This window comes from Diabrotica undecimpunctata, chromosome 10, assembly GCF_040954645.1.
Source record: "Diabrotica undecimpunctata isolate CICGRU chromosome 10, icDiaUnde3, whole genome shotgun sequence".
In the NCBI taxonomy this organism is placed as follows: Eukaryota; Metazoa; Arthropoda; class Insecta; order Coleoptera; family Chrysomelidae; genus Diabrotica; species Diabrotica undecimpunctata.
Genome location: NC_092812.1, coordinates 1,624,555 through 1,696,643, shown reverse-complemented (window position 1 = coordinate 1,696,643; position 72,089 = coordinate 1,624,555). Strand labels below are relative to the sequence as shown.

At 33.0% G+C, this 72,089-nt stretch overlaps 2 protein-coding genes across 2 annotated transcripts; both read left to right on the top strand.

The window, feature by feature from the left end:
• Positions 1-27,011: 27,011 nt before the first annotated feature.
• LOC140452257 (uncharacterized) lies at positions 27,012-28,292 on the top strand. The gene has a single exon (XM_072546396.1). The coding sequence runs from the start codon at positions 27,012-27,014 to the stop codon at positions 28,290-28,292; it is 1,281 nt and encodes a 426-aa protein (XP_072402497.1).
• Positions 28,293-29,085: 793 nt separating this feature from the next.
• Positions 29,086-29,883, top strand: LOC140452256 (uncharacterized). The gene has a single exon (XM_072546395.1). It carries the CDS (start codon positions 29,086-29,088, stop codon positions 29,881-29,883), a length of 798 nt encoding a protein of 265 aa, XP_072402496.1.
• Positions 29,884-72,089: the final 42,206 nt, after the last annotated feature.

The following is a 72,089-nucleotide window of genomic DNA, read 5'->3' as shown; positions in this document are numbered from 1 at the left end:
GTCTTAACATTACCGTAGCGTATTGTGGTAGTCATGTTTTTACTCGATGGCTGAGTTTTTCTTTTATATAACAAAATATATTTACTTTCAATTTTCACATCCAAAGTATATACTCTAAAACTACATATACTCTATAATTATATATACTCTAAAAATGTATTTAATTTAATTTTTCTTTGTTAATACACCTGAAATATTTTAACGTTAAATATTTGATGGTCCTTTACGGAGTATAAAAAGGATGGTCGACATTTTCCTGCACGGATTCACGCTTGTGTACCTTCACGAAGGGAGTTGTACTTAAACCTATTAGTTGATCGTGAGACGGGACCTGCAAAGTGCGCTGTCAACTAGGGTTAGGTATATATAGTGCATTCCGTATGTTTTATAAACATGATCAGGGGAAATTGTTGCCTGATGGCTATCGAAGAACCGTCTATGACCAACATATATTCCTACAGAGACCAATGTTTATTATCCACTTTAAAACAATAAATTACTTGCTCGTCGTAGATAAACTATAGTATGCAAATATTTACGCTTTCCTTTCGCCTTTCAGTTAACGTCTTGTGACGTTGTGTAATTATCATTGTAAAATGATAATTGTTGTAGATAAAATATAATATGCATCAAATCGAAAAACAGTCATCTTGGAGATTTATGTATAGTAGTGGATATGTAGATAAGACTCTTGACTAATTATACGTTCAGATGAGATCTGTGTGTATTAGTGAGTATTCAGCGGAGACTCTTGTCGAATTGTACGTTCAGTGGAGATTTGTGTATAGTAATGGTCGTTCAGATGTGGTTTGTAGAGAACGTTTAGATCCTTGTCGGTTTGTGATCATCCAACTCATATCTATGTCGAGTAATATACGTTAGTTGTTTGAACATACTGGAAGAATGGTAAATTCGTTTTTAGTCCTCGTTATAATTGGATTATATCTGAATATCGTTGTAAAATAGTAATTGCTGTAGATAAAATATATTATGCAATAAAACGTTATCGTATACCAATAGTCATATTTGTGAGTTACTGTTCCGAGGATACTTATAATGACTGCTCAGATGAGATTTATATATTTATGTATAGTAGTTGATGACCTACATTTCCGTCTTTCCTGTGGTGTCCAAAATAATACTTTTTGTTATTCTGTTGTCGCTAATTCTTTAGACGTGTCCATACCACCGTAGTTGTGATGTCCTTCGTTATTCTGCGTCTGGTATACGTCTGATATAAGTTAAATTGCTTCTGCTATACGTCTGATGTTTAAGCGTTGAAACTACGTTTTAAGTATATTAATATAACGTGGTTGGCAGTATATTTTAGACATGCGTTGGAGCGCGTGAGAGATGTTTATCTTTTGGTAAAAATCTTTAGATCAGTTTATCGATGTATTTAATCAACACTTTATATAGATCCGCATCAATTTTTCAAATCATTAAGTGTTTGACAGCCGGTTGAGTAAGACGTGACTATGGGTGAAGACTGCCGTATGTATTTAGAAAACTAACATTGGTAATTTAATAGGTACCATTTATCGTCTCAACTTCAATATTGTTGTATATCGATGTTCTTATATAGTATTTACCTTTAGTGATATACTTGATTTTTTTTACAATTTTTTTCGAATATTCAATATGCGCAATCCCTTGTGGTGTTTTTTATATACACATATTATTGTCAGATTATGTTAAACGGTTATGTAGCTTAGAGGTGTGCTTTGGTGCGGGGTATGGAGACGTATCACGGCCAACTTTAACAAGTAATATTGAATTAATAATCAACATTCTTTTTACATTTTTATCAATTTGTTTCTGCATCTCTCTCCTCTTCTGATGCCGTATGTGGAAATGTTCATCATCCTCTTATGAAAGCTTTTAGTATTAAACTCTTGATTTATACAATGTAAACCTTTTATATCAGTATTACGTTAAATGGCTTTACGTCTATACCATTTTACACTATGTTGAACGGTACCATTATTATTATATGCACATTTTCGACCCCTCGTAAAACATCTAAATATATAATGCGCGAAACGGTTGCGCCTACGGTTCAAGCAGGTCGATCCTCTAGCGTTCAATGCCTCATGCGCGAAAGCGATGGCGCGTACAGTTCATGCCGTTTCAGACCTTTCGTCGTTGCGTTCTTTTTTTTTTATATCCATTATTACCTACTTATATCAATTGGTTACCTAGCTGTGTGGCTAGCGTGTGTACCTTTGGTGCTGCTGGTCCCTGGTTCGAGTCCTACATACGTTAGAATTTTTTATTTAATAATAATAATTTAATAATTTGGATTAAAATTGTCTTATAAATAGTTGAAATACAAAAATAATATGTAAATTAATTCATATTAAAAATAACTAATTACTAAACTTAAAAAGGGTGTCTAGCGTAAAAAACAAGTTAGGACTTGTCGGTGACGTTATCGCGGGATGTGACTAGTGCGCGGACGGTGCTTGTGTCGTCACTCCGCCAAGGTCACGTGGGCTATCGAGAGGCGCGAGGAACTGCGTCGAGAGTGCGGGGTCAAAGGTCAAAGTGGGGTATAGTGCATCCCTTTCTACTATTCGAAATAAAATTTTTGAAAATAATGTGAAGTCAGAACAGGATATCAAATTGTGTCATTACATGTCAGTAGTTCCAATTGAAAGGAAAAGATCGACAACAGAACAAACAATCAAGGGACGTAACTTTTCCGTACACTACTTTTTGTCGAAAAGAGTCAGCAAGAGAAAAGTTCAGGTATGTCAGGCATTTTTTTTGAAATGTGTGAATATTAAAAAAGATCGCATAAACTACGTTGCTAAAACATTGTCAGACGGAAATATTCCAAAAGAAAATCGGGGTGGAGATCACGTGTCCACAAAATCTGTTGTCAAAAAGAATAAAATAAGAGAGTTTATTGGTAAACTACAAGGAAGAGAAAGTCATTTTAATAGAAAGAAAGTAAGACGAATTTATTTGGCCGCTGATCTAAGCATAAAGAAATTACATGGCATGTACCTCACTCAATGCGACCCTAAACATAATGTAAACTTTTCGATGTTTAGAAGGATATTCGTTAATGATTTTAACATTGGGTTTTCTACTCCAGCATCAGATGTGTGCACACAATGTACTAGACTTAAAGTCAAAATTAGAACGGAAATTAACGAGGTAAAGAAAAGAGGGTTTTGAACTGAGTTAAGTATCCACCAAAAGAGGGCCAATGAATTTTATAGTCTGCTACAAGAAACTCCTGAAAATTCCACTACATTCTACTTTGATATGCAGCAGGTGCAGCCTTTGCCCAAAACACCTATTAATGATGCGTTTTATGCACAGCAGATTAGCATGTATGTTTTTTATAGCCAGTCCAAACATCCAACTTTTTTTACGTGGACTGGAAATCAGGCAGGTAGAGGATCAATTGAAATAGGTTCTGCACTTGTAAATTACTTGGATTCCTTAGGGTACGACAAAACAAAAACTCCCATATTATTCATTCGCTGTACTTCTGGCTTAGATTTAAAGCTCCAGTTCAAGTAACAGAAATATTACTTGTATTTCCAGTCAGGGGCCATTCGTATTTGCCAGCAGACAGGGTATTTGGGAGAGTAGAAAAGCTTCTAATAAAAAAAGCCACAATTCTCTCTAGACAGAAATATGAAGAAATTTACAAACAAATTGGAGTTGTTAAAAAGATAGGCACTGATTGGAGATTGTTTAATATGAAAGAGCTTCCAGTTGGCTTGGAAAAAGTAAAAGCCCTAGCCGATACAAAGAAAATTGTAATAAAAAAATTTAACAATGGCAAATTTATAAAAATACGTTCATTCCACAACTATTATTTTACCAGTGGGTTGGAAAATTTTGAAAAACTTTTGAAACCAAAATTTTCCGATATTGAGTTAACCATCTCAGAAAAAGAATTAACTGGGTATCCCCGAAAAGAAAAAAAAATCCCTTAAACACTTACTAAATCAACAGTTCGATAAATATTGGGAGAAATTACAAGAACTTGACTGGTACCGGGAATTGCTTAACGACAAAAGTTCAAATGAAAAGGATAAGGAGAAAGAGGACGAGAAGACATGTGACTGCCTGGAAGAGCACTTCAGATTAAACTTGACTTTTTTACTTTTTTCAACTTGTTAAATAATAAAATTAATTTTCTACATTCTAGTTCATTTATTTTTATGGTGCTCTTGCAAATATCTTTTAGGCAAAAACCGATAAAAAATAAAAAAACAGTAAAAAAAGATAATATATTAAAATTCTAGGATTTTATTACATGACTTACTACTACTATTTAATTCCAATATGATGTTTCTTTAAATTATTATGGGATTTTGCTGTATAAGTTTTTGGCATTTATCTCGAAATTGGAAAAAGTGAATTTATCAGTTTTGCATGCATGCTCTTCATATGTACTTTCTGACAAACTTAAAAAATTCTTTGAATCTTACCTTACCAACCGTACTAATGTAGTCAAGTTTGGGAGCTGCTACTCGGACACTTTTATAACCAGGTCAGATGTACCGCAAGGTACACCTGACCTTGGGTCCTTGGGCCTTTACTTTTTGTTATGTTCATAAATGACATCACCGATTATATAAAATTTGCCAAGTTTCTTCTATTTGCAGACGTTTTAAAATTATTTCTTGCAATAACAAATGAACATGACTGTATTAATTTACAATATTCAAGGTATATCCACATTCTGTAAAAATAATGATTTGAACTTAAATGAATCAAAATGTAAACTATTGACTTTTTCTAGAAAGCGAGAAATCATAAGAACAGATTATTTTATTAACGAAGTAAAACTTGAAAGGCTAACAAAAATCAGAGATCTAGGGGTGTTAGACACTAGCACATTCTCCTTTAATGAGCATATTCTCAAACTAACTAATGATTGTTGTAGACAGTTAGGTTTTATCCTAAGATCCAGTAAATAATTTTATTCTGACACTACAATTAAGCTTTTTAATGCATATGTGAGGTCAAAACTCGAATATCGTTGTACCATATGGAGTCCCTCCATCATATCACATAGTGATATGTTAGAGAGGATTCAGAGGAAATTTTTAAGGTCTTTATATCTGAAGAAATTTGGGATTTATCCTCTTAAGGTTTCCTATAATTTGCAGATATTGCTTTTTGACACTTTGTTATTAAATGAAAGACGTAGAAATGCCCAAATCATTTTCATATTTAATATAGTTTATCAAATCATAGATTCTCCTACGATTCGTTCATTTATAAATTTTAATATACCAGACCAAAGACACACATGTAGACACACTTTATTTAAAATAACTCCAGAATACGCAAACTCCCCCATGGCACACTGCTTAATGGCAATGAACGATTTTATCGTGAGTGAAGACCTTGACCTATATAATATAAAAAAAAGAGTACTATGTTACATAAACTGTGATACCCTTATTTATTGTTTTAAAGTGTATTTATTTTGTTGTATTCTATAAATTGTATGTTCTTATTTTTTTGTATTGACCAAGTGTCTGTTTATAATTGGCATCATTGCTGTAAATGTGCACTATAAATAAATAAGTAAATAAATAAATAAATTTCGTTAATTTTGATTCCAAAATATTTGTATAAAATAAAATAAATTAAATAAAACATTTAATGTACAAAAATGTTTCATTTTAAATACGAATTAATCAATCCTTAAAAATACGCCAAAGATACGCCACTGGCCACTACCTCTTGGTGGCAGTTTGGCTTCACTTTGAGCGATACGGTTACGCGTCCTCTCTCTTTCCTTGTATAAGACTGAAAGTAATAATAATAAAGATGTAGAACATTATTTTTATATATAACCGTTTTGTAAGTAAATAAATAGGTACGTTTTGTTAGTATGTGCTTCATTAAATAAATAACATATTTGGCGACGAGTCACAGAAAGAGTCTACGTAAAAGTCGAAAAATGTCATTAATTGAGGCCATTAAACAATTTGATCCTACTAATAGTGATGTCCAGTCTTATCTAGAGTGACTTGAACAGTTGTTTTTATGTAATGTAATGGAAGAAGACAAGGAAGTTCCATTATTGATTACTCTAATTGATGGAGCAGTTTACAGTACCTTAAAATACTTATTAGGACCAGAACTACCAAGTTCAAGAACATTTTATAGTCCAAAGCGGTTAATTATCGCTGAAAGGTATAAATTCTACAACACAAATCAAGAGCCGCAGGAGGATATTCAAAGTTTTGTGTCAAAAACTAAAAAGTGTGGCTCAATATTGTAAATTTGTTCAATTTTTGAAAGAATCTCTCAGGCAGATTTGTATGTGGTGTACGATCAGTCACAATAAAACATAAACTCCTGGCAGAAGATGATATTTCCTTTAAAAGAGCTTATGAGATAGCATTGTCAATAGAACGTACAGAAGGTCAAGTTAGAAGGATGGAACCGGAAAATGTAGCTGTAATAGACGAAAAGCTAGATAAAGTAATGTTCAGACAGAAGGAAGCTACAATTAAAAATTATGGTAGACATCAAGCTGGTAGAAGTTATGTCCAATATAAGTTATGCTTTAAATGTGGTAGAAAACTTGATTCATCAAAATGTTCAGACAAAGCATGACAATGTTTTAGTTGTAAGAAAGTGGGACATATAAGTACTGTCTGTCGTTCGAAAGTTATGTTGTTAGAAGAAGGGGATATACAAGATGAAGTGAAGGAGGTAGAAAATTTATTAGTTCTGGGATTCTTGTCTTCATTAGAATCTGAAAATTCAGCTTCAGAGAAAATATTATTAGAGGTGGAAGGTAACTGAATTTTATTTGACATTAATAATGGTGCATGTCGTACAGTAATTCATATACCTACAGGAATTTAAGATTTTATCAATTTTAAATTTTTGTTCTGTTAAGTATTGTTTAAAAGTATTAATACGTTATAGAGTAAAAATTATGGGAGAAACTGATGTATTCATCATCATCATCATCACTGGCTCGACAACCCTTTTTTGGTCTTGGCCTGTTCCAGGATTCTTCTCCATTCTGATCTGTTTCGTGCTTTTTTTCTGCAGTTTTTTATTTTTAAGGTTGTTATATCATTTTCTATTTGTTCTAAGTATCTCAGCTTCGGTCACCCTCTTGTTCTTTTTCCTACTGGCATCTGTTTGAATATTTTGTTTGGTATTTCGCCTTCTTCCATTCTTTCTACATGTCCTATCCAACGCAGCCGTCCTATTTTAATGAATGTTATAATATCCGCATCCTGGTATATTTTGTATAGTTCAGAGTTGTATCTTCTTCGCCATATTCCGTTTTCTTTTCTGCCCTTATATATGTGTCGCAAGATTTTTCTTTCGAAGGTTGCTAACAACGTTTCCTCTCTTTTAGTGAGTGTCCAGGTTTCTGAGCCATATGTGAGTACCGGTCTTATTAGGGTTTTATATATTTGGTATTTTGTTTTTCTTGCGACGTTATCTGATCTTAGTTGCCTAATTAAGCCATGGTAACATTTATTTGCAATGTATATTCGCCTCTTCACTTCCTCTGTAACGTTATTATCAGACGTGACTAGGGATCCCAAGTATATAAAGTTTTTTACCCCCTCTATGTTGTATTCTCCTATTGTTATATTTTGTGGCTGCCTTATTTCTGTGTTTTTACTTACCTGCATATATTTTGTTTTGGTCTGATTTATTTTAAGACCACTATTTTGTGCAGCTCGTTCTATTTGGTTGTATGCCTCTATCATTTCTCTTCTTGATCTTGCGATTATGTCAACATCATCTGCAAATGCTAGTATTTGCACGCTTTTATTAATGATTGTTTCTCGTGTATTGACTGTTGTGTCTCTCAGTATATTCTCGAGTACGATGTTGAACAAGATGCATGATAGAGCGTCTCCCTGGCGTAGTCCCTTTTTCACATCTATTGTTTCCGTTAACTCATTTTGTATCCGGATTCTACTTTCTACTTTTAGAGATTCTTTTATCAGTTTTATTAGTTGTGTTGGTATATTAAATTCTTTCATTGCTTTTATTAAGAATTCTCGGTTTATATTGTTATATGCTCTTTCAAAGTCTATGAACTGAGGTATAAGTAAAATATAAAAACAATCTTGTAAAATTATCTATTGTTATTTTAGAAAGTAATCATAATTATTTTACTTCTCTGGTGGATATGAATTGGTTAAATGTATTATATCCTAATTGGAGACAAAAACACAGATATTGGAGACACAGAGTGAATTTGTTAGTCAGTTGGAATTGGAAAACCTTAAAACTTTGAACGAATTTAGATCTGATTTTGATGACAATAGTAATTGATTGATTAATTAAACATTTTAAAATTAATTTAAATTTAAAAGAGAATACACAACCCATTTTTCATAGAGCTTATGATATGTCTTTTGACCTAAAAGATTACGTCGAATGGGAAATAAAGAAACTGGTGGAGTTGGGAATTTTACAAAAAGTCAGTTATGGTAATTTGGCCAGTCCTATAGTAGAAGTTCCAAAAAAAGTATCTGAGTAACTAAGAATTTGTGTAGAATTAAAAAAAAAACATTAAACAAAGAGTTTGATAGTTGCATTTTACCACTAAGGTAAACGTACCGGTAATTGACACAGTACCGGTAGTTGATACATATGCCTTTACATCCTAAAAATAAGAAAATCCTTTTGTGTAAACCTTTGCAAAATAAATGTATACAAATATATTATGCCATCTATGATTCGGTGGCAAAGTTATTAGTTTCAGGATTTAAATTTCACAATATGGCAGCCATCGTTTTCAGGCGTGTACATGCTGATCTGTGTTTTTACTGAATTTCTTGTTAAAAGTACTTTTTAAAACGACATAAAGAAGTAGCGAAGCGAACAGCTCAAAATCTTACTGTAAGCAGATCTTTAGTAACTAAAGAAAATATCCAAACATGGTTTAAAGAAGTACGCGAATACTTAGATAAAAATGAACATGGGTCCATTCTAGAGGATCCTTCCAGAATTTTTAATAGTGATGAATCTGCATTTTTCTTAAACCCGAGAGGAGGGAAAGTCCTAGCGCGGAAATGAGACAAAACTGTGTACCAGCAAGTTAACAGTGACGAGAAGGAATGCCTGACTGTCTTGGTTACCGGAAACGCAGCTGGCCAGGTACCACCGCCTATGGTAGTGTTTAGGTACGACAGGATTCCGAAGGAAATTGCTATGAGTATTCCTCCAAACTGGGGAATAGGAAAATCGGAGTCTGAGTGGATGTCTGGTGAAACTTTTTTTGAGTTTATAGCGAATATTTTTCATCCCTGGCTAGTGGACAACAACATCAAGTTACCTGTTATACTTTTTATTGACGGACATGCTTCACATCTCACGTTGCATACTAGTAGCTTTTGTGCAGATAACGGCATAATTCTTACTGTCCTTTTTCTAAACGCAACCCATTTGATACAGCCCATGGACGTTGCTGTTTTTCACACTCTTAAAGAGGGATGGAAAACTAAAGTACAGCAATGGCGAATTGACACCCACGAGGCTCCAATTTTAAAAAAATCCATTTTTGTTCTTTACTAAATACGTTGTTACAAGAGAAACTCCATACTCCAAAATGGATTTAAAAAATGTGGGTAAGTGCCTTGGAATCCTCAGGAGATTACCATACCAGGTGAGATAAAATCAAAGAGTAAACTCTCTGATGACACTTCAAGTCGAGCTTCAAAAAATATGGAAGAAATGTTTGGAAAAATATATTCAACTTGAAAAACTTTTACAGTTTAGTAAGATTGAAAAATGGAATGGAGATAAAGAAGATGTGTCACTTTTTTGTCTTTATAAAACAATTGCCTATGATTATCAGGCAAAATGTGCTATATTGCAAAACAAGAAACCGGAAGAGGAGATAGAAGAAACTGAACAAGATAATGACTGTAAGAGGAAAGAAAATAATAAACAGAAAAAACAGCTAGAAGAAATCCCCAACAATTCTGCAGATGAAATATATGACGTGACCACCACACCAGATGTACATATGACACCTGTCAAAAAAATACAGACACAAGCGCTGATCTCTTCAACTTTACATAATGTGATTCAGTCAACGCGTAGTCCCTCCAGGTCACGTGACATTGATCCACCTAGTATTTTAGAAATAGAGAATCCGTCAGTAACGACGCAAGCCCCTTCACTAAATGTCTCAAATGTTATAATACCTTCTCCTTTTAAAAGAGTTCTATATTGGCCTGAGCCAAAATTACCAAAAGGAAAAAAACAGAAGAGGGAAAAAATACCATCAGTGGCCTCCTCCAGACAGTGGCAGGAATATCATGAGAAAAAGGAAAAAGCTAAAGAGAACAAGCAAAAAAGAGCTAGAGAAAGGCTCGCTAAAAAAAGAAGAATGTGAAGTAATAAAAAGAAACAAAATAGAGCAAAAGAAAAGCACAAAAAAAAAACAAAAACAACATACGATATTTCCTCTGATTCAGAGTCTGATGAGGAATGGGTTAAATCAGATGACAGCATAGACGATATTAGCGATTAGCGAAGTTTTAATCTGAGAAATGCAGTGAATAATTCTGAAAAAACCAAAGGTAATTATAAAGAAGGCGACTATGTATTAGTTGAGTTTCCAGGAGAAAAAAGAGTTCATAAATTCGTCTGAGTTATTCAGGAAGTTATTTCTAAAACTGAAGCTGAAGTAGTAGCAATGATTTGCTGTAATATGGAAAAAACTTGCTTCAAACTAAATTCAGATGATTTAAGTGTCATTGATTTTAAACAAATAAGAGAAAAGCTTGATTTCCCAAATATGACAGCAGCAGGTGATCGACTAAAATATGAATTTAGCATACCATTAGATGTTAGTGGATAAAAATGTTTCAGTGTCAACTACTAGATCTTTATTGTGACAAGCACTGGTCACAACAACTTTTTTTAGGGTCAACTACAGGAACATTTGCAGCCCCAAAATTTTGTTTATTTTTCTGAATAATTTTGATGTTTTCATTAACCTAATTATTAACAATATTATTAATTATAAACATATTATTTTTAGAAGTATCATATTGCCTAAGTTGTATTAAAGTTTTTATGTTTTCAAATAAATGCGTCGTTTATATCCAAAATTTGTATTTTTTATTCTTAAGGTGTCAAATACTGGTACATTTGCCATACCAGAATTATTGAACTTTACCACTACCAGAAAATATTTTCGCATGTCTAAGCGGACATAAATATTTTACTGTTCTAGATTTAAATGGTGCTTATCAGCAGCTAAAGGTCGGTAAAAATACACAAAAAATGTTAGTAATAAACATCCATATAGGCTTGTTTGCCTTCACTAGACTAACATATGGTATCAGCTCAGTACCAGGTATTTTTCAGTCGATAATGGACAGCATTTTGGCAGGGCAACAAAATACTAAATGTTACTTAGATGATATTTTAGTATATGGTGATTGGCTTAACGATTGTTACGAGAATGTCAGAAAAATGTTGAAACGCTTACATGACTATGATGCAAAAAATTAATGTAAATAAGTGTAAGTTTTTTGAAACTAAAGTAGAATTTTTGGGTCATATCATAGATGCCAAGAGAATACATCCTACTGAAGGAAAGATCGTAGCAATTAATTCAGCCCCAACACCAAAAAATATAACTGAATTAAAGTAATATTTAGGTTTACTAAATTACTATGAAAAGTTTATTTTGTTGTCAAAATAATATTGATTTTAATAATCGCTGGTCACCTGAATGTGATAAAGTATTTCAAGAAAGTAAGAAATGGTTAACATCTAAAAGTGTCATTACACATTACGATCCGTCTCTTCCAATTTATGTTACATGTGATGCAAGTAGTTATAGTGTTGGTTGTGTCTTAACCTCCTGAGACCCAGAGTATTTTTTAAATATTTTCAAACTATTTTGGGTTTTTACCCTTTTTTTAATTGCTGCTTGGAGCAAAAAATTTCAAAAAAAATATGCAATGGAAAATCTGGCTTTTCTTAATGCCAACAATTATTTATAATATATATTTATATATATATATATATATATATATATATATATATATATATATATATATATACAGGGTGAGTCATGAGGAACTTTACATACTTCTACCATATGTAGAGTCCCCCAGGGAGCATATCATGTGGCCACTAAAAAATGTCAACTCCTCTTCTTTATTAATTAACAGGGTGATTTGTGTAATTGACCATTTATTTCATTTTACTGTAGTGTTTATACGGCTTATTTGTTTTTTTTTTTATTTTTGCATGATACAGTACACTACTATGTACTATTCGACTGGTATTAGCTAAACTAAAAAATTCCAGGACTGGCTTTGGAAAAATTAATTTAGGGATTCGTATTAAATATTACACCCTGTATAAATTTTTTTTAAAATGCAATAAGTGATTTTCAAACTACTTAAATAGCCAATGAAAACGACATATGCGACAATGTTGTCGCACTTTTATTAAATTTTTAGTGAACGATCAAATCTTACCAAAAATAGAACAACCATAATGAAGTATCAAATTATAAGGTATTAATTTAAACAAATGTTATAAATTTCAAACATTTTAATTAAAATGAGTTCCTACAACATAATCTAATACGTAGAAAATTAACATCTTTACTGTCACTTTGTATTATCTCTACAATAGAATCAATTGTTTTTCAATTTTAAATTTTTACTCATAGATCGTATTGGGGCATTATTTTCGATAAATAATAAATTAAATTGATTAAAAAGTCAAACCTCTTGTATGTGTTAGTTTTTGTTGATTATAAATGATTAAAATTTTATGTCAAATAATAATACATTGCATCAACTGTACTATATAAAAATAAATCTAAAAAAGTTTAAAATGAAGGTTGGCGTTGACCGTTTGACGTTTCTTGATATTTTATACCCATTGTCATTATTGTCATTATCAATAATTGTTATTTATGTGTACAAGAATACATATTTCTTCTGTCATATCTACGTTAAGTAGATTGTATTAGTTTTGGTAGAGCTTTTGTTACTTTCGTTCAAAATGCCACATCAGTTTTCGACCACAGAATATGCAGACATAATATTTGTTTATGGATTCTGTAATGGGAATGGTAGGGCTGCTAGTAGAGAATATCGCAGGAGATTTCCTAATCGTTGAACTCCCAGTCATCCAACATTTGGGTCAGTTTTTAATTATTTGCGAGAAAATGGCACTTTTCCTAGTGGAACAACAGAGCGACATGTAGATGAAGCTCAGGAAGATGACATTATGGACGCCGTTACTATGAACCCTACAATAAGCACTAGACAAGTAAGTCGAGAACTCAATGTTACTCAATCAAAAGTAAGTAGAGTCTTACAAAAAAATAATCTATACTCATATCACATTCAAATGGTTCAGCGACTACATGCTGGAGATGAGATCGATAGGTTGGAATTTTGTAGATGGATTAACAATAATCGACCAACGCTATACAGGACACTATTTACAGATGAAGCCCAATTTACCAGAGACGGGATGAATAATTCACGAAATTCACATGTGTGAGCAGAAGAAAATCGCCATGCTATTCGAGAACGTCGTTCTCAGTTAAGGTTTTCGGTTAACGTGTGGATTGGTGTCATAAATAACCAATTAGTAGGTCCTCACTTTTTTGATGGTCCTTTAACAGGGCAGGTCTAATTGAACTGTCTACAAAATATTTTGCCGAATTTGCTTGCCAACGCGAACGTTGCTATCCGAGGGATGTATTTTCAGCATGATGGGGCACCCCCACACTTTTTACTGGCAGTGAGACAACATCTCAATAATGTTTATGGCAACAGGTGGATAGGACGTGCAGGTCCTATTTCGTGGCCTTTAAGATCCCCTGATTTCAATCCCGTTGATTACCATATTTGGGGACGATTGAAGCAACTAGTTTACGCAGTGAATATTAATAACCGACAACAATTAATTGATAGAATTATACATTGTTGTAATACTATTAGAAACGATCCCCAGAGTATCCGTAATTCAATACGTCAATTAACAATTCGGCAACAAAAATGTGTACAGGCTGCAGGGTTCCATTTCGAAAATCTATTTTGAATTAATTTTATTTTGTTACCATTATTGTATCTTTTCCAGTTCTAATTTATGGGTTTATCATAACTATGTACATATTTTTAGTTTTTTTTTTAATTGTTCTTCGTTATTGTTAGTAGTTACTGTTTTTTGTGCAGTGACTCAGTTTATCATTTCAATTAAAATGTTTGAAATTTATAACATTTGTTTAAATTAATTACCTTATAATTTGATACTTCATTATGGTTGTTCTATTTTTGGTAAGATTTGATCGTTCACTAAAAATTTAATAAAAGTGCGACAACATTGTCGCATTTGTCGTTTTCATTGGCTATTTATGTAGTTTGAAAATCACTTATTGTATTTTAAAAAAAATTTATACAGGGTGTAATATTTAATACGAATCCCTAAATTAATTTTTCCAAAGCCAGTCCTGGAATTTTTTAGTTTAGCTAATACCAGTCGAATGCTTGATAGTAGTGTACTGTATCATGCAAAAATAAAAAAAATTAAATGAGCCGTATAAACACTACAGTAAAATGAAATAAACGGTCAATTACACAAATCACCCTGTTAATTAATAAAGAAGAGGAGTTGACATTTTTTAGTGGCCACATAATATGCTCTCTGAGGGACTCTACATATGGTAGAAGTATGTAAAGTTCCTCATGACTCACCCTGTATATATACTACTCTCCAAAATTAACGCATCACCTAAAATGGACCATGATTTTAAAACTATATTTCTTCTGAACCCTTACCTGGATTTCCATGATTTATTTTTCACATTGTAGGTATATTTCTAGTTAATGACTATATTAATGTTTTTTAAGAAATCAACGTTTTACTTATATACAGGGTGTAAAAATAAAGTTGTGTTTTTTCATCTAATTTTGCAACACCCGGTGGAATGTATTAGAAACAAACGCTACATGTTATGAATATTTTAAGATCGCTTCATTCTTTCTTTCCATTTTGGTAAAAACAAATCATTACGATACGTTTATTATCAAAAAAGAAAAGTATGTTCAAAGCATTGCTTGATTTTTTACTCTCCAAAATTAACGCCCGACCTCAACTCTACCATAATTTTATTAAGCTATTTTTCTTGTGTATCCTTGATTGGATTTCAATAAATTTTTTTGCTCATTGCAGACCTATCTTTAAGTAATTACGATATTATTGTTTTCTGGGAAGTATCAACATTTCACCTAGATACAAAGTGTAAAAATAAATTTGATTTTTCATCTTATTTTGCAACACCCTGTGGAATTTACTTAAAGCAAATGCTACATCTTAATCTTAATGCTTAAAAAAAGTTTCATTTTTTTCAACATTTTCGTAAAAAAATCATCGATATCTTTATTATCAAAAAAGAAAAGTACGTTCAAAGTGTAACGTGACTTTATTGAATTGTAAAAATTCAACATTCAATTTCAAGAAATCTGAGTCAAGATGAATGTGTTCAGGCAATCACTTTTGCTGATGTAGGCTTAAGTTATCGTGAAATAGGCTTGAGGTTAGGGGTATTTCATATTACAATATCACGAGTCATTAAACGTGTTCGAGAAACAAACGACCATACGAAACGGTGTAACAGTCGTTATTTTTACTACTATTTATATTAAAGTAATTATTTATATTAAAGTAATTTCAGAGATGTAGTATGGGTTGCCTAACTTTAAGTGTTCATTTGCTCATTAAGTGTGTATTTTTAATAATTTAAGTTGTCACTCTGATCTAAATTTGGTACCATTGCGAACCAGAGAGATGACAGGAGATTAGGGGGAGTGGAAACTGGCTCTTGGTTAACTTGGTTAACAAACTGTGAATTACAATTCACTTTGGATCGAGAGTTTGAAGTGGTACAAAGGTGGAAGTTAGCGAAAGAAAATCCAATTAATGCATAGAATTTCCTTCACTTCAAGAATTTAAATGTTTTAAGTATAACCGTAATCATTTAATTGACGGTGTTTTCGGAAACTCGGGAGGCTGAAGTGAAATTTCTAGCACGGAATTGAGTAGCTATCTGGTAATTATTTTTTTTATATTATAAAAACTAACTTTTTGTTCCCACATCCCACATCCTTAAGGTATTCAGAATGACCTTGGGTCACGAATTCAAGCATAGTATGGCCGCTTACAATCATTCTGGCATGAATCTGATTAAAATTATGAATTTTCCGTAAATCTTTAACATCTATTACAATTTCCACAGATATTTTAATGAATATCTATTATTCAGATTCATTATTTCATATTTTAATATAGTATTTTGTTCAAGGCCATTATATTTTTACTCTATGTGAAGCAAGGTCACACTACATCCGATTGGATGGGTTTTTTTTTCATCTACTATAATTATCTTTTTGCTCCGGATTCTTATGCTGAAAGAAACTTTCCTCACTTCTTCTTTGATTTCTTTTTATCAATGTTGAGATTAGAAGTAACGAGGAATTGTTTTCAGCCACCTCCCATGGAATTATAAACTTCTCTCAGAACATCCGAGGGAGAGTACCACTTCAACTCTATAAGAATCAGGGTCATTGGGACAAGCCAGGGGGTATTGTCTACTCCACCCTCATTTTTTCTCCAGCCTGCACCTAGAGGTAGGGCAGGACAGTAACCATCGGAACTGAGCCAATTAGCACCAGCTCCGTGCTAATTTCGGACCTTTTTACACCATATTACATTCTGGGTTAAATTTTGTATTTTTATTGAGAACTTATATTTACTTACTTACCTACACATACTTATATCATATATTATATAAACTTTTATTCCTACAGCCAACAGTATTATACTTATAGGTACTATTAATTGTTGCATATATATTAATATTTGGTTTAGAATAGTTATAATTTACATATAACTAGAAATTATTTTGAGTATTTTAGTAAGATAACTAAGGTATTTATTTGATTATATATATATATATATATACATATATATATATATATATATATATATATATATATATATATATATATATATATATATATATATATATATACCCGGTATTTAGGCGTTTCACGCCCTTCCGGTAGGGATCTATGGAGGAGTATCACCTAGCCGCAAGCCCTTATCTCTTGCCGTACTGCTCCACCATAGGCCGATCAGATACCAGCATATTCTAGACTAAGCCGCAGATTCATTTTAGAATTTTAAACTACTGCGTTAGCCTTTTTGTTTTCTGTTCACCGAGCCGGGGATTTGAACTGACATCTCTCGCATTGAAGCGAAGGAGAAGCCAGCCGCCCAGCCCGCTTGGCTATCCGATCGACATTATATATATATATATATATATATATATATATATATATATATATATATATATATATATATATATATATATATATATATATATATATTATTTTTGCTGGCTATTTTGATCTTGGTGGTGTGTTGCTAATAATTTGTCCACATTTTTTTTTGCAACTTAGGTATAATTAATAATTAGTATTTCATATTTCTGATCTTGGTATCACTTTGTCCATATTTTTCCTCTCATCGAATTGGATTACGAAGTGAATGTTAGGGGTATAACGCCTGCAGAGTCGGCAAAGGTTGAAGACAAACGCAAGCTTTTGCGTGGAGATTTAAAGCAGAAACAGGACAATAGGAGTTTTACTCAGATTTCTGCTACACACATCCCTTTCGATGACCAACAGAAAGGAATATCCGAAACCTTAGATGATTTGTCGACGAGAATAGGAGATTTCAGGGGAACTGTACAAGATAACTTGTATGCGCGACTGACTTCTCGTTTAGCTCACATTTCTGGCCGCGTACATTTGTTACATTGCACTACTGAAGAGCAGGAATCTTTTAAAAAGACTGTTTCTCTGAGAATACTTAGATTGGAGGGTGAACTTGATTCTAGAGTTAATTACATTGTTACATCTACTCCTAATGCTCCAGTCAATGTAGTTCCTAGCTTCGCATACTCCAAACCTGTGTAAGTACACAAATGGGGTGTTCTATTTTCTGGTGAAAAACAGCACGCTGATGTGATGTCATTTATAGAAAGGGTTGAATGTCTTCGTGTTTCTAGAGGTGTCTCTGAAGAGGATTTGTTTGCTGCTTCTGCTGAACTGTTCACCGGTACAGCTTTTACATGGTTCATGAATAATAGAGGTAGTTTTTCTTGTTGGTATGATCTGGTACACAAGTTGAAGTCAGATTTTCTTCCTTACTTATTCCAGGATGATCTATTGGACCAAATCAAAAACCATAAGCAGAAACCTGGAGAATCTGTCACCATGTTCATTAACACTATTTTGGGCATGTGTAGCCGTTTGGAGACTTCTTTATCAGATTCTGCTAAGATAAAAATTATTCTTAAATGTCTGTTACCTTTTTATCATCAACAGCTCTTATGGACATCCAAACTATTGATGACCTTACTGTAAAGTGTAAACGTTTAGAGGAAACGTTATCCTGGTCCTCTCAGTCTTCATCCACATCTCGACTTTCTTCTAATTTTTCTTCTCAGCCAAACTCTTTTAGTCATCGTTCTTGGCAAAATAAGGGCCCTGAACGTAATGTGTCAGTTGTAAGTTCTATCGTCTGCTGGAATTGTCGTCAGTCTGGTCATTCGTTTGTTGAATGTTCGATCCCTCGCACTCGTATTTTCTGCCATGGTTGTGGTAGGGAAAACACTCTAAAGAGAAATTGTTTTAAGTGTTCGGGAAACGAATTGTCGGAGGTCCGTCCCCTGAGCGATTCTCCGTCCACCATACAATCAGGGAATCAAACCCAAACTTCAAACGAGACCGCTGGTCCAAGCACATCCAGCAACCCAAACCCATCTCCGAGTCGGAAAGGGAAAGGGGTAACTTTCAAAAAAGCAAAGCACACCACAAGACAAAATCAGTCCCGAAATTAACTACTAATCATGAAACGTTGAATCCGCCTGTTTTAAGTGATCACAGATGGTCAACTACCAATTCTTCTTTACCCAGTAGCGTTAAACACAATTCTAATGATTACAGTAGTGAAATAGTTCCATTATCAGTATCAACTTCTAGGTTTGTTGATGATGATGATATGTCTATGGTTGCACCATATAATATTTATAACCAATCAACTACTTTAGATTTAGATTTAAATTCTTTACTAGTTAGGAAGGTTAATGATAATAGGCCTTATTTACCCATTAAGATTTTAGGACAAGCATGCTTAGCGTTGTTAGATAGTGGCTCTAATATTTCATTGATAGGTGCACATTCGTTACATCTATTGAAAAATGCAACTTCTTCCATTATGCCCATTTCATCTGTGCAGGTATCTACTGCAGATGGTACAGTTCAGTCTATTACAGGCAAACTTCAAACTGAAATCACTGTTGCAAATATATGTAGAGAAATCACATTTTATGTTATTCCTTTTGTACAGAATTCTATAATTTTAGGCATGGACTTTTTCAATGCTTTCAATTTGCACGTTAAGTTGTTCTGATTTTTCGTTTTCAATTTCTGAATTTAATTTAGCTACTCTGAGTGCTATTCATGATTTTTCTAGTCTATCTAGTTCTGAACAAAGGCAATTAGAAAACATGATCTCTAAATTTACTACTCTTTCTTCCAAAGACAAACTAGGTCGTACGTCTTTAATATCTCACACTATTGAGGTGGGAAATCCCACTCCTTTTAGACTTTATCAGTATCCCATACCTCAAGCATGGCAGGCTGATTTAGAAACAGAAATCGATTCGATGCTCTCGTTAAACATCATAGAACCTTCTACCTCGTCTTACTGTAGCCCTCTATGGTTAACGAAAAAGAAGGATGGATCCTTTAGGATCTGCTTTGATGGTCGGAAATTGAACAGTGGTATCACTTTGTCCATATTTTTCCTCTCATCATGTGTGCTTTCAAAGTTGAGCATCTTTTGGTAAACGAATTGGATTACGAATTGAATGTTAGGGGTATAACGCCTGCAGAGTCGGCAAAGGTTGAAGACAAACGCAAGCTTTTGCGTGGAGATTTAAAGCAGAAACAGGACAATAGGAGTTTTACTCAGATTTCTGCTACACACATCTCTTTCGATGACCAACAGAAAGAAATATCCGAAACCTTAGATGATTTGTCGACGAGAATAGGAGATTTCAGGGGAACTGTACAAGATAACTTGTATGCGCGACTAACTTCTCGTTTAGCTCACATTTCTGGCCGCGTACATTTGTTACATTGCACTAATGAAGAGCAGGAATCTTTTAAAAAGACTGTTTCTCTGAGAATACTTACATTGAAGGGTGAACTTAATTCTAGAGTTAATTACATTGTTACATCTACTCCTAATGCTCCAGTCAATGTAGTTCCTAGCTTCGCATACTCCAAACCTGTGCAAGTACACAAATGGGGTGTTTCATTTTCTGGTGAAAAACAGCACACTGATGTGATGTCATTTATAGAAAAGGTTGAATGTCTTCGTATTTCTAGAGGTGTCTCTGAAGAGGATTTGTTTGCTGCTTCTGCTGAACTGTTCACCGGTACAGCTTTTACATGGTTCATGAATAATAGAGGTAGTTTTTCTTGTTGGTATGATCTGGTACACAAGTTGAAGTCAGATTTTCTTCCTTACTCATTCCAGGATGATCTATTGGACCAAATCAAAGACCATAAGCAGAAACCTGGAGAATCTGTCACCATGTTCATTAACACTATTTTGGGCATGTGTAGCCGTTTGGAGACTTCTTTATCAGATTCTTCTAAGATAAAAATTATTCTTAAATGTCTGTTTGTAGAGAAATCACATTTTATGTTATTCCTTCTGTACAGAATTCTATAATTTTAGGCATGGACTTTTTCAATGCTTTCAATAGCACGTTATGTGGTTCTGATTTTTCGTTTTCAATTTCTGAATTTAATTTAGCTACTCTAAGTGCTATTCATGATTTTTCTAGTCTATCTAGTTCTGAACAAAGGCAATTAGAGAACATGATCTCTAAATTTACTACTCTTTCTTCCAAAGACAAACTAGGTCGTACGTCTTTAATATCTCACACTATTGAGGTGGGAAATCCCATTCCTTTTAGACTTTATCAGTATCCCATACCTCAAGCATGGCAGGCTGATTTAGAAACAGAAGTCGATTCGATGCTCTCGTTAAACATCATAGAACCTTCTACCTCGTCTTACTGTAGCCCTCTATGGTTAACGAAAAAGAAGGATTGATCCTTTAGGATCTGCTTTGATGGTCGGAAATTGAACAGTATTACCACTAACCGGGATGCTTATCCTATCCCCAGAATAGATGTGATTTTGAGCAAACTTCAGAATGCCAAATACATCTCTTCTATTGATTTGTCTAAGGCCTTCTTACAGATCCCATTGAGTGAAGAGAGCAAGAAGTATACTGCTTTTGCCGTCAGTGGCAAAGGACTATTTCAATTTGTCACTATGCCTTTTAGTCTTGTTTCTGCTCCCCAGACAATGTGTCGTCTGATGGATTTAGTCATTGGTCCTCAGTTAGAGCCCTATGTTTTCTATTATCTGGATGATATTTTAGTTGTTACTCCTGATTTTTCCCTTCATATGGAAATTTTAGATAAGTTGTTTTTACGCCTTAAGGAAGCTAATCTAACGATTAATTTAGATAAGTGTCAGTTTTGCCGTCCTAGTCTTAAGTTTTTGGGTTATGTTGTTGATAATCAGGGTCTAAGGACTGATCCTGATAAAATTGTTGCCATTAAGAATTTTCCTAGACCTAAGACCACAACCCAAGTCCGTAGGATATTGGGAATGTGTGGTTATTATCGTCGGTTTGTACCATCTTACTCTACCTTGTTGTCACCTCTTAATGATCTTCTGAAGAACAGGAAAAAGGGACAAACTATTACTTGGACTCCTGAGGCAGATTAAGCTTTTAGGCGCGTTAAAGATGCTTTAACGAGCGCTCCAGTCATGATGTCACCTAATTTTAATGAGCATTTTTATTTAATGACTGATTGCTCTAATACTGCTTCTGGTGGCGTGTTATTTCAGTTGAAAGATGGCTCTGAACACCCCATCGCTTATACGAGCAAGAAGTTGTATAAGGCACAAAAGAACTATTCCACTACGGAGAAAGAACTCTTAGCTATTATCCATGGGTTAGAAGCATTTCGTTATTATTTGGAAGGTCGTAATTTCACTATCATTACAGACCACAGTTCTTTAGTATGGCTTCATAGCATGAAAAACCCTTCACAGAGACTTTCCCGATGGATCTGTAAACTGGCTGCCTATTCCTATAAGATTATCCATAGAAAGGCAAACGGGGTAGTAGTTGCAGATGCTCTTTCCCGTGTCCATGACATTAACGTCTTAGATCTGTCCTCTTTAACTCCTGACGCGTGGTATCAGAATATGATTGATAGGGTTACTCAAGACCCACAAAAGTATCCTGATTTTAAGGTAGAGAACAATGTGCTGTACAAACACATTTTAGGTCCGGTAGAGACATTATCTAATATGTCCGACTGGAAAATAGTCGTACCTACGCCAAATCGGGAAAACATTTTGCATATGTTTCACGATGAGGTTACTGCTGGTCATTTTGGCTTTTATAAAATGTATCACCGTATTGCAGTTATATTATTGACCCGGCTTGCGCAAATCTGTAAAAAAGCATATTGCTAAGTGCATGGTTTGTGCTACTTGTAAACCAAGTAATTTAGCACAAGCTGGACTCATGGGTTCCTTCAGGAACATTGATTTTCCTTGGCAAATAATCTCGTTGGATCTCATTGGACCATATCCTCGTAGCTACAAAGGAAATACCTATTGTTTAGTAGTTGTGGATTATTTTACTAAATTCCCATTTAGTTTTTCCTCTTCGTCAGGCCACAACTCCAGCAATCGTGAAATATTTGGAGGAACAAGTCTTTTTGTTGTTTGGTGTTCCCCAAATTGTTTCCTGTGACAATGGTCCACAGTTCGTGTCTAAGGCTTTTAAAGACCTTCTAACCAAATACAAGGTTCAGAAGATCTTTTATAATGCTGCGTACCATCCGCAATCAAACCATACTGAGAGAGTGAATCGAAGTATTGTCACAGCCTTGAGATCATACACTTTCCCAGGTCACAGAGCTTGGGATCAATATATTCACTCCATAGCTCAAGCCATAAGGACTTCTGTCCATGAAGTGACACAGTGCTCCCCATCATACTTGAATTTTGGCAGAAACATTGTGTTAAGATTGTGATTCATTCACTAAAAAACTAAGCCGGTCCTGTGTGTGGCTGAACGCCACTGACGGCAGTGGCGCATTGAAAGAAGTGTGAAAACAACCACATGCGCAAGAAAAAGATAGATGACTTTAGAACATTACATTTTTTGGTTACATTTTTAAGAAAGACATACATATTTCGTTAGAATTAAATTAGTTTTATTAGTACATTCAGTAGTGTTAATAAAATCTCAAATATAGTGCAATCACCAGTTTTTTATTACTACAGTCTATCTATATTGAAGTCAGAATTATCATTTGATCCTTCCAGCCCGATAAAATTGGATTGCAGCTTGAGATTTGCACGTGGTTTATGGAATGGCGCCGGTAATACAAGTAGGTCAAATCAATGACAATGAGATTAAAAAGGTGAGGGTTTAAATATGAATGTAAGTAACCTACAGCAATACAAGTATACCTATAAATGTAAATCTAATAAGGAAAAATAAATAAATAAAGAAGGTAAAAAAATGAACAAAGAGCAACAGGAACAAATTAGAAATAATAAAGAATATTTTGCAAAGAGAAATATACTACAGAATGTACGGTCTGAACTGAAAATAGGCACCACGTTGGGATCGCCAATGTAACAAAAATTTATGTTAATGTAACACAAATTGTGCTAAGGAGTCTATGTGACTCTATCCAGTGTAGCAAAAGGGTGAACTCTAAAATGCACCTTGATACACCAACGAACTAATATGTGGAATAACGGAAGATGGAAGGGATTAGATAGAAATAAATTATATAAAAGAAATAAATAAAGGGTAAATATGGATTTTAAAATATAGCAGAATTTAGTGTTGGCTAGCGACTATGCAGGAGAATGACCACTTGACACTCAAAGAAGGATTCGGCCAATTTGCATGCCCTACAGAGACCGTAAGATATAAGAACTAATGACAAGAAAACCACCAATAAATAAACAGATGAAAGATAAAAGTTGCTCTAATGAATGTTTGGGCGCCAGGAAGTTAAATGTTTTCTTCCGAGATATCTTGTATTGCTGAAATATGAAAAATAGGTACTAATTGAAATATTAAATTTTAACCACACCTTTAATAATTACCAAACTTAGGTACAAACTATTTTAAATGCTTATATACTAAACCACCACCTCTTATGTACAGTTAACTATAGCTATATTTACAGTAAAATCCCTGAATATAATTATAAAACAATTTACCCCTGATATACCCCTTAAAATTTCAAATTGTGACAAAGGTTATATCCAATAATAATGTATAAATAATAAATATAATTATATACTACTCACTAATAGTTTAGTTTTCGTTCAAAAATTGTTTAGGTTTTTAAGTAAAAATTCTCCGGATATGTGTGCACACGATAACCTAACAAAGAGAAATTCAAGGGAGAGTTATAACCTCATCCCTTGGTAGACAATAAATAATTAAATTAAGTTACAATGATTAATGTTTTTAAAAAAAATTGAAGATATTTATTATTAAGGATAGTTTTTTTTTATTAAAAGTAGAACCAAAAGTTAAAACCTTGAAGAGGACATAGCAAAAGTTATTTAAAGTAATTGAATGATAAACAAAAATAAGTCAGTTCTTCCTGCCGGTTTCCGTAGGTTTCCCTCGAAGGTGATCCGGTGGAGAACTGGACTCAGGTGGTAAAAAGATACCAAACCTGTATTCCCTGGATCAGGTACTATTGGACAAATAATTCACTTAAAATCCTTCTTAAATTTCCCATAAATTAACTTGGAATTTCTTCCCCTTATCCTTATTAAGTACAACCCCAAAACTAAAAAAAATTTCTTCCCCTGACTTGTTACTGGATTCTTGGAGTGGGCTAAAAGGAACAATTTTGTTACTTCATGTTCTTTGTACATACAAAAGGTAAGGAAAAACACAAGGGTTATCAACCTTGAAAGGCGATACAAAAAATGTCAGCAAGTGACCTTAATTGAAATAAAAACCTTAATGATTTTCGGTAAATAGTGACCTTCGAATTGTGTGACAATGTTTTTATAATGTAGGGATATATTAAATAGATAATTTTAACGGAAAACATGATCTTTATATATTATAGAATAGGGAAAAAAAAAAGAAATATTAGCCGGTTTTAACGGTATGAAATTGAAATAAATAATTGTTTGCTTTAACTCTTGAAAGGAAATAAAAATTTGAGATAGATATAGAATCTAATACTTATAATTTATTTAGGTATAAAACATTTTCCTTAATGAAATAAGGTGAAATATGACATGTCTAAAATATATGAAATACCTATCAAAGACGAAATTAAAATAGGTCTGAATTTTACTAACAATGGCGGCTGATATGAAGGATTTTTCCTTATAATTTATTTGTAAATTTATCTTACCGGCTAGGGTGATCCAACTGAAAATATCCTCGTACAAAACAACAAAATAACTCAAATGGTGTCTTCTAAAATAAACAGCTCTTCACAATAAAAATAAACTTAAACTAAATTCGGGAAAAAGGTGGCACTTCCCCAGCCGCACTACTCTGATCGAATCGATCCTCTTTCGATCACATCCAATTAACAAGTAACCACGTTGAGATTCTACACCTCGTGGAATGAATGTACTTTCAGAATCTTGCCACTGGGGGCGCAGTTTAATGCCAACCTTAGAAAATAAAATTTACTGGGAGTTATTTAAATATTTAGTTTAAGAATATTTCAATATGAATTTAATTTAGAATTAAATTAAAAGATTCCAGTCACAAAAAAAAGGTAAACGATTATTTAAGTAACGGACTCGTTACAACACACTGCCAGAAAGGAAACTGTAAGTTTTGTAAGGGTAAGCACAATTCATTATTACATCATAAGAAATCTAACTCCTTTAATAACAATTCTGCTGATAATCAAAACAATTCTGAGGATTTTGTTAACTCAGAATCTAAACAAAGTGATCAGTTCAATGGGTCATCCATTATTTGTGTTAATACTGTATTTAATGACAATTATGTTATTTTACCTACTGCAATTGTTGATGTTCAAGATAAGACAGGTAAATTTCACAAAGTCCAAGCCATCTTGGATGTGGGTAGTCAGTGTTCATTTATATCTGACAATTTGTGTAAAAAATTAAATTTGAAAACCAATCGCATTGATGTATCAGTATTTGGTATCGCTGGTATTAATTCTAATTTACGGTACAAATGTGAGGTACTAATAAAATCTAATATTCATAACTTTCAAACTGTCCTAAACTGTATCATTGTTGAAAGAATCTCAAGTAATTTACCATCTTGTAACTTCGATATTTCTAATTGGCACATTCCTGAAGGCATTGCACTTGCTAATCCTATGTTTAATTGTCCTAGAAATGTTGATCTAATAATTGGAGCGGATTTGTTTTGGGAGATTGTACTAAATGAAAGAATAAACCTCGGTCGAAATCTACCTCATCTAGTTAATACTGTCTTTGGCTATGTAGTATCAGGTCCGATAAATATGCCTATGAAAAAAGAGGTTAATTGCAATTTTTTAATAAATGACGATCTTCAAAAGTTCTGGTTTGTCGAGGAGATTCATCATGAACAGAAACAGATGTCACAGGAAGATTTGTTTTGTGAGGACTATTTCAATAAAACAGTTTCTCGAGATCCTTCTGGAAAATTTATTGTTCGTTTTTCACTAAAATTAGAAGCCACTCAATTAGGGGAATCAAAAAACTTAGCTGTTAAAAAGACTGCTTTTTCAAGAGAAAAAATTGGAAAAGAATGATATTTTAAAAAGCAAATACTCTAAATTTATGGATGAGTATTTAAACTTGCAACATATGAGGCAATTAACACAAAAGGAATCCAGTCAATTTCGATGTTTTTTACCCCATTTTGCTGTTTTCCGTGAAGACAGTCTTACTACTGACGTTAGGATTGTATTTGATGGTTCGGCTAAAACCGATTCTGGGATATCATTAAATGATATCCAATATACTGGGCCAGCCATTCAGAATGATATATTTAAAATTATGTTGAGGTTTAGACAGCACAAGTTTGTTGTAATTGCTGATGTGGAAAAAATGTACCGTCAAATTTTGATACACCCTGAAGAAAGATATTTACAAAACATTCTTTGGCGACAAAATCCTAATGAGGACCTCGCACAATTTGAGTTGCAAACAGTTACTTATGGTACGACTAGTGCTCCCTATTTGGCCATAAAATTCATAAAACAATTAGCTTCTGACTATAAACATGATTACCCAATTGCTAGTGAATTGATTGACCCTGACATGTATGTAGATGATTTAATAACTGGCTTCACCAGTGAAGAACATGGAATAGAAATTTGTAATCAAATTTCGCTGATATTAAAATCAGCTTCCTTTAAATTAAGAAAATGGGCTTCTAATAGCCAAGATATTTTAAAGGGTTTACAAGATACATCTGATGAGTTTAGTATATTGGAACTAGGAGAGAGTGATAGGCTTAAAACTTTAGGAATTCAATGGAGTAGTAATACTGATGTATTAACATACAATGTTTCAACATCCAGTAATAAACAACCTATTACTAAAAGAAGTTTATTTAGTAATATTCCTAAGATATATGACCCTTTAGGTTTAATAAGTCCATGTATTATTCTAGTTAAGATATTAATTCAACAATTATGGTTGCTTGATTTAGATTGGGATGATGAACTACCACGAGACCTGCTCAATAAATGGGTAACATTTAAATCAAAATTGTCTGTTCTTGACAAAATAAATATTCCCAGGTATATTATGTGTGATAAAATAGTTCACATGGAGCTGCATGCCTTCAGTGATGCTAGCAAAGATGCTTATAGTGCAGTTTTATATGTTCGAACGGTTGATGAAAATGGAACAGTGTATGTCAGATTGCTATGTTCCAAAACCAGAGTGTCACCTATAAAAGTATTAACGGTTCCTAGATTAGAGTTATGTGGTGCTTTAGCACTAGCTCGCTTAGTCAATCAAGTGTCAAACGCACTAACATGTCAATGTAATGTTTTTTTATTGGTGCGATTCTCAGATAGTATTGTGGTGGTTGAATACAGAGGCCAATAAACTACAAGTTTTTGTAAGCAATAGAGTCTCAGAAATTCAAACGCTGAGCAATATATTGAATTGGAGCTATGTCAATACTAAAGAAAATCCTGCTGATGTAGCATCTCGTGGCATGTATCCAGATGAACTATCCAATTGCAAGGTATGGTGGAATGGACCCTCATTTTTATATGAAAAACCATTCTGGCCACGATTATTTCAAGCTGGAGATAACAAGGAGCTTCCAGAAATCCGTAAAATTTGTCACACGCTTGTTGTTACCGAACAATTATTATTGTTTCAACGGTTCTCCTCTCTTAATAGATTAAAACGGGTTTTTGCATATTGCTTACGCTTCATTACAAACCTAAAGGAACGTACAAGGACAAAAGGTCCTCTTAGCGTTCTAGAGATGGAAAACAGTATGTTATGTTTAACTAAATTAGCACAAAAGGAAAGTTTTAAAAATAAAATTTCTATTATTAGTCAACAAAAAAATTTGCCTCATAAACATAGGTTACTTTCTCTAAGTCCATTCTTAGATTCAAACAGTTTTCGGAGAGTAGGGGGTAGACTTAAAAATTCCTCTTTGTCATTTGATGAAAAGCATCCATATCTCCTAGATGGTAAACATTTATTCACTAAATTAATATTTCACGCCGAACATTTACGATTACAACATGCAGGTTCACAACTTTTATTGTTTTCAGTACGTGAGAAGTTCTGGGCGACTGCTGGCATGTGTCTTGCCAAGAAGGTGGTACGAAATTGCATACAATGTTTTAAAAATAAACCTAGACAAACCGCCTCAATCATGGCTGACCTCCCTGAACATAGGGTTCAAATTTCAAAACCTTTTGCAAATACTGGAATTGATTACGCTGGTCCAGTACTGTTGCGTGATAGAAAGGGCCGACCTTATAAAACTTATAAGGCATATATTTGTTTATTTATATGTTTTGCCACTAAGGGTGTTCACATTAAGCTGGTCACTGAGTTAACGAGTGAAGCATTTCTTGCTACATTTAGAAGGTTTGCCGCTCGACGTGGTACTCCTAATCATTTATATTCTGATAATGGATCTAATTTTGTTGGAGCTTATAAAGAGCTGCAAAAGTTATATAAGTTTTTAGAAAATTCTCAATCTGAGTTTGTTACAATCTGTTCACAGCAAAAAATTTCGTGGCATTTTATTCCACCAAATACTCCACATTTTGGAGGTCTTTGGGAGTCAAATATCAAAAACATTAAACATCATCTCCACAGAGTAATAGGAGAATCTATTTTAACATTTGAGGAGTATTCAACACTATTAACGCAAATTGAGGCAACATTAAACTCTAGACCTTTGTATCCTATGTCCTCAGATCCCAACGATTTAAACCCAATTACCCCTTCTCACCTATTGATTGGACATGCTCTCACATCACCTCCTGACCCACTATATGAAAGTATTACAATTAACCGGCTGTCCAGATTTCAATTATTGCAGCAAATGAATCAAAGCTTTTCTTTTGGAAAAGATGGTCCTGTTTTTATCTATCTGAACTGCAGAAACGACACAAATGGAAAACTGGGAAAATGGATGTCAATATTGGTGACCTGGTCGTAAAGCATGATAACCTGCCTTCTATTAAATGGATTTTGGGAAGAATTGTTGATGTCCATCCAGGCGATGATGGTGTAGTGCGGGTAGTGACTATAAAAACTTCGCAAAATACTTTTAAACGGGGTGTTTCGAAAATTTGTCCACTCCCTTCTCCTAATGACGATGTGTTTTGATAAGAATTTTTGAACATGCTGTTCAAAAGGGGGGAGTATGTTAAGATTGTGATTCATTCACTAAAAAACTAAGCCGGTCCTGTGTGTGGCTGAACTCCACTGACGGCAGTGGCGCATTGAAAGAAGTGTGAAAACAACCACATGCGCAAGAAAAAGATAGATGACTTTATAACATTACATTTTTTGGTTACATTTTTAAGAAAGACATACATATTTCGTTAGAATTAAATTAGTTTTATTAGTACATTCAGTAGTGTTAATAAAATCTCAAATATAGTGCAATCACCAGTTTTTTATTACTACAGTCCATCTATATTGAAGTCAGAATTATCACATTGCTTTATCTGGTGACTATTTTTGGGTTAAATTCCGCAAATCTCCCTCAAATATCCGAGAGACTTCATCGTCTAGATGACCTTCAGACTCTACCTCCAATTTTTGCTGATATCAGGAAGAAGTTAAAAACTTCTTACCTCCGGAACAAAAGTCAATACAATTTGAGGAAGAGAGATTTGCGATTCTTTGTTGGCGATAGAGTTTTAAAGAGAAACTTTGTAAAATCAAGTAAAGGTGATGCTATTTCGGCGAAATTTTGCCAGAAATACATTCCGTGTACGGTTGTAAGGGTAATATCTCCTTTGGTATATGAATTAAGGGACAATTCGACCAACAAACGAATTGGTCAATTTCATGTAAAGGATTTACTGCCTGATAACACCATCGACGAGGTTAGTTCTTCATCCTCAGAAGAAGACTAACTTAACACTTTCGTTTAAGCTAATCTCTTTCTCTGTTTGTCTTTAGCTTATTTTGATTAAATTTTGCATTTTAGTCTAAGATTTTCTTAATCACCAGATAACGTAGGTACACCGCTATTTTTTGTATCTTTTGGCATTGGTTAATGACTTCTATAACTTATTAGATAATTAGTATGTATGACTTATCCATTTTTTTTTGTATTATAAATGATGCACTTTATAATGAATTAATATTCTTAAGTACTAATTTTCCCAGGAGAATTACTCCTTTTAACCACTTATGATACGAGGGTTGTTTAGTATATATTTACATATTTAGATTTATACTTATAGTTAATCCTATTACTGATAAGGAACTATGGAACTATATTGTTACACTACTGAATCATATATTGTGTGTTATATTTTTGATATTTGATTCCTTAGTATTTGTTTTGATATATTTGTTCAATATTTGCCAATTTGGAAAGATGTTGTGATTTTTTTTTATCTTTGCTCTGCTTTATTCTCACTTGTCACGAAAATCTTAAATACTCTACAATAATTTATGTCCTGATTCCATATACAGGATGGTTCTGGAATTAGTTTGGAATTTTGAAGTAGGTAAGGATGACCGGTGTCCTTCTTATTTCTTCTTATTTATTCTTCTGAACTTTCTGTCAATGAATCTGTCAATACTTAGCTTTAGTGAATACGTGGGTTCGAGATTGTTGCTCAGCAACTGATCACTGCTGCTCAATTAGGTTCGTACTATATGTGTTTATTGCAGAGTAGGCAGATGTTTATGCCTCATAATATTTCTGGTCAGGAAATGCTCGCGACATGTCCTAACCACTCTTGTGTGATTGTCCAAATATTCCAGTTACCTTTTCACAACTTGATAGGGAAGTTTAATTAGTTCATATTAGTTATCTTACTTCAGGTTATGTTTTTTTTCTTTAACTACCCCTACACATGTCAAGTTAGTCATTTTCATTATTTAAGAGTTTAGACAAATGAGTTGTCCTCTTAGTGTAATCCCACTTCTTTCCTTAGGCATAAATTGCTGTTTAGATTTAGGACTATTCCCGGATAATTCCATGCTGCGAGAACTTGTTATAAATCTACAGTTTTATTCAAAATTGGTTGCTTGTTCTCGACATATTTTTTTTTCTATCGTTAGTAATGTATAGGAAAAGTCCACCACTTATATTTTCTTAGGATTTCTATTGGGATTTTATCGGTGTCTGGTTATTCTCATACATCTGTTGTAGCCACATGCTATAGTTAGCGAATACCAGCACACTCAAAATTTATTTAGCCTCTGAATTCCTTTAGTCCATTTTAGACTTTAGACTTTAGGTATTTATCTTTATCTTTGATTTAGTTCAGTTACATATTACATTACTTAGTCTGAATAAGTGTGACAATGCTGCTTCACACTTTAGGAAATTTTAACTTATTGTAACTTATTGTAAGTTATTGTAACTACTTCGTTGGTATTGGCTCATATTACCGGATGAGGGTAAGAGCTAATTTAGTTATTAGCATTAGTGAGAATTGGTCCTTTCCTGATCGTTCTTCTTTGGATATGCTCTATTTATAAATCTGGTGTCCATCGATAGTTCGATTTTGGATTCAGTGTCTGATTCCTCACTTATTTGGTTTATTTGGTTATGTAGGTTCATATCACCAGATGTGGGTGTACGTAGACCTTATTTAGTTTTGAGATTTAGTATTGGTGTGAATGGGTCCATAAATCTTCCTGGTCGTTCTTCTTTGGATATGCTTTTATGAATCTGGTGTCCATTGATAGTCTGACTTTGGATTAAGCGTCCTATTTCACATTTATTTTGGTTATTACGTCTTTGATATACTTTGGTATGTTTACGATTTAGATTACTATTTGTGTTATTTGGTTTGGTGAGAATTGCTCCATAAATCTTCCTGATTGTTCTTCTCTGGATATATTACTATGAATCTGGTGTCCATTGTTAGTTCAATTTTGGATTAAGTGTTCAGTTCTTAACCTATTTAGTTTATGATTTCTTTGATCTTAGTTTAGTATATCTCCGGGTGAGATATTGGTTGAATTGGCTCATACATTTGCCTGGTTGTTTGTCCTTGGATATACTTAGTCTTATAGATCTGATGTCCATGGATAGTTCAATTTTGGATTTAGTGCCCAATTCGACATTTATTTGTCAGCAAGAATTTAGTTGGTATATTTAGTTAATATTTGACTTTTAAGCATATTGTCGATTGAGATTTTGATTCGACTTTCGAGTCATCTGAGTTTGTGGTGTCTGGCGCCATGACCATTCTTTTTTTTCCCGTGATCTTTAGTTCGTGGTTATTTTTTTTGTGTAAACTTGCAGATCAACGTGGAATGTTAGACCAGTACACTTAGTTATTGATACTTTTAATTTTAGGAACAAAAAAAAAAAAATTTTGATTAAAATTTTTTTTTCCCGACTAGTAGGGGAATGTAACAGTCGTTATTTTTACTACTATTTATATTAAAGTAATTATTTATATTAAAGTAATTTCAGAGATGTAGTATGGGTTGCCTAACTTTAAGTGTTCATTTGCTCATTAAGTGTGTATTTTTAATAATTTAAGTTGTCACTCTGATCTAAATTTGGTACCATTGCGAACCAGAGAGATGACAGGAGATTAGGGGGAGTGGAAACTGGCTCTTGGTTAACTTGGTTAACAAACTGTGAATTACAATTCACTTTTGATCGAGAGTTTGAAGTGGTACAAAGGTGGTAGTTAGCGAAAGAAAATCCAATTAATGCATAGAATTTCCTTCACTTCAAGAAGTTAAATGTTTTAAGTATAACCGTAATCATTTAATTGACGGTGTTTTCGGAAACTCGGGAGGCTGAAGTGAAATTTCTAGCACGGAATTGAGTAGCTATCTGGTAATTATTTTTTTTTATATTATAAAAACTAACTTTTTGTTCCCACATCCCACATCCTTAAGGTATTCACAATGACCTTGAGTCACGAATTCAAGCATAGTATGGCCGCTTACAATCATGCTGGCATGAATCTGATTAAAATTCTGAATTTTCCGTAAATCTTTAACATCTATTACAATTTCCACAGATATTTTAATGAACATTAGAGTATTTTATCCATTCAGATTCATTATTTCATATTTTAATATAGTATTTTGTTCAAGGCCATTATATTTTTACTCTATGTGAAGCAAGGTCACGCTACATCCGATTGGATGGGTTTTTTTTATCTACTATAATTATCTTTTTGCTCCGGTTTCTTATGCTGAAAGAAACTTTCCTCACTTCTTCTTTGATTTCTTTTTATCAATGTTGAGATTAGAAGTAACGGGGAATTGTTTTCAGCCACCTCCCATGGAATTATAAACTTCCCTCAGAACTTCAACTCTATAAGAGTCAGGGTCATTGGGACAAGCCAGGGGGTATTGTCTACTCCACCCTCATTTTTTCTCCAGCCTGCACCTAGAGGTAGGGCAGGACAGTAACCATCGGAACTGAGCCAATTAGCACCAGCTCCGTGCTAATTTCGGACCTCAAGGAGGACTTCGCTGGGACACCGAAGCCATTCGGGAGTATCCTTCCAGACAACTGTTTCACCTAGGAGGACAGTTGGTTTTTGCTTCAGAACTATATATATATATATATATATATATATATATATATATATATATATATATATATATATATATATATATATCTTGTTTTGCCAGTTATAGGTTTTTTTATATAACATATATATATATATATATATATATATATATATATATATATATATATATATATATATATATATATATATATATATATATATATGTATATATATTAATTAATATAACTCCCCTTGGTGTAAGGTATCGGTAAGTTTGAGCTCAAATTCTACCCAGAGATTATCTTCCATTGTTTTTTTGTATTAACCATTTATTTCATTATTAACTTTAATTATTTCATTATTTGTTTACTTAACTAATTTTTTTATATTTCATCTTGCGTTATTAACTCTGGTTATTATCCCTTCAGGATTCTCTAGTCTTTATTTTAACACTACGGACCTTATCGTCCTTACCAGTAAACAATTCAACAATTCTTGCCAATGGCCAGTGTAGGGGTGGAACTTTATCTTCCTTTAATAGAACTAAGTCGTTAACTTCAAGATTCTTCTGTGGTGTTAACCACTTGGGGCGATTCTGAAGTTGATTTAGGTAATCAATTTTCCAGCGTTTGGCAAATGATTGCTGAATCTTCATGTAGTTTTGCCAAATTGTTAATTTATTGTCAGGTATTTCCGTTACTATCTCTTCAGGAAGTGACGTAATTGGTTTTCCTATTAGGAAATGTCCTGGAGACAATGTGTTAAAGTCATTTGGATCATTTGACATAGCACAAAGAGGGCGTGAGTTTAGTACTGCTTCTATTTGTGCGAGAACTGTGCTAAAGGCTTCAAAAGTTAAAGTGGTATTGCCTAAAAGCCTTAAAATGTGATATTTGGCACTTTTTATGGCTGCCTCCCAAATTCCACCATGATGCGGAGAATGGGCTACAATAAATTTCCATTGGATTTCAGAAAAGGAGAGAAACTTGAATATGGACTCAGAGGTTTCCTTTTGTTTAAGAAATAGTGCAACTTCCCTCAACTGATATCTAGCTCCTAGAAAATTAGTGGCGTTATCTGAGTAGATAATTTGTGGACAGCCTCTCCTACTGATGAATCTTTTTAAAGCAAGTAAGAAACTTTCGGTGGAGAGACCTGTGACTAATTCGATGTGCACTGCACGAGTAACCATACATACGAACAACGCTATGTAGGATTTTATTTTTGGAGCCTTTCTTAAATTGGAGCTTTTTATAAGAAATAGACCACCAAAGTCTAGACCAACATTGGTAAATGGAGGGGAGAAACATGAACGTTCCCGTGGTAAATCAGCCATTAACTGTGTGGCTGTCTTTGCTTTAAATTTAAAACAATCGTGACATTTATTAATTATTCTTTTAGTTTCTTTGAGACCATTTAGACACCAATATCTTAAACGAAAATTGGAAAGAGTATTTTGAGGGCCTGCATGACATAATCTTATATGTTCTCTATGCAGCATTAATTTTACTATGTGATTATGAGAGGGTAGAAGTAATGGGTACTTCTGTTCATATGGGACGTCTGAGTACCTTAGACGACCACCTACACGAATCATTTGCTGATTATCTATGAATGGGTTGAGTTTTAAAATTGTTCTATTTGAAATTATCTCCTTATTTTTAAGACAAGAAAATTCTCGAAAAAAGTGTGCCTTTTGCAAAAGTTTTATTATTAAATTTTCAGCATTTTTTAATTCTGAAACAGAGAAGGGTCCAACATATTTTTCATTTGGAAACTTGAAATTGTGAATGTACCTGAGAATAAGTGTGATACTGCGTTGTAGTTTTGAGAAGTTTGAAAATTTGAGACATAAATTTTCAATGAAACTTATTGGACTTTCTTGTGCTAGATGAACTATTTTCTTTTCCTCGGGTATTTTACTTACATTTGGTTTTGAATCATAAGAAGTTAAATCTAAGTCATAATTAAGTAGAAATGAGGGACCTTGAAACCAAAATTTTGAGTTTAGAAGTTCAGGAGCAGACATGCCTCTTGACGCAATATCTGCGGGGTTTTGTTTTGACTTTATATATCGCCACTTAAATTGTGGGTTTCCTTGTATTTCAGAAACTCTATTTGCAACAAACTGTGACCATCTCGAGCTATGTGAGCCTAACCAAGCAAGTACGATTTCTGAGTCCGTCCAGCAGTTTATTGAGTCTATTTGAGTTAATTTATTTAGAATTTCAACTATTCTTTTAGTGAGTTTGCTGCATAAAACAGCACCCATAAGTTCTATCTTAGGTAAAGTTAATGTTTTTATTGGAGCTACCCTACTTTTAGAGGTGATGAGTGTGGAAGAGACATTTCTTGAGCTATAAGTAACTCTAATATATATGCAGCTGGCGTATGCCTTTTCACTAGAGTCGGAAAATGCGTGTATTTGTATAGTACATATATAGCTTTCAATAAAAAAATGTCTGTGAATTTTTAAATGTTTTAGTGCTGAAATATGTTTGAGAAAATTTAACCATTCATTTAAGAGTGTAGAGTCTAAACTTTCATTCCACTGAATTTTTGAAAGCCAAATTTTTTGCATTATTATTTTTGCAGTTAGTATTACAGGATTAATTAATCCCTTGGGGTCGAAAAAACTTGCGATTATCGAGAGCACTTGTCTCTTAGTGTAGGAATCTTTTATTTCGATTTCTGGCACTGAAATAGAGAAACTATCTAATTTAGAGTCCCAACAAAGACCTAATATTTTATTGGAATGATTTTCTGAAGATATAACATACGTAGAGTCAGTTGAAAATTGTGAAATATTTTCTAAAAATTGTGGTGAATTTGAACACCATTTGTGAAGAGATATGCCTGCCTTTTGTAGCAGTGCAGTGATTTGCTCATGCGCAAGTGTGAGTGTTTCAATACTATTTGTACCATATAATATGTCATCAATATAGCAAAAATTAATGAGCATATCATGAGCGAGAGGATATTCTTCCTTATGCATGTTTGCGAGTTCAATTAAACATCGTGTGCTAAGGAAGGTAGCTGGTTTCGTTCCATAGGTAACCGTTTCCAATTGTATACATTTTAACGGCTCCGAGGGAGAGTTGCGCCACAAAATATTTAATAAGAAAGTTTGGTTGGGGTTAATTCTGATTTGTCTAAACATCTTTTTTATATCAGATGTGAACACATACTTAAAGAGTCTAAAATTGACTAAAGTGTCAAATAGTTCTGGTTGTGTGGTATAACCCTTTAACATAATATCATTAAGGCTAAAACCAGAAGTGGTTTTCAAGGATGCGTCAAAAACTACGCGCAAACGAGTTGTGAGAGAAGTGTCTTTTTCTACACTGTGGTGAGGCAAGAAATATTTGTTTTCTGAGTGTACATTCTGCAGAGACAACGGAACATATTTTGCATGTCCTAATTCAACATACTCATCTATAAAAGATTTATGTTGTTTGTAAAGAGAATCATTTTTTGAGAATTTGTTCTCCAAATTTAGAAATCGCCTTCGCGCCATTTGGAAAGAGTCGCCCAATTTATTATTTTCATTAGGCGTGCATAGGGGTAAATCTACTTGAAACTGTCCATTCGGTAGGATTTGTGTTGTGGCTTTAAATATTTTCTCAGCCTTTTCATCATCAGGACTTAAATGCTTTATTTCGGGAACTTCTTCAATGTCCCAAAACCTTTGGAGAAGATTATTTATATTTTCTTCTTCAGTGTGAGATTGAACAAATAAAGAAATATGATTCAAGTGTGAATAGTTACAGTTTGAGTGAGAGTGCATCTTTTTCTTAGATGAAACTTGTGGAGATAAGTTACCGAACATGACATATCCTAAATGAGTGTTTTGAAGCACTGGAAGACCTGCTCCAATATGAATTAAACCATCCTTTAATAGATCACAGTAAATTTCTGCACCTAATAAGAGATCGATTCTCCCTGGGGAGGAGTAAGAGGGATCACTGAGCTTTATGCCAGCTGTTATTTTTATTTTGCTACGATCTAGAGGTACCTGAGGTATTTTACACGTAATATTATCCAAAACTGCACATGATACTTCAAATTTCATATCATTGTTTTTATATGGGAAAAATTCAATGTTTACCATTTCATTTGAGATGGAACAATTTTGAGAGATTGTGGAAATTTGTAATCTTTTATTAGTGGTAGAGTAATTTAGTTTATTTACTAAATCTTTTGTTGCAAAGCTCGATTGAGATCCATTATCGAGAAAACATCTTGCGTGTACAGGTTGTCCACTTTCAGAGTAAATTGTTACCAACGCTGTGGCTAGCAAAACTTCGTTTTTTGGATTGAAAGTTGAGAGAGAAGAGATGCAAGATGAATTTTGACTTTGTGTGTCTGAGAGTAGACAATATTCATTTGTCTGAGTGCTTAAGTGAGTAGAAGTATTTGGTGATTCATTATATGAATGTGGAGAATTAATTCTTTGAGTAACTTGGGCATTATTACTCCTTTGAGGAGCATGAAAATGACTTTGAGAGATATGTGGTGCACTATGGCGAGTTTGTGAATCACCGTGTATACTTGCGGACGATTAAGAGGTTTGTGGTGCATGAAAGCGTGATTGTTGCCTATTGGCGTGACTTTGATTACCATCATGTGAATTTGAAGCACTTTGGTTGCTTCGAGTGGGAGAGAATAAATTATTTTTATGAGTGTGAGAAAAATTATTTTCTTCATGCAGAAGTGTATTGTGCTTTTTATTGCAAATTTTACATGTGTATTTAGAGATGAATTTATCAGTAAAATGCTTAGTGCCAAAACAGTTTCTGCAAAGCTGTGCTTGCTTTACAAAATTAAACCTTAATCGAGAATTTGTGTCTTTAAATAAGTTACACTGATATATTTTATGACCAGTTTGTTTACAAAATATGCAATTTTCATAGCTAGATTTATTATTATTTATAGTGGAGATATGAGCAGTTTTTTGAGTGACTTTATTATTAAACTTTGACTGAGTTTCAGTGTAATTAAGTTTCTCTAAAACATCACATCTTTTTTCTAGAAATTCAAAAAATTGTTTGAGTGTTGGAACATTCTTAGAACCTACTTCATATTCAAAAGCCTTGTGAGAAGCAAAATCTATTTTTTCTAAAAATATTTCTATTAAAAGGAGGTCCCAATGTTCAATTGGAACTTCGAGATTACTAAGAGCTTGAAGCGTTTGCTTTGTGTGTACAAGAAAATCTCTTAGTACCTGAGGAGTGCATTTAACTAGAGATTGAGACTTTAACAGCTTTTTTATAAGAGTACTAATCACTCGTGATTTGTCATCATATCTTTCTTTTAAGGTTTTTATAGCGATAGCAAAATTTGCATCTACTACTTCGATACTGCTAATTAAGTTTAAAGGTTCTCTTTTGAGGAAGGATTTTAAATATATAAACTTTTGTACATTATTTAAGCTTGAATTGTTTGTGATCAGAGTTTCAAATAGTTGAAAAAATTCATTGAATTCTGAGAAATTGCCGGTAAAGGTTTTCATGCTAATTTCAGGCAGCCTCGCACTGGAAACAGCATTATTATTTGAGCTAGGTGCTTTATTTTCTGTTAAATTTAATTCTATTATTTTTGCTGATTGTTGGTCGCTGTCATCAGTCTGTTCGATTTCTAATTGAATTTGTTCATATTGTGTGAAAAAATTAAAAAGTTTTTCTTTCCTATTTTCAAAATCAAGTATTTCGTTTTCTGTGTCTTTATTGGCTATAAACCATTCCGAGATACGTGTAATTGATGCTTTAAGTGATTTGCGCTTTTTCTTTAAAGCTTCCATTTTTTATTTAAAAGTGAATTTATTTGCAAATATATGCTGAGCGAGAAATAAGAGTGAATGATTTTGTTTAGTGTAAATGTCTTTTTTAACTAAGACGCGATTTTAATTTTAATAGAGTATTTTTACTAGAGTGATAAATAAATATTTTTCGTGAGATCGGGCTGTGAGACAATCTGTATAATAAATAATTGTCAGCTATCTTAAGCGATATTGAGAAGAAAGATCTGTTGTCAAATCAAGGCCATTAGTTAATATAAATATTAATAAACAAATAAAAGTCGAGACAAATATCTACCAAATATAAATGTGTGAATGCAGTGACTATAGAAATATATAGAAAGAGTTTTAACCTCACCAAATGTTTTTCAAGTATCCAATTTAATTACCGCTGTCGCTTACCAGCACATAACGCACTTTTCACAAAACACACGTGTCTAATCTTGAACGAAGGTCAACTTGTGCAATCTTTCTTCTAGGGACGAGAAACCATTATTCTTTCTTCCTGTTGCTCTCCGGCGTGTGTAATCCTTTTCTTTCTTCAGTCCTGTTTCATCAAATAATCCGGCTCGAAGGACCACGAATTGCGGGGAGCCTTGTAACTGGCTCCTTACATGAGAGGGTTGGAAATCTTTTGATTCCAAGCCTTACTTCAAAGGACGTGTGAGTGGATGTATCTCCATAGGTTTGGTTCTTCAGTGACCGTTGAAGGATAAGGATTGTTAATGTGAGCAAATATAACTCCAGAGAAATAAAATCACCTTTAGTTTATCGACTTATAATTAACTATTTTTAGAGTAAAAAAGCCTCAATACGGACGTAGCTGACAGTACAATATCAAATAATTCTTTCTTTATCACACGTAAAAGAGAAAACCGTATTTATGAGAAAAATGCCCGATTTCGACGTAGAGAAATATTTTATAAGGGAATTGAGAGTGTTTTAAAATGCACATGCCTCAAGGGCAATGTTTGAGAACGAACTAATAAAATAATACTTGGTGCGTAAAAGTGTAGATTACCCCTCTTGTATTTAGGTGTGAAAACTATTTAAGAGGCTGTGGTGGCGCCAACAAGTCGGCTATCCCGAGCAAACTTGATATTAGTGAATATTTTACTTATTCTACACTAAGAAAAGTGTGAAGAGTTATATTTTTATTTTATATTTTAAAATGATATGTTCATTTCTGGAACAAGGATAATAGACCGTTTCAATTGTTTAACTTGGCTTGTTCCCATTTATATATTACTTTGTTTATATTTGAATTTAGACGTGTTTAACAATATTGTTGGTCATGTTGTAGATTAGTATGATATATTTACGTTCTTCCAACGTTAGCATTATTTTGTTTAAGGTTGTTTTTTAACCTAGATGTAGATTGTACACTCTATATCAGAGTTATTCTGTGTAGTTTTCAACTTTTTGTTAAAGTTGTTTTCAACATTTCCGTTATAATATTATATTGTGAAATTTTCATATACTTTTTGGTAACTTAGAGATTGTCAAAATCTAAGAAGTTATATTTAATAAACTTGAATTTGTTTTTCATATAATTTTTTAATAATATTTCCTTACCTCTTTACATTTACAGCATTTTTGTTTATTACATCAACTTTAATTAATATTAGCAGTATACGATACCTGGAAGAGTGACCCTTACTCTTTTTAGAGTAGTATCCCTCTTCTGGCGCCCTCAATTTATTTTCTTTGTTAATTTTCATTATATCTATTCATTTTTCTTATCTTCTTTTCTATCCATCATACATATTTTCCTGAGTTACTGTCTTTAAAAGGCATGCAAATTGGCCGTATCCATCCTTGAGTTTCTAGTGGTCATTCTCTTGCCTACATTGCTAGCCTAGCCACATTCCGTTCAATATTTTTTTTTTCATACTTCTTTACTTAATTGTTATCTATTTTATCCCATATATATAGACCACTCTTCTTGTACCTCTCTCCTCCTACACACCCCAGTTTTTTTGCTACAACGGCGTGGATAAGGAAGAGAAAAACTTACAACACCACGATAAGATTAGTTTATTAGGCTTCGTGCTGTAAGAGAACGTTTTCTCACAATGAGACATTCACAAATACAAGTGACAAATATTCATAATATTCAAATTAGTAGAAACACTATATAACGGCGTCTCGCTGAACAAGATCTGCAAATAAGGATACCAGTCATAGCTTTAAACGTAAATCATTGTAGAAGTAGATTACAATTTGCCAGAGAGCACCTTGACTGAAATGTTGATGACTGAAGCACGTGTTGTTCACTGATGAATCGTGGTATTGCTTATATAGCTCAGTGTGAGAGTTAATCGACGGCCAAGAGAACGCTATGCACAGTGTAATATACGACCTATTACTTTATCCAATGGTGGATCTGTAATGGTTTGGGAAGGAATATCTCTTACAATGCAAACGGACCTTGTTGCTTTACGAAGAAATGTCTTAACAGGTTAAAGGTATATTAGACATTTTGTCTAACCATGTAGTTCCATTTGATCCTTACATACGAAATAATTTTCTTTTAATGAGAATTTGTGTCTCCTGTCTCTCTTAACGACATAGAAGTTATTGTGAGAGAAGGTTTTGATGCAATTGATCAAGACCAAATAAGCTGCTTGATTTTAAGTAAGCCTCGCCGCTGTGAAGAAGTAATTAGATGTAGATGTGGAAATACTCGTTATTAAGTGTTTTTGGGAAAGGGCAATTGTTAAAGAATATTTAGGTTATATTTTCTTAGGCTTTATTTGTATTAAATGTCAATAAAGTTTATGTAAGTAATGTTTTCTTTGCTTTAAATGTTGATAAAAACTTGTTACATTTAAAGTTCTGTATAATCTTTGATAACAGAGATATCGAAAAAATTTTTTCACGAAAGTCCACAGAGTGTTGCAAAAAACGATGAAAAAACACAACTTTATTGTACACCCCGTATACGGGTAAAACGTTGATATTTTTCAGAAAAAATTAATACATTAATTTACTAGGAATAGACCTATAATATAAAAAAAACATCATCAAAATCTAATCATTTTTTCAGAAGAAAAATAGCTTCAAACTTTTGGTACATTTAAGGTGGTGCGTTAATTTTGGGCATTAGTATATATATATATATATATATATATATATATATATATATATATATATATATATATATATATATATATATATATATATATAGATCTAGCGGTTAATGGGGGCTCCGTACTAAAACGGTATTATACTAACTCCAGGCGAATATACATCGTGTATATTATTATCTGGGTAGCGCTTTATGTGGACTCCGACCAACACGTCGGATTAAGTGGACTCCGTAATAGGTTAAAACACTTTTGGGATCCGTATACATTTCTTTGCGTATACAACTAAACTCCTCCGATGTTGCCAATAATTTGATTAGTCATAGATTTTTAAATTTTACAGCAGGTACGTTTTGGAACTTCAAATTTATTTGAATATCAATCAATTTAGTCATCGAGAAATTTCACAAATAGGTACTTGGTTAATGTAGTTAAATATTTTATGGTGGTTATTTATATTACTTGCTTTAATTATTTTCAAACTTAAAAAAGTATTTATTATAAACTTGGAAATGGCTAGTTTTCGTTTTATTTATTATTATTTTTTGTTAAAATGTATATGCACTTAAACATTTAGTCTCTAAATGTACTAACATCGAGTAGAGTAGTCGTGTACCAGTTTAAGAAAGTAGAAGCCCTTCGGTGGGATTATAATAAACTACATAAAATTAAAAGAAACTCTGTAAACAGGAGATCTTTGTAATTTTTCAATTCCTGCAATTTATGACGTGCAATATTTGTTTCATAAAGTAGTTAAATTAAAACTATAATAATTTATGGGAAGCGTTTAAAGAAGTAATCGCTAACCTTAATTAGAATACGGCACAATAAGAAGATGAAACTTACTGTATTTTTACTTATTATATTCACAAAAAGAATATCCAAAGTAAAATTTAACACGTTTTAATGGAGTTGTAGTGAAATTTGACTTCTTATTACGATACCGGATAATGTAAAAATTTTAAATACATTAAATCTCCCGTAAATTATTAAACTTATTCTTAGAATAAAATAACAAACTTCTTAGTAATTAGGTACAATATACCGTTCACAATTATGTGATAATGTGTAGGTGTCAAGATTGCACGGTCATGTGCCATAAGGTTTCATCTTTCATATAAACATCGATAGTTTTTAACTTTGGGTGTATTTGATTCCAGCGTCCTGTAACCGATCCAACTTGAAAAGTGTTATTTTACATAAAATTAGCACGTTGGCCCTAATAATGACCTATAAATATACATTGCTAAAAATTGTATACATTTATCAATTTAAAACATTCTTCGTCGTCTTCTGATCTTCATCTCCATTCGTTCCTAATTAAGCACATGTTATCCACAGGATACCTCTCTCATTTTTAAATCATCACTCTTTTTGCCTTTTGCCATGGATTTCTTTATTTTGTTTATTCATATCGTTTTTACTCATAACAAATATTGGGTAGATTAAAGTTGTCTAGTTATTTTAGCGTATATAATGTCGTATGTTAATTCCATTTTGTTTAACAATAAAACAGCAAAACTTCTACAAAATTATTTCTATCTTATTACTACAGCTGTTTCGGAAAGTGCCTATCTCAAGTTTCAAGTTTCTCGAATCCATCAATCATCCTTTGTATTTCTTATACTTTCATTTTAATCCTCTCCAATCAAAGATTTTGAAGCAGCTTTGCTCCATAGTCCATTTTTGTTGCTTTTTGTCACTGTTTCTTTTTTCTCTTTATCATTATCAATACGTAGCGCTATAACACTGGGTAGGTCTTCGCTGACTACAACTTATCTCCAAGTTAATCGATTTTCCACGAATCTGCAATCAAATGAAATGTTCATTTTTTGAGATATGATTGGATGTTTTCTCTCCATTGTATACTGACATGCACAAGTGGCATTTTTCTGTGCTAACTTCCTTCCACACCAGTTCTACAAGTTTGACATCTTGGCGTCTATGCACGTGTCCGATATACCTTAAGGGATTTATTTTCCTGAACAATATCGTTATGCGAGATTTCTTTATTCAGTATGTTTTCTTATTCTATACGGATTTGTAGCGATATGATAATGAGTTCTGAAGCTATTTTCTTGTGGCATTTTAAAGAAATTACTATTTAAATGGGAATAAGCCACAATTAAAGCTTAAAGTTAGTTTATTGACGTTTCAATTTCCACTTCGGAAATCGTTCTCAAAATACAAACATTAGTGAGAATGATTTCCGAAGTGGAAATTGAAACGTCAATAAACTAACTTTAACCTCTAATTGTGGCTTATTCCCATTTAAATAGTAGTTATGATAATGGGGTTAAATAAAAATTTCTGATTATATTCCTTTTAAATATTCGGAGTGCTTCCTTATTTGTTTTAGTCATTCTCCATGACTCACATCCATGTATTAAAATAGGTCTGAAGTTTGAATTATGCTCTGTATTTCTTTAGTGGCATTATTACTAACCGTGATTAGTGATCTAAGATATTTAAAGTGTTCCATACTTTCGACATTGTAGTTGTTGACTTTAATGTTTTTTCTAAATTTATTGAATTGGTTGATTGGTTTTCTGTTGATTCGCTTGTATTTGGTTTTTATTTCGTTGATTTTAAGTCAAACATTTTTTGTGCTCTCTTCACTTTATTGAAGTTTGTGGACGAAAGAGTTTCTCATTAGAGTTATGAGTTCTATATCATTAGCATATGCTAGGAGTGCTTTGTCCCTTGGGCCGTTAATAGATTATATCTTAAATAGGCGTTATTTCTATTTTAGTAAGCTGTTCATTAATTTTTTGATTATTGGAATCGAGAATCTGTATTTTATTCGACTGTTTTATAACACAGAGTTTCTTGGAGCATATTTTTATCTTTGGTTTCCAGTATCATTATTACAACGATTTTGCTGGATATGGACATAGTGAACCCGGTGGTATGTACATGATGTTTTCATAACCAACGTTCAAAAATTTTTCTTACTGTAAATTTATGATTATTTTAATAGGAAATATAGTGTTGTTTAATAATAATAAAGTTCAAGCAACAATTTCTATATGCATTAACTCGGTAATGATAATTCTGCTCCCCGATACCAGGTAGCAGTACCGAAAACATTAAAACTGCTACACTCATGCTTCTCATTATCCAACAATTAGCCAGTCCAGAACTATACGCCTTATTATGGTACTGATATTGCTGCTGCTCCTCATAAGTGAATAGAATATGCAAGGAACGTTTTGACAATTTAATAGGATTTTGTGTGTTAAAATATTATTTCTCCGAGAAAGTGAAGAATATCTATTTGCTATCTGGATTTAATCCATAAATTAAATAATAGAATGCTCTAAAAGAATGCTAGTAGCAGCAAAAAAAAAGCGGTCTAATAGTCATCATCATCATCAATCTGTCATGAGTTGTCCATTGTTGAACATAGGCCTCCTCTAGACTTTTCCATCTGCTTCTGTTCTGCACCTCTGGTATCCAATTGGTCACGATTCTTTTGAGGTCGTTGGTCCATCGCTTTGGGGGTCTTCCTCGGCTTCGCTTGTCAGCTCGTGGTCTCCACTCAAGCAATTTTTTGGTCCAACTATTGTCTTTCATTCTTGCAACATGTCCTGCCCATCTCCATTTTTTTTTGTAATATGTTCGATAATGTCTTCCACTCCGGTTCGTCTACGAACTTCCTCGTTTCTTATTCTATTGCTTAAGTTTATTCCAAGCATTGATCTCTCCATATTTCGTTGTGTCCTTCTCAATTTTTCGGCTGATGTTTTTGTGAGAGTTAAGGTTTCTGCTCCGTATGTGAGGACTGGTAGAACGCACTGGTTAAAAGCTTTTCTTTTTAAATGGATCGGTATATTTGTTTTAAATACGTCTCTCATTTTTCCGAATGCAGCCCAACCCAGACTTATTCTTTTGAGTAGCTCGCATGTTTGGTTATCTCGCGTTAACCTTATTTCGTGACCCAAATACACATATTTTTCTACAAGTTCTATGGGCGACTTTTTGATTTCTATTAGCTCATTGGGGACGAGATTGGTCATCATTTTTGTTTTTCCATAGTTTATTTTTAAACCGACTTTCTGGGTTACTTGCTGTAGTTGTTGTAGCATAACTCTGGCTTCTCCTAAGTTGTCTGTTATGAGAACAATATCATCGGCATATCTGAGATGATTGAATATCTTTCCATCGATTCTAATACCCTTTGATTCCCACTCTAGCCTTTTAAATGCGTACTCCATGACTGTTATAAATAGTTTTGGCGACAAGGTATCTCCCTGCCGCACCCCTCTGCCAATTTTTATCTTCTCAGTGCAATGGAGGTTAACGGTTGTTGTCGCATTTTCGTATATCTTTCAACTAATATTTGCATACCTTTGATATATTCTGCATTCTGATAGTGCTTTTAAGATAGCAACTGTTTCGACTGTGTCAAATGCTTTGTGGAAGTCGACAAAGATAAGAGCAAGGGGTCTGTTATATTCGATAGACTTTTCAACTAGAGTTTTAAGGCATTGCAAATGGTCGTTTGTTCCGTGTCCCGCTCGAAATCCTGCCTGTTCTTCTGATTGATAGAAATCGAGTTTTGCTTCTAATCTGTTCGTGAGTATTCGAGTAAAGAGCTTGTATAGGTAGTTAAGCAAACTAATTGGCCTATAGTTTTCGAGATCTGCTTTATCCCCTTTTTTGTGGAGGATGATTGTAACCGAATTTTTCTATTTACTTGGAATGTTTTCACTATGCAGACATAGATTAAAAAGTGTTTGGATTCGGGACATCAAAAGTGGACCTCCTAGTTTAATTGTCTCAATGACTACACCATCTTCCCCCGGACCTTTATTATGTTTCATATTTTTGAGGGCATGTTGAATTTCCTTTCGTGATATATCTGGTATATCCTCCGATCCTACATTATGTACCTTTTGTATTGGTTGTTCGATGAGCTCTGGAATAAGTTGACTTTTATATAATGTTTCCATATTTGTCTTTAAGTTGGAAGATTTCTTTTTTGTCATTTTCTATTTTTGTCCTCAACGCTTTCATGCTTTTGTTGTCTTCTATAGTTTTTATAATTTTCTCGTTGTTGTATTTTCTAATATCCCGTCTGATGGCTTTAGAGATTTCTTTATTTATGTTGTTTATATCTTGTGAGTCAACATTTCCTTGACTTCTCAGCATTCTACGATCTTCCATTTTTTGTTTCGTTTCTTTACTATTTTTTTGTTCTTTTCCATGTTTAGGGCCAAATTTTTCCTGATCTTGTGTTAATGTATCTACTATTTCTTCGTTTAGGTTATTTATGTCTTCTCTTGTTGTATTTCTGAGTAAGTTACTGGTGATATATTTTTCAAACTCAAGTTCATTCGTTGGGCGCATCCAAGGTTTGAATTTTTTACTTTTTATCATCTTCAGTCTTTCGTGCTTAATATTGACTTCTACAGTTGCTCGGACCATTCTATGATCGCTTGCAACCGAAAATTGATTTAAAGACTGTAACATCTTTGACTATATGTTTTTTGTCAGTGATGATGAAGTCGATCTCATTTTTTGGATTGGATCTTCTTATAGAAGAAGCTATTCATTAAATATAGATTGTTTTCTAATAGGACATTTAAGAGTATTTCGCTCCTTTCGTTTCTACCTGGTATGCCAAAATTTCCGAGGGCATTTTCAGCTGGGTCAGTGCTTATTCCTATTTTGTCATTAAAGTCGCCACATATTACCGTAAAATGTTCTTGGTCTTCTGAAATAGCTGTGTACAAGTCATCATAGAACTGTTCTATTTCTTCGTCAGCGTGACTCGATGTTGGTGCATAGACTTGAATGATCTTTATGGAGTAACGGGTGTTTAGTTGTAATTTTGCAAGTATAACTCTTGTGGAAACTGCTTTTAGTGATATGATATTGTCAGCTAGTTTTTTATTAATATAGAGCCCAATGCCTCCATTCCCATAGTTTTCTCCGACATGATAGAAAATGTGACCGGATTTTAAAGTGGTTAGGCTTTCTTTAGTAGATGTTCTAGTAGATGTTCTTTAACATACAAAAGAGAGGATCGAGGGTAGGGCATAACGGAACAATAAAGCCATATAATTTTGAAAGATTGCAGCGTCTTAGATGCCGTAGGTAATGTTACATAAAAAATAAAAGGGAATATTTAGGTAGCTAACTGATGCTTATGTATATATAACCCTCTTTTAAATCCAGAAGTCTAATTCGAATCTCTAAAATCAGGATATATAAAATATTGATCAAACCAGTGGTAATGTGTGGATACGTGACGAGAACGTATTAATTAGACCAGGATTGCTAGAAAAGCCATCAGAGGTATTTTCCGACTTACAGAGGTCCGAGTACTAACCAATACCGAACAGAGCTAATTCCAAGATCAAACACATATATAAAGATAGCAACGTCGTACAAGAAACTAAATCTCAGTGCTAAAGTTGCGCTGGCTTTATCCAAAGACTCTATAATAACTGCATTGCCAAGTTAAATTGGGAGGATGCCCCAAGAGAAAAATGCCTTTAAGACTTCCACAAATGAAGGAGGAGGTAACATATGGTCAGATTTAGGAATAATGAGACTATTACCGACCCATTATATTTATCAACACCTGCTATCCTACCTACAATCAATACTTATCTGTTGTGGAATATCAAATCAATTACATGTAATCAAACGAACTGGGCTTAAAAAAAATTATCCAAGGAAAGGCACTTCAGAAATATTGACATAAATTTTAAAAACGTCATTTACCTGGCTGTATTTTCAATAGGAAAGGGAAGACAAAAATAAGAAAAGGCAATAGAATCTTGTTCCGTTCTGACTATACGATGACGATGATCTTTATATAACATATAGGGAGAAAGAGAGAAAAATGTTTATGTTTAATTTAGAATTCGCTGGTTTTCTCCCTTTTGAATTGGGTATGTATATGTATTACCATAGAAAATAAAAGCAAGAGAACTATAATTATAAAACAAAAAGATTACGAAATGAAAAGATTATATAAATCCCTTATATTTACACAGACTGTTTTACAAAAGGTAAACAAATGAGCATAAACGGACAGCTGTTTTACAAACTTAATATTATTAGACGCATTTAGGATCAATTTCACTCAAAATATGATATGCTAAAATATGATACGACACGAAAAAGGCAATGACTTTTACAGCTGATTGCCACATAAATATCAATGTAACCCAAGTAATTTTAGGACCCGGAAATTTTAGGGCGTTTTCAAAATCTCCAAAATCACTACCATTGGGTAAAAGCTATGACTAGGAAAGAAATAGCGTAATGTAATTTTTTCAATGGTAGGATGAGTTTCCAAAATCATTTTCAGAATCAAAACTATTTTAATGCTGCGGTTTAGGCCGCGACAAAAATCTGACCACAAAATTACATGTTTTGCAGAAGTAACATTTTCTTCAATGTGTTTCTTAAGACAAATGCCTACGTCCTGGGCTCCCCGACCAGCTTCACCTTCTATCCAAATATAACAATGACTTTTTTATCCTTGGCTCTATGGATACCAAGGTTGTAAATACATAATTGACGCTTATAATATACAATATTTATTAGAATTCTCGAAAGGGGAAGAGTTTTTCTTTAAATCAAAACAAAAGGTTTCCACTTCTGGTTGATCGTTGCTTATCTTCATGTCTAGTTTTCTTCTAGATTGTGCATTTTCAGCTTCTTCTAATTGCACATTTTTTCTTTTTTTAACTTGTTTAATTGTTCGTTATCTGCGCAATTTTTAATTTATAATTCCAAACAATCACATCTACTACAAGTATCTTTTTTCAACTTTTTTCTTTGAAGATTAAATCGTGTTAAAAACATTTTTTTGTAACGAAAATTTAACAAGATCATCATTGTCTGCTTCTCCAATATACAATTCATACATTTTACTTAATGTTATGTCTTTTGTTAAGTATTCTCTTTCTGTGTTAGCTCTTCTGTAATGTGACTATTATAGAAAAATTTAAGCAATAACTGCCACTACTTCTTAACCTAAACGCCTCAACAAGTTGCCAACGTCACCATTGTTAACCACGTTTATGTACATATGTTGCCAAATATTCGATTTACAATCATTAAAACGCTCGCAAGAGGCGCTTGGTCCAAAACTAATACACAAAAATTAGTCGCTTGCTCTAGTTATGCAAAATTCAAAATCCAAAATAAAAAGAAAGGTACTTAATCTTTTTAAATATATCTGGTTATCCGTTACTAACAGGTTAATGGGATTTATTATGTAGATAGTTTATGCATTTTTCTATCTTCTTCTTTAAGTTCCATCTTCTATCGAAGGTTGGAAATCATCATGGCTATACGGACTCTGTTGACTGCCGCTCTATAAAGTTCTGCACTACTGCATTCAAACCATTCCCTTAAGTTTTTAAGCCAGAATATTCTTCGTCTTCCCACATTTCGCTTTCCTCGGATTTTGCCTGCATAATAAGTTGTAATAATGCGTATTTTTGCCCTCTCATCACATGTCCTAAGTACTCAAGTTTTCGTCTTTTGATAGTTAATAATATTTCCGCCCCATTTCCTATCATTCTAGTTACTTCCACGTTTGACATTCTTTGAATCCATGATATTCGTAGGATTCTTCTGTAACACCAAAATTCAAAGGCGGCCAACTTATTCAGATGGACTTGTTTTAGTGTTCACGCTTCCAAGCCATAAAAAAAAGTAGAGAACACGTAACATCGAAGCATTCTCAGGCTCTAACTTTATATCCCGAAAACAAAGAAACTTTTAAAGTTTAAAAAATAATGCACGTGCTATTTCAATGCGTGTCCTAATTTCTTTTGTTTGGTCTACATCTGATGTTATCCTGTTGTTCCTCTTTTCCACCAGAAAGCGCCATAATCCACAATTTAAGAAATTGGGGCTGGGTCTAGTGATGCATAACGCCGTTCATATAGCAATTTGTTGTCACATGTTTATAGTTTTTCAAAAAATGAACTCCGATTTAAAGATTAAAACTTAAAACAAAATATAAAAACCTATTGAACCTTATTCAGAAAATTTCAGAAAAGAATAACTTTTGTGAAAGATTGTGGGACACAGTCATATTTTAAGATAAAAACTTCAATTCAGAGAGTGGACATTCTTAATAAATGTATAATCTAATATGGAAGCATGTTTATGTTTTACAGACTTAGAAAGCACTGAGCACACAAGTATTTATTTTTTTATGTACTAGGTCGTAAAATAAGTATACTCAAAACAAATAAATATTATCTACCAAGTATTCTACTCCACTTTAATATCAATGCATCACATATATTATAAAGATTTCGTCGTAGTTGTAAATTAATAGGAGATAAAGCCAAATGTAGAGCATATAGTGAAATCTGAATATCTTAGAATAACTATATCGAGCGGGAACATTATTGATGAGCAAAAGGGAGACCCATCGCTGAGAAAGTGACAAAGCAATTGGCAAAAGCAAAGGGTACTTTGTACTAAAGTACCCATACTCTAAAGCATAAGCAGGTCTTTTCGTACTCTTTTAGTAAGTGATAGATTCGACCGTTACTTGATGGAAATTCATTTTATCTAACAATTAAACAGGTATGCGTTTACACGTCATATTTTGTAACTGAATAAGTTGAGGAGGGGATAACTGTTTGTCTCAAGTTGGTCATTCAGAATTATGTCTGTATTGTTTAATTTGCTAATTTCCATAGATTCTAATATTCATGGAATCTACAGATAGCTTAAGGCCTTTATTATAAATACACTTTTTTAGTAATAAAAATATATAAATAGAACCTAGAATACGCCTGTAAAAGTATGTAACCTTTGATCTCTGGGATAAACCCATCTCCTAAATAATGGTGCCGATATATGTAGGTAAAATTTTCTACACCTATTTTAACCTGTTTATTTACTCATTTACTTATAGAGACTATATATTGACTATAGTTATTACTATACAAATCTGACTCGAAATATCGTCTTAAAATAACAGTAACAGAAAAGTGAAAGATTAGTCATTTTTTATGAAGTTTAAAGTAGAAGCGTTCACGAAAATTGAAGTACTAGTAAGACCACCGCAATCGGGCGTACCCTGGGTAATGAATAATTAAGTAATCGTTAATTCTTAAATCACCCATTCAATATGTTTTTTGTCAAATCGGTCCTTTTTAGGACCAACTATTCTAATTATGTGTATAAATATTAAGAGTATATCTAGAGATAAAGACACTCCACTTTACATATGCGCTTAACAAAATGCAGGAAGCATGTAAATGGCCAATCCTATGGTATTTGGTATTAAGCTAATCGCTGAAAATTACATATTAAATGCAGGCAAAGAAGCAAAGAAAAACTTATAATGAGAGAAAACAAAATCAGTCAGCTGAGAGAACCTTTCAACGATGTTGAGCTTGGATCCGCTATCCACGTATATAATGAACAATATTACGGCTCCTGGCTGAGGATTTGAGCACAAAACTAACTATAAAATTGGAACTAAAAATACAACAATGGCTAATATTCAAAGTCTTTAGACAAGCAAAGCAAAGACAAAGTTGTTGCCTTGCTTAAACCTGGCAAAAACTCCAACGACCACAAAAGCTATCGGCCAATATATCTATTTATTTTGTCAGCTATACAGAATACTTCTCTACATGATCCTTAATATAAACCGATAATAGAAGAAAAACTCAAATTAAAAGACAAAAGTGGCTATATATGACAGGTTAGATCATATATGTCACAAATACTAAATCTTGCCCAACACAGCGAAGAGAAGTACGAAGAATATCAGGTATGAGGAGTGGTATTTGTTAATCTAAATGCCGCTTATAAATAGTTATTTAAATAACTTATAAAATATTTATTTATAAATTAGTCAGCCAAATTCAGGGAATATTAAGACTCACATCCATACATAAGCTCTACAATATCGTAGCTATCAGTCCACCTAATATCCGAAAGTAAGTAGCTAGAGAGCAAAAAAAACAAAGTCCAGATTCGTGACATCCACTCCACGAATACCAGCCCATTTTATGACTAGAATCAAGGAAAAACTGGCTATATCAACACATCTGCAAGATATACAAACAAAAATAAGCTGCTCCTCTCCATCTGATCCCTCGAACGGAACTTCCTTATGGTAGTTATCTTCCTTAAATCTGCCAGGAGGACTCTTGCCTGCAAACACCGGTTAACTTGTGTGCATGTGGGGTGGTACAAGACTTATCGCACTTCCTTAGTTAACTTTACCGTTCAAATCGCTCTTTTTGAAGGGACAAGGTTTATTTATGTGAACTGAACATGTAAAGACAGTCAGTAAGCTATTACTTATAAAGATCATTGCAAATTTGACACTAACTCCACTTATATTGATTACATATTACTCCTAAATACGAGATAAAACATTCAGAAATATGTAATATTGGTGAAGTGGTATAATTCATGTTAGAAAAATTAATCATTCTTCCCTTTTTTGTGCACTACTACCCATTTTAACAAAAAAATATCTATTTTAGCACTTAAATATTTATTTTGAGATAACCTTCTATCCAGAATTAAAAAATAGAATAATAAGAAATAGAATCCAGAAAAAAATAAAATAATAAAATAGAAGAATTAAAATAATAAAAAAGCTGTATATAAGATATCATGAAACAATGGATGAAATAAAAGAAGTTCTTATTAACCGGATTCTTAAATAAAACGTATAAAGACATACTCACGTTAACAAAATACATTAGGAAATTTTCGCATATGAAAAAACACATCCAACTTGGTAATGAAATCCTCTTGTATCTATAAATCTATTTTTAGAAAAGCACGTACCTACCAAAAACAGGTATTTGGTAGTACACATATCTGTTACATACTGTAATGCGTATGAATGATAACAAAAGTAAGGAGTCTATATGAACCGTTTAGAATATACGCTGGAAATAAACGGCTTAATCCCATAGTTGCCAAACTATCAGAGCTTACTTAAACCGATATACGTATGGTTCCAATATACACGGAACAAGATCTGAACGACCCCTATAATATATACACGTGAACTAAGCGATATACATTCATGATACAGGGGTACTTAGGGGCTCCACAAAATTTTTAAAAATTGTGAAACTATACATGTTGACGAATCGACAGAGCCAATATTATGGAATGGTCAAGTGAGCTCCGTATATCGGTGGCCACTTGACCACGGAGCTCACTTGAACCTGAATTTTAACATGGGCGGAGTCCACTTTATGCCGTAGATATATATATATATATGTGTATATATATATATATATATATATATATATATATATATACTAATGCCCAAAATATAATATATATATATATATATATATATATATATATATATATATATATATATATATATATATTATATTTTGAGAATTTAAAACTCGACGTTTCGGCACCCATTTTGGAGCCATTATCAAGAGGGATACGGTTCGGTTCGAGTTCGGGGTCTCAATCTGCCTACTCCCCTCACTCGAGACGTACCAGTATCGTGTTCTATATTGCAAGAACTGTCTCTCGGCACTGAGGTCTCAATCTGCCTACTCCCCAGTTTTGCTTTTTCGAAATCTATTTTGTGGCCTGTCTGAATATGATGTTGGGCTAGGGCTGAAGTGGTATCGGAATGTTTGACTGATAGAGAATGTTCGTAAATACGGTTATGGATTCGTCAGTTTGTCTGTCCTACGTATGTACGTGGACAACTGGAACTAGGTATCTCGTAGACACCATGGTCTTCATTGGGGATTTGGTCTTTTACGGATCTAACGAGATTGGACAATTTGGAGTGAGTGGTGAAGATGGTTTTGATATTAAGAGGGATAAGAGTTCTACTGATCTTGTCAGTGACACCTTTAATAAAAGGTAGAAAGATTTTGGGTTGGTCCGGCGGCAAGGTTTCTTTTTTGGGTGGAATGGGGTTTAGAAGTTTTTGAATGCTTCTATTGATTTGGGTTTTGTGGTAGCCGTTTTGTAGGAGTGTTTGTCTTATTGAATTGATTTCGGATGACCTGTGATTGTTGTCGCTAAGTCTTATGGAACGGGAAATAAGAGTGTTGATGACTGAATTAAGTTGGGCGGGGTGATGATGTGACTGGGCATTGAGATAGCGGTTTGTATGAGTGGGTTTCCGGTACACGGAATAGGAAAAACTGTGAGGTGGATTTTTCTGAATAAGAACATCAAGGAATGGCAAAGACGCTTCAGACTCAACTTCCATCGTGAATTGAATGCTGGGATGTATTCCATTCAGGTGGGAGAGGAAGAGATCTAATGTGTCTTTACCATGGGGCCAAATGACAAAGGTGTCATCAACGTACCGTAACCAGCGGTTTAAATTCTCAACGCGGTTCTTCCCGAGAACTCAGTAATTTTCATTTATCTGACCGCGGAAACTTATCCGAACATATATATATATATATATATATATATATATATATATATATATATATATATATCTATATATATATATATATATATATCTATATATATATATATATATATATATATATATATATATATCTATATATATATATATATATATATATATATATATATATATATATATATATATATATATATGTTATGATATGTAAAATCGAGAAAAATATTGGTTTGTTTAAAAATATTTCAAAATTCAATAACATTAAAATAATTCAGATAAGTAGGATAATATCCAACAAACATTTCGAAGAAGGAGAGTTATTAATTTCTTGAATTACCTGTACTAAATAAAATGTAAGCTTTGCATAAATTATTTCTTTGTTATACTTGAGTGACCCGCATAATTTTAAGTGAAAACAAAAAGACAATTGAACGGGGTTTTCCAAAATACATTAATGCAGTGATTAGAGACAAATAGAAGAGATTTTAGAAAGAGGTTTTTGTTAGTTTTTAAGAATTATAGAAAATATTATTTGTAAATAAGTTAGGAAATTTTATAATTATAGGTAAAAATTTGTTTGTTATCGAAATGAAAAAATGGGGGAATTGTGACGAGTTTTGATTGGCGGAGATTGAAAAAGGTGGGATAAGTATGTAGGAAAAAGTTTAGCGAGATTGAGGAGAGAGAAAAGATATGATCAGTTGGTTTTCCAAGTCTGGAAGAGGAACAGTGTTTGTTCTCTGGTGTGGTTCCCAAGAAGTAGCAAGCAGTAGTGTTGAATGTTAGTGAGTTTTTGTGGAGTTAGTGTATCTGACAGCAGCTGAAGCAGCAAAATATTGTAAGTCATATTTTCCTACTTATATTCCAAGAGTCACTGTTCAGGCCAACGAGAGATTCAGTTTATCGTAAAGAGAAGATATTCCAAGAGTCATTTTTCACTCGGGCCAACGAGAGATTCAGTTTATCGAGAGGAGAAAGGCTATCATAATTTGAATGATTGTTGCTTTTGAAGGAGATCATTAAGGACGATATACTTGCAACAATCTGTTGTAAGATTGCTGATTACATAGGGAGCGGTTGAGAGGAGATAATACAGTCTACAAGGAACAAGGATTTGGACCACTCATCATCAGAGAGAGATATTTTTGTTTTCTGCAGTTTTTTTTCTTTTATTGATAACACAATTTTTACACGTAATTTAGAAAGGATATAAATTTTTTGATTAGGAGAGTTAGAATAGTTTGGCATTTTGAGTTTTCAATTAATATTGTTTGTACCATTAATTTTGATTGTTCATGTACGGAGAACAAAATTTTGAGAATCCTTATATGAGATTTGTTTATTGAAAACTTTTGAGTGTGAATTATTTCATTATTTTTATTTCAATATATAGTGTTAGATCATATGTGTTTTTTATTATTCCGGTATTCTCTGGACCTTACCTTTCACATGTAATAGCATAGATATTGAAGCACGAATTTAACCCTGAGATAAAAGAATTAAAAATTGTGATAGAGTCATAATCATATCATTTAAATAATTTTAATTAATCAAAAAAATTAATTAGCTAATTATTGCTTGGCGCACCAAGACTTTAAATATCACAATAACTGGCTTCCAAAACGTGGGGCTTGAAAATATCGCAGCTTTACATTTGAAGGAAGGGAAAGAGATCTGGAATAAGTACAGGTGATCCAGAGATAAAAACATATAACATTGAGGGAATTTGAATTTGAAAGTATTTTGACAATTTTTCCAGGGAATATAAATTTGATTTATTGATTGATCGTAGTTAGTGGATATTTACTGCTATTGAATTATTTGATTTTATTTTCTTTACCAATCGTACATTTGATATTTATTTTGAATTATTTGAATTTTACTGATTGCATATTCGATATTTGTCGTGAAAATTTAATACATTTGGGGAGAAATATTGTCGTGTTCTGAAACATATAGAGTGTTGTAAAATTTCACATTTGGCGGGGACAAAAACAATAACAAAAAGTAACAACATGTCTGTCACAAGGAGACAAAGTAAAATGCAGGAAAGGAAGGAGGATAACAGAGAAGATGAAACAATTTTGGAAGAAGTATCGGATAATAAAGGAAATGTGACAATAGTTGAGGAGAGAAAAGAACTATCAGGAATAGATAAAATATTACAACTAATGCAACTCCAGTCACAAAAAATGGATGAAACATCACTAAAAATGGATAGAAATCAACAAGAAACATCACTAAAAATGGAAGAAAACCAACGGGAAACAAAACAAACAATGAGCAATATAGAGCAGCGTCTGGAAAACTATGAACAGGAAATTAGAGGATGTGTTGAGGGGATAAAGAAAGAACTGATACAACAAATAGAAGAGATTAATGAAATTAAAAATGATATAAAAGAACAAGAAATGAGAATTAAAGATAATTTGGAGGAATTAGAAAGCAAACTTGAAAATGTAATGAAAGATAGTAAGACGGTCCAGAAAAAGGAATTAGAACAGTTAGAAGAAAAATTTGAAATGGCGCTACAAGAAGACAGGAAGGAAGTAGAAAGAAGATTAAAGCAAAATGAAAAACAAATGGCAGAAATTGAACTAAGAGGGGTAGAGAGAAAAGAAGTTATCATCCATGGAACAAGCGAGGCGAAAATACAATTTGGCGGGGATATTCGGAAAACACACCCAGTACCGTTTGTTAAAAATTTGAAAACCAAATTACAACATATTAGATATTTTGACGATTGCAAAGAAACAATTAGAAACCATTTGAAAGAAGGAGCAGCGTTATGGTATGAAAGCAAGGAAGATGAGTTTGAAAATTGGACAGATTTTGAAAATAAATTTCTCAACTATTTCTGGGGGAAAAATAAACAGAGAGAAATCAACCAAGAGCTACAGAATGGAAAATATCACGAAAAAATGGGAATATCTGAAGAAAGATATGCTTTGCAGATATATAACAATTCAAAATATCTAGAATACAAATATTCTACCGAACAGCTGGTAGAAATGATCAGCAGACATTTTGAGGAAACGTTGGAAGATCACGTGATTTTGAGAAACTATCAAGATATTGATAGTTTGTGCCAATTCCTTCAATTAAAAGAAGCGAAAAGAAAAGAAATGAGAAATAGAAGACAACATGACCAATATAATGGACCGGAAAGAAGGTATTCATCAAATTATGACCAGAGAAACCGACATCCCAGATCAACAAACGAATATAGGCCGAGAAATTACAATAATTACAATAGACAACAAAATTACGATAACAGGAATGACACACAACATAGAACATATGAAAATCACAACAGGAATAGAGATGCACAAAATCCTCCGAATAGGAATACGAACGAACAAAGGGACGATAGAAATAATCAGAGATTCCAACGACAAAACAGAAGAGAGATGAATCATGTGGCAATAGAAAAGGAGGAAGAAGAAGTATTCAATGAATCCAGACAGGATTTTCAATAAGGCATCCACTAAACAAAAGTAAAAAACTCTCCGGTATATTTTGTCACCCGAGAGAGTTTATACAGTTGGCGGGAAACGAAAAACAAAATTCTAATTCCAATCTAATTTTTTTAGATGCATTTATAAAACATAAAGCGATTAAAATTCTGATTGATTCTGGATCGGAAATTTCGTTAATCAATAAAAAACTAGTAAAAGAATTAAATATGGACAGATTTGTGTATAAGATTCCGAGGGTTGCTTTAGTGGGTGCAAATAATAAAAAATTGACGACAGTAAACGAAGGTTTAGGAGTACGGATCAGAGTGGGAGACCAATTCTATATTATGCAATGTGTGGTGATCGAAGATCTAAATCATGATATGATAGCGGGAATTGATGAATTGAGTGAAAAACATATCACCATCAATTTTTCGGAAAATCAACTGGAAATCAGAGCAGAACCAGACAACATAGAAGAAGAAAAGGAAACAGATAGGAGAAAATTTTCTGAAAGGATAAATGGACAAGAAAAACATAAAGAAATCAATATGACGGTAGAGGATAAATCGAAAGCTCAAGAAAAAAATCAATCCGAAGAGGAAAAGAGAATAAAAAAAAAGAAGAAGAGTTCGAAAAGAAAGCAGGAAAAAAAGGAAGCTATAAGCAGAAAAATGGAAGGAGCCGAAACATGGTGCTCGGAATACCAGATAGAAATTAAAGATAAAGAAAAAATAGAAGAAGAAATAACGGAAGAGGACAGAGAAGAAATGGCAATTATGGACGAGAATCCAGAATTTTGTGAAGAAGTAATACGGACAGTGAACACATGTGAACAAACTGAGGATGAAAGAAAAATAATATGTGGAGAAAACATGGAGAAGGAAATAGAGAAGATTTTAGAAAATTATGGAGATCTCATTAATGAAGAAAGCCGAGTGGCTAAAAATTATGAACATTCTTTTAAAGTTAAAAACTTAGAAAATTTTAAATCGAAAACATATCCAATCCCGTATAAATACAGGCAAAGCGTCGGACAGGAAATTGAAAATATGATCAAAGACAAGGTGATCGAAAGATGTGACTCTCCATATATCAACCCGATAGTATGCGTAAAAAAATCAAATGGTGATTTGCGATTATGTTTAGATGCAAGAAACATTAATTCGCACACAATCGCGCAATACGAAGCGCCTTTGAACATAGAAGCCATTTTTGGACGAATCACAGGATCACACATTTTCTCCAAAATCGATTTGAAACACAGTTTTTGGTTAATACCTTTGGCAGAAAAGTGTCGAAATTATACCGCTTTTTCTATCGACGGAGTGGTGTACCGATTTAGGGTAGTACCATTTGGACTACAAAGTGCATGCGCTGCTTTGGTTCGCGCATTACACACAATTTTAAATAGGCATGGAGAATTTGTTGTACATTACATAGATGATTTATTAATTTTCTCACCGGATATAACAAGCCATCTACGACATATTCATACTGTTCTCGAAGAACTTGATCAAGCCGGATTAAAATTAAATATTCAAAAGTGTCAGTTTTTCCAAAAAGAGGTATTGTATTTAGGATTCAAATTAGACACAAAAGGGATTTGTCTTGCAGAAGATAGAATTGAAGTCATAAACAACTACCCTAGGCCAACCAATTTAAAAACTTTGCGGGGATTTTTAGGAATGGTAAACTATTTCAAAAAGTTAATACCAGACCTCAGTACAAAAGAAATACCGCTAATAGCATTACTTAAGAAAAATGTCAGATGGAAATGGGGAACGGAACAAGAAATCGCTTTCAAAAATTTAAAAGGAGCGTTTTCCACAGCTGTAAGAGTGCACCACCCAAGATATGAGCAACCTTTCATTCTCAGGACCGATGCTTCCATAAAAAAATTTGCAGGGGTGTTATCACAGATACAAGACGATATAGAGGTGCCAATATGTTTTGTTTCCCGTGTAACCAAAACGTATGAGAGAAAATACAGCGTTACTGAATTAGAGTTTGCCAGTGTGTTATTTTGTGTAAACAAATTACGTTTTTACCTACTTGGGGCAAGATTCACCATTGAAACGGACCACGCAGCGTTGATACACATAATGAAAAATAGGTTGGTAAATAATAGAATTCATAGGGGCATTCTTTTACTCCAAGAATATGATTTTGAATTTAAATATATCAAAGGAACGGACAATATTTTGGCTGATGCGTTGACGAGAGATGAACAATTCCGCAAAGAGGATCACAAAACTCTCCACGTAGGCATGAACATAATGAGAGAAGAAGCAGGCTTATTTTCGTTGGCCAAAATCAGGGAAAATCAGGAAGAATTGAATGAAAGAGAAAAGCAAAGGGCTGAACAAGAAAATAACCTATATTTTAAGAGGGTCGATGGTAAAGAACTCTATGTAATTACGGAGCAAATGGCAAAAGAAGTTTTTTTAAAGTTACACTGTGACAACGGACATATTGGAAGTAGAAAGGTGTGGCTTATGTTCAGGGAGAACTACATTTGTCGACAGGACTATACAATAGCCAAAGAGGTGACTCGAAATTGTGTGACATGCCAAAAGTGTAAAAGTAGGAACTTTAAAAATGAAAACGTCACAAAAAACGTCGTAGCTCGGAAGAAACTGGATATTGTTGCTATTGATATGTTGAGCGATTTGATACCAACAACTCAAAGGAATAAACACATATTAGTTATGGTGGATCTTTTCTCAAAATATGTTAAATTGTACGCATGCAGAACCACAAAAGGAATTGAAATACTTAGGAAGATAGACAATTTTATAGAAACGGTGGGAAGACCAGACAATATTTTATTGGACAATGCGACATATTTTAGGAACGAACGTTTTAAAAGGGAATTAAGAGAGAGGGGCATCGATACAAAATTTATAAGCATCCGTCATCCACAGAGCAACCCATCGGAGCGTTTTATACAAGAAGTCACAAAATTTCTACGAATTGCCGCGGAAGAACATCATCGACATTGGGACAGAAAAGTGTTTGAGATCGAGACCTATTTGAATTGTGCTCCAAATACGGTTACCAAAGAGACGCCTTTATATATAATGAAAGGAACAATGCCTACAAGACCGTGGGAAGACACCGCCCCCAGACAATACGAAGAAGTGATCGAGTTGGTTCAAAGAAGATTGAGACGAAGTGGAGAGAAATATCTCCAAAGACAAGAGAGAACCCGAAGAAGAAGGCCGATCAAATTCCAGAAAGGAGATAAAGTCTTAGTGAAGGCACTGAGGGTGTCGAATTTACAAAATGGTATTTGTGCTAAATTGATGCCGATATTTGAAGGTCCATATAGGGTCAATACGGAAAATGGGGTAAATAGTTATGAATTAGCGCACATAGAGACAGAAAATATACGGGGTATTTTTAACATTCACGACATCTATCAATATCATGAATAGATTTTAATAACATAGTGAAATAATTTGATCCTAGAAAACTTTTGTCATTTTTAAAATTTAACAAAGAGTTTTCGGCAGATCAAATGGCGGGGATTTGTTATGATATGTAAAATCGAGAAAAATATTGGTTTGTTTAAAAATATTTCAAAATTCAATAACATTAAAATAATTCAGATAAGTAGGATAATATCCAACAAACATTTCGAAGAAGGAGAGTTATTAATTTCTTGAATTACCTGTACTAAATAAAATGTAAGCTTTGCATAAATTATTTCTTTGTTATTCTTGAGTGACCCGCATAATTTTAAGTGAAAACAAAAAGACAATTGAACGGGGTTTTCCAAAATACATTAATGCAGTGATTAGAGACAAATAGAAGAGATTTTAGAAAGAGGTTTTTGTTAGTTTTTAAGAATTATAGAAAATATTATTTGTAAATAAGTTAGGAAATTTTATAATTATAGGTAAAAATTTGTTTGTTATCGAAATGAAAAAATGGGGGAATTGTGACGAGTTTTGATTGGCGGAGATTGAAAAAGGTGGGATAAGTATGTAGGAAAAAGTTTAGCGAGATTGAGGAGAGAGAAAAGATATGATCAGTTGGTTTTCCAAGTCTGGAAGAGGAACAGTGTTTGTTCTCTGGTGTGGTTCCCAAGAAGTAGCAAGCAGTAGTGTTGAATGTTACTGAGTTTTTGTGGAGTTAGTGTATCTGACAGAAGCTGAAGCAGCAAAATATTGTAAGTCATATTTTCCTACTTATATTCCAAGAGTCACTGTTCAGGCCAACGAGAGATTCAGTTTATCGTAAAGAGAAGATATTCCAAGAGTCATTTTTCACTCGGGCCAACGAGAGATTCAGTTTATCGAGAGGAGAAAGGCTATCATAATTTGAATGATTGTTGCTTTTGAAGGAGATCATTAAGGACGATATACTTGCAACAATCTGTGTAAGATTGCTGATTACATAGGGAGCGGTTGAGAGGAGATAATATAGTCTACAAGGAACAAGGATTTGGACCACTCATCATCAGAGAGAGATATTTTTGTTTTCTGCAGTTTTTTTCTTTTATTGATAACACAATTTTTACACGTAATTTAGAAAGGATATAAATTTTTTGATTAGGAGAGTTAGAATAGTTTGGGGTTTTGAGTTTTCAATTAATATTGTTTGTACCATTAATTTTGATTGTTCATGTACGGAGAACAAAATTTTGAGAATCCTTATATGAGATTTGTTTATTGAAAACTTTTGAGTGTGAATTATTTCATTATTTTTATTTCAATATATAGTGTTAGATCATATGTGTTTTTTATTATTCCGGTATTCTCTGGACCTTACCTTTCACATGTAATAGCATAGATATTGAAGCACGAATTTAACCCTGAGATAAAAGAATTAAAAATTGTGATAGAGTCATAATCATATCATTTAAATAATTTTAATTAATCAAAAAAATTAATTAGCTAATTATTGCTTGGCGCACCAAGACTTTAAATATCACAATAATATATATATATATATATATATATATATATATATATATATATATATATATATATATATATATATATATATATATATGTATATATATATTATTTATTTTATTACTACTTAAATGGGAATAATCCACAATTAAAGGTTAAAGTATGTTTATTGACGTTTAAATTTCCACTTCGGAAATCGTTCTCAAAATACAAACATTAGTAAATTAAACAAATTTTGTTTTTTTGTTTAATTTACTAATGTTTGAATTTTGAGAACGATTTCCGAAGTGGAAATTGAAACGTCAATAAACGTACTTAAATACTCATATTTTTGCAATATTTTATTATTCATTATTTTTATACTCAGAACAATGTATAAGAACTTAGTCTTTGGTATGAAACTGTAAAAAACAATTTTGTTTCCGTGTACCATATAAAAATATCTTACATTTTATACAAAATGCAGTTGTAGTATTTTTACAATTGACCTTTATGCATCTATTTTGTTTATCAGCATAGTCCACTAAATGTTCAACCTTATGAAGACGTTTAACTTCGGCAGGTATGGGTTGGATTTCGACTCTTCGTTTTTTATGTTTTGGCTCTAGGTCTTCGTAGCCACTACAGGTCTCAGAATCGAAAGACTAAGTGTTTATTTATCCCATTTTTATTATCCCATTTTTAATTTGAATAATCTCAGTTGAGGAATGTTTTTGGCTGGTACATGTTTGTCCTTTTTTACTGACCTGTATTCACGCCAGGAGTTGCAAACTGCTAAATCTAGCATGTGGCTGATGAAAAGAATTGTCCACTTTTTTGTACGTGCTCTTGCCGAACAGACTGCCAACATTCTGTCAACAAGGTCAAAACTCTACCCATGAACTGATTGTAGTTCTTGATCACCTCAGGTCTATTAACCATTTCGTATTCCTTTTTACGTTTTGACTATCTTATGCATTGATCTGGGTTGTTAGCAGCATGGTGTGTTGACCGAATCGTAACAGCTTTGTTGTCTAACCAGCGAGTTCTGGCAATGCTTCCATCACCTCGAACCTTCGTTTTAGATGTACCTCTTGGATTTTTCATGAACTGTTTTTCAGGAGAAAAGATACAATTCCGAGGGACTCTCTTGTTTACAATCGTGCCTGTTGTGTGGAAACCTCTTTCTAGTAATACATCAGTAAGTTTTATTGTCGTAAAATATCGATCGCAATAAATGTGATGACCAGGAACAAGACTTTCACATAAACTAAGAATTACTGATTCACCCAAGCCATATTTCTGTGCTGTAAGCTCTGAAAATGTTAAATCACCCTGATATACTATCATATCGCATACTAACCCATTGGGATTGGCAAGTACAAAAAGCTTAATACTAACAGGATTTGGTTTTCCTGGGCAGTACTGACGAATTCCGCAATGACTGGTGAAAGGTATTATCATTTCATCTATACTTATATCTATATCTACTTATATCTATACTTCATCTATACTTATATCATCAGATCTTATTTAATCATGACAACCATTTAATATATTTTTGAACAGAGGTAACACTTTCCAAATTTTGTTTACTTTTTGTTGATGATCGATTTTATCATCAAAAACAACCTTTAGAGATGTTCTGATTATAAAAAAATCGGGTTTGCGTCATAGCATTTTTGACGAATGGGATACCATAATTTCTCGACAAGTTCTCGACCAATACATTCCAATTTTCGGGAGCTTTATAACACTCATAACGAATAGGATACCAATAAATGTTTTTAACTCTTTACTTGTCAATTTCAGCTCTATTCCTTTTCTTTCAAGGTATGTTCTATTTGATGCTACAGTCATGATTTCCAATATGCAGTCATCAAGTATTGGAGACTTACGTTGCCATGTTATCTATTTCTGTTGTAACTTAAACATCCTAGTCTATGAAATTAAATAATCTAACTCAAATTTAATTTAACAACATATAAAGAGTTTTTACCCTTTACCCAAGTATTTAGTGGCTCAAAACATGTACATCCAGATAGCACTGATGATGGAATATTATTTGCGAAAACGTTCTGTGATGTAGCCCGATAAGGTGTTTTAATATATACCTGTTATAAAGGAATTTTTAAATAAATTTTTTTATTGTTTGTTTGTTTAACCTGTTTGTTGTTTTTTATAGCACATGGTATATAGACTACAGGAATTTAGTTTCCTTGTGGATTTTAGATTTACTATGTTGAAATCTTCTTGCCATAATAGTAGGCATTCGTCTATTTCAATCAACAATGATCATAACCTATATAAAAATAACGAATGTGTTTATATTAAAAACAAACAAACAAAATTATGACAAAAAGGTAATATTATGAAAATTTTAAGTTACTGTACTTATCTAGTATGTAGTAATGGTGTTATAAAATTCGCGCATGCAATTGATATGAGAAAAGACAAAGATAACGATAGAATCCTAGATTCTGATAAGACCCAAAAGTCAGAGACTCCTACTTACATGTTTGGTACAAAAAAACTTGGATGAACCCAAAACAAACCTTTATTTGATTACATATCAAACACAACTGTTTTTACTTTTACCTGTAAACTAACTCAAATATAATGCGATAATTAGCAATACATAAGCGTCGCGAGTGAGGTTTATAATTACATGGCCAATACATTACATCATCCCACCCTAAAATTCTACTTATAACTAAATTTAGAAACACAACAAAACTAAACTTCTAAATACTATATTTCAAATCCAAAACGTTTTGGTTCTTTTCTAGCTAGATCTTATTGGACGTCTATGTGGGATGCCTGACTCTTGGATAACATCACTATTATTTTGAGAGTCTAGCTGAGGCTCCCACCTAGATTTCCTGTTGAGTTTGTAGCGGCTTGGATAAAATTTTCCTCCTTATTTTGAATATTATTTTCCTCTGAACTATCGTGCATCGTCTCCGCAAATGTAATACCTTCTAAATTACTATTAAAAACTATTTTATTTGATTACAATGTCTTTTCCACGTAAGTTTACTACCTAACGGATTTACCAAATATGCTCTTCTACCTAAAATTAGTAAAATCTTTGCTTTGCCAAGTCACCACGACACCTTGGTGTTTCTATAATCTTTAACTAAAACAATATCCCCCACTACAAACTCTACCTGTCTCCTCCCCCTATAATATTTCTTATTATTTTCTTGCGCTTGCATCAAGTTACGTCTAATTTGTGTTAAATCAACTGGGTTTGATTGTTGTTTTTGTAAATCATCAGGTTTAATTAAATCTAGACGCGTTTGCAAAGCCCTTCCAAAAAATATCTTAGCGTGAGAAATACCTGTCGACAGGTGCACTGTGTTCCTATATGTTAATAAAAATTTAGACAATGATAAATTAATATTTCTTTGGTCAATATCTTTTAACAAAAAATGCTTGACTGTTTTAACGCTATTTTTAGCAGCACCATTGCAATGTGCTGAAAAAGGAGGTATTGCAAAGGAGATATAAATTCTTGCAATGTTAGCTGCGGGCCGTTATCGCTAACAAGTACTTCCGGTAAACCATAACGAGCAAAACACTCCCTAAGTTTAGCAATCGTAGCCATTGAGGTGATTGAAGACATTGGACAAACTTCCACCCATTTAGAAAAAGCATCCAAAATTATAAGAAAATTAGTTTTTCGTGTTTCGGCAAAATCTATGTGCACGCGTGACCAAACATTTTGAGGAATGCTCCAGCCTTGCAAAGAAACCTTCCATGGATCTGCCTGCATGCTATGACAAGATTCTTGCTGAGAACTTCAATTTCTGTATTTAATGATGGCCACCAAATATAAGACCCAGCTAATTATTTGATCTTAACTATACCCAAGTGAGCTGTATGCAATTCATTCAATAATTTATTTCGTAGTTTACTAGGAACAATTTTTCTCTTTGTCCCCACAATAAGACGCCATCTTCAATAGATATTTCATTTCGTTTAATGAAGTAGGTTTTAATTTCTAATTTAACATTTGTTGGTCGTTTGGCCATAACATATTTAGTTACACGAGACAAAATTGTATCTAATTCTATTTCTTCCCTTATATCATTCACATTAATAGGCATTTCTTCGCTTTTTACTAAATAATTTAAATTATCAGTTTCCTCTATATTAAACTTAGAAAAATTTAGCCTTATCGACTTATTTGAAGACAATCTACTTAAAAAGTCTACTACATTTTTTTGTGTCGATACATGCTTTATAATAAAATTGAAACCACTTAAAAGTACTGCATATCGCTGCAATCTATTGGCCGCCGTAACCAGTATCTCACCTTTAGGGCCAAAAATGGATACTAACGCCTTGTTATCTGTGATTAAATTGAACTTCTTGCCATATACACCCTGTATACGGGTAAAACGTTGATATTTTTCAGAAAAAATTAATACATTAATTTACTAGGAATAGACCTATAATATGAAAAAAACATCATCAAAATCTAATCATTTTTTCAGAAGAAAAATAGCTTCAAACTTTTGGTACATTTAAGGTGTTGCGTTAATTTTGGGCATTAGTATATATATATATATATATATATATATATATATATATATATATATATATATATATATATATATGTATACATATATTATTTATTACTACTTAAATGGGAATAAGCCACAATTAAAGGTTAAAGTATGTTTATTGACGTTTAAATTTCCACTTCGGAAATCGTTCTCAAAATACAAACATTAGTAAATTAAACAAATTTTGTTTTTTTGTTTAATTTACTAATGTTTGAATTTTGAGAACGATTTCCGAAGTGGAAATTGAAACGTCAATAAACGTACTTAAATACTCATATTTTTCTCTTTGTCCCCACAATATGACGCCATCTTCAATAGATATTTCATTTCGTTTAATGAAGTAGGTTTTAATTTCTAATTTAACATTTGTTGGCCATTTGGCCATAACATATTTAGTTACACGAGACAAAATTGTATCTAATTCTATTTCTTTCCTTATATCATTCACATTAATAGGCATTTCTTCGCTTTTTACTAAATAATTTAAATTATCAGTTTCCTCTATATTAAACTTAGAAAAATTTAGCCTTATCGACTTATTTGAAGACAATCTACTTAAAAAGTCTACTACATTTTTTTGTGTCGATACATGCTTTATAATAAAATTGAAACCACTTAAAAGTACTGCATATCGCTGCAATCTATTGGCCGCCGTAACCAGTATCTCACCTTTAGGGCCAAAAATGGATACTAACGCCTTGTTATCTATGATTAAATTGAACTTCTTGCCATATAAAAATTGGTAGAAACGTTTGATTCCCCACACTATAGCCGTTGCTTCTTTATCTAGAGTCGAATAAGCCTTTTCGGTATCGATGAGCGTTCTACTAGCAAAATAGATTGGTTTCTCGCTACCATCTTTAAAACCATGCGAGAGAACAGCTCCGATCCCGTAACCTGAACTATCAACCGTCAAATTTAATTCTAAGGTTGGATCGTAATGAACTAATACTAGATCTGAAGCTAACATTTGTTTAATAGTGTCAAAAGCTAATTGACATTCTTCATCCCAGTGCCAAACTACATTTTATTTTAAAAGCTTATATAAACAATGAACAATGTTTGGGAGATTTAGAATGAATCGATTATAATAATTTATACTTCCCAAAAACGATTTTAGTTGTGTCACATTCGTAGTTTCTGGGATTTCCTCAATAGCTCGAATTTTATCTTGACTTTTATGCAAGCCCCTTTTATCAATTATAAATCCGAGATAAGATACTGATTCCGCGAAAAACCTACATTTTTCTTTTTTTTTACTGTAAGACCACATTCTTGTAAAGTCGCTAAAACTTTACACAAATTCTTAGTGTGTTCTTCCCTATTCCTACCCGTAATTAGAATATCGCCTAAAAAAATAGATATACTTGGCATATTGAGAAATATTTCCATAATACTTTGGAACTGGAATGGACCTGATACAACCCCATACGGTAGCCGATTAAATGCAAATAATCCCTTAGTGAGTACTAATAACCGTATATTTCCGAAAATCTTGATGAATGACAACTTGCTGATAAGCTTGACTCAGGTCAATTTTAGACAACTCTTGACCACCCTGTAACTTAGCAAATAAATCATCGATCCGTGGTAACGGATATTTATCCGCTTCAATAAAAGGATTGATAGTTATTTTGAAATCACCACAAATCCTAACACCTCCATCATTTTTTAAAATCGGTACTATAGGTGTTCCCCATTCCGAAAACTCAACTGCAGATATAATGCCCACCTGGATCATTTTATCTAATTCCATCTCTACCTTATTTCTTAAAGAAAAAGGAACCACTCTGGGTTTAAAAATTTAGGTCTGGCATCTGGTTTAATATTAAATTTTAACTGAAATTTATTATATGTGCCCAATTTGTCAGAAACTACAGTGGGAAAATCTTTCATTAACCACCCCATTATTTCATTATTTTTATCTGCTGCAATAAAATTTGATTCCCTGAAACCCATATTATAACACCTTATAAAATTTCTACCTAGCAAGGCTGGAGTTTTTCAATGCATAACATAAAAATTCAAATTATTTGTTTGTTTTGAAAAAGTTACTGGTAAGTTAATTTTGCCATTAGGATGAACCTTGATTCCCGAAAAATTAACTAACGATACATTAACTTGAGATAATGGTTGTGTATTAAAATATTTGTTATAAATACTAAAAGGTAGGGCAGAGACCGCGGCACCGTAATCTAATTCAAATTTAAACATTTTACGTTTAAGATTAATATCAATATAAATTAGCGTATCATTATTTGATGATATACACAATACAGATGATTCAGTTCCTTCTTCCAATAAATTTAAAAATCTTTTTCTACATACCAGTTTTAAGTGTCCTCGACCGTTACATAAATTGCAGATATAATCCTTCCAGGGATATACTGAAGGCGGATGTCTTTTAGCACACCCGAAACACTTTTTAGCACTACCACTGAACTCACGATTAAAATCCGAACTATGTCCTGCATC

Bases quoted from the DNA above. Each gene is read 5' to 3' on its own strand.
- LOC140452256 (XM_072546395.1), top strand. From the start codon at position 29,086: ATGGCTGACCTCCCTGAACATAGGGTTCAAATTTCAAAACCTTTTGCA.
- LOC140452257 (XM_072546396.1), top strand. From the start codon at position 27,012: ATGGATGAGTATTTAAACTTGCAACATATGAGGCAATTAACACAAAAG.